Source organism: Rutidosis leptorrhynchoides, chromosome 5 (genome assembly GCF_046630445.1).
Source record: "Rutidosis leptorrhynchoides isolate AG116_Rl617_1_P2 chromosome 5, CSIRO_AGI_Rlap_v1, whole genome shotgun sequence".
In the NCBI taxonomy this organism is placed as follows: Eukaryota; Viridiplantae; Streptophyta; class Magnoliopsida; order Asterales; family Asteraceae; genus Rutidosis; species Rutidosis leptorrhynchoides.
In genome coordinates this window covers 115,581,819-115,653,907 of record NC_092337.1, presented here as the reverse complement: position 1 = coordinate 115,653,907, position 72,089 = coordinate 115,581,819, and the positions used below count along the sequence as shown (strand labels likewise).

At 32.7% G+C, this 72,089-nt stretch overlaps 2 protein-coding genes across 2 annotated transcripts; one reads left to right on the top strand and one right to left on the bottom strand.

The window, feature by feature from the left end:
- The first annotated feature begins 45,827 nt into the window (after positions 1-45,827).
- LOC139850556 (uncharacterized) lies at positions 45,828-46,549 on the top strand. Its single transcript, XM_071840122.1, has one exon. It carries the CDS (start codon positions 45,839-45,841, stop codon positions 46,313-46,315), a length of 477 nt encoding a protein of 158 aa, XP_071696223.1. The 5' UTR covers positions 45,828-45,838; the 3' UTR covers positions 46,316-46,549.
- Positions 46,550-47,680: 1,131 nt separating this feature from the next.
- Positions 47,681-48,307, bottom strand: LOC139848954 (uncharacterized). The gene has a single exon (XM_071838635.1). It carries the CDS (start codon positions 48,305-48,307, stop codon positions 47,681-47,683), a length of 627 nt encoding a protein of 208 aa, XP_071694736.1.
- Between the last annotated feature and the right edge of the window lie 23,782 nt (positions 48,308-72,089).

Genomic DNA, 72,089 nt, shown 5'->3' with positions numbered 1-72,089 from the left:
GGTCAAAAGAGTAATGTTGACCTAGTTTGGGCGAAATGAGTATGAATTACCCTAAGTTTGCATTAGTTAAAGGTAGTAGACTTAAATCACTAGCTTTTGTGATTTAATATATGTCTTGACCATTTATGGGCGGTTTTGGTGAAAATGAGCTATTTAATGCTAATGGGTCATTAAATGCTCAAGTGTAAGTAATGTGGTTAGCTCCACTAGTTGTGTATTGAAAGTGTACTTAATGTATTAGGTACATTGCTTTGAAGTTCAGAAGTGCATAATCATCATCCTTGTATTAAGGTGAGTGGAATAATTATGCGTGTACATATATAATATATTTATTTGTGTAGTATGAATGTGGCATTGTCGCGGTGTTCAAGACACCACATTCTAAGTAACGAGTAGTATTGTTGCGGTGTTCAAGACACTACTCATTGTTTGATTGACATGTGGTATTGTCGCGGTGTTTAAGATACCACATTGTCATGGGAGTGGATGCCGCGGTGTTCAAGGCACCACTCATGGTTTGATTGACATGTGGAATCGCCGCGGTGTTCAAGACGCCACATTGTCATGAGGGTGAGTTAGTCGCGGTGTTCAAGACATCACCCGGGGGATTAGTGATTACGCGGTGTTTAAGTAACACTAATGGATGTTATGAACTCCGACGGTCTTTTACGAGTACCGTTCCCTTGTACGATTGGTTAACCATGGTTGTGTGGAGTAGTATCTAGCATAATAAATTATGAACTATATGCTATTGTTGTTGCTAGCTTCTTGTGAATTGGGGATAGTAGTTCATGCATGATGTTTGCATGGTTATCAATTTGCTAGCTTGTATGCGGTATTGTGTAAGTGATTACAAGTAAGTAGATTATATATGAACATGTATAATTTTTGCATTCCCTAAGCATTAGCTTACTCCTCTCGTTGTTTATCTTTTTAGATGCAGGTGCGGACAAAGGGAAGGGGGTTATTGGATACTAGTTCCCCATGTTGGATTAATGTGAAGCTTTTGAAGTTGGCCTAGTGTTTTGGGTAGTTTAGCCCCAAACCATGCTCGAGGTGTTGTTTGGTTTAAAACTATCATTGTGAATGGGTCAAACTTGGATCACTTTTATTAATGGCCTTCGTGCAATTTGTAAAACATTAAACTTATAATATGTTCTAATGGAACGTGTGGTATGGTTACAGATTTAATTGGTGCGTGAATGTGTATTATTTTTTTAAAGAAAAATTTATCGTATGGAATACGGGTTGGGTTGTTTCAAGTGGTATCAGAGCATGGTCTAAGGGATTTAGGCGACTTGAGATAGGTGCCTAGACTTAGACTTTATTTTGTGTGCACTTTATGCGGGACTTGTAGGACTTCGGGTCGGATCGGGAATTGTTAGTGCATAGATTTATGTGAACTAACCTTGCGCTATTTGTTTTGTGATGTATTTGAAATCCATAAAGCAAGATAGACGTTGTACTAGCAACTTAATGCGAGATGCTCGCATAAGAATGACTAGCTACCATTGTTACGGGTACAAATCATGTCAAACAAGCGATGTACGACGATTGTTGAGCAAGATGGAGCAGCATGATGTATATGTGTACATGTTTGTGTCATGTCTTTTGTTTGTTGTTTAATCTCTTCCATTTTATAAAATGAAGATGAGAAACGGACACGACACCGATAATGGGGGCACGAGCGAGGACCCCGAGTTCACGTCCAAAGTTGAGGCCATTTTGAAAAGTCATCATGCGTCTTTCCTTGAAGATGTTAAGAAAATGTTTCTAGATACGATTGACGAGTAATTAGTCAACGTAGTAAAGGAGCAAATTAAAGTTGTCCTTCAAGGGGACAATGTCGGGAGACGAGACTTTTTCTATAAGAATTTTAAAGATGCTCAACCTCCTACTTTTGAGGGCGAAAGAGAGCCGTTAAAGGGTGCCCGGTGAATCTCCGATATGGAGGGGGCTTTTCGTACTTGTGAGTGCCTTCTTGATAAAAAGACAAGGTATGGTTGTAGCATGCTGAGAGGTGACGCTAAGTTGTGGTGGGATGTGAAAATCCAAGTCTATGGTGAAGAACAATGCATGGATTTTACTTGGGACGAGTTCAAGGCGGAGTTTTTCGATGAATACCGAACTTCGGCCGATCTTACAAGGCTTAAGGACGAGTTGCGTTCCTTGAGGCAAGGGTTGATGGATTTGAACACTCTTAAAGGAAGACTTCTATCGTATCTTGAACGATAGTTATCAAGAAAAGATAAGTGTAAATGTGGTGAAGAGTTTCGATGAGTTGTTTAATATGGCCAAAGGTTTTGAGGCGCTCGTGTTAAGAAAGAGTGGCTTTACTTTTGGCAAGAGGAAGTTCGAAGCTACAAGTCATTCGAACAAGAAGAGTAAGGGTGCGACCGAAAGTGTCGGTAGTGTGAAGAAAAGTGTTCCCGGAGAGTTCCGTTATTCTTGTCACAATTGTGGACGAAAGGGACATATGGCCCGTGATTGCACTAACCCTCCTTCTACAACCAAACTCACTTGTTATAATTGTGGTAAAGAAGGGCATAAAAGGCCGGAATGTCTCAATTTGAACAATGATCATGTTAAGGAATTGGAGAAAGCGGCGGGTACGGCTAGGGGACGCAACTGCTTGATGACGAATGAAGAAGCCAAACAATCAAATGAAGTCGTCTCAGGTACTTTCATGGTTAACTCTAGTCCGGCACGTATACTTTTTGATAGTGGTGCTAACTTGTCGTTTATGTCTCCAAGATTTGTGCCTAAGTTAAATAAACCGCTAGCTAAGTTAAGTCATCCGGTAGAAGTCGAAATATCGGATGGTAAGACGGTGCTAGGGGTTGATGTTTGTAATGATTGTAATGTTGTGTTTGGTACCGAAACGTTTAAGATCGACCTCATTCCGATGACTTTGGGTAATTTTGATATTGTTATTGGTATGGATTGGCTCGATCGTTATAGAGCCGATATTGCATGCCATGATAAATTCATTCCTGTGAAGACCCCTAGTGGGGGAGAGTTAATTATTCATGGCGATAAGCGAAGAAGACTTGTGCCGATATGCACTTTTGCACGGGCACGTCATTTCCTTGTTAGTGGTGGCATGGATTTTCTTGCCCATGTAGTTGATACTCGTGATGAGCCATCACCCATTCGTGAAATTCCGGTGGTTAACGAATTTGAAGATGTTTTTCCGGATGAGTTACCGGGTGTTCCGGCGGAAAGACAAGTTGAATTTCGCATCGAGTTGGTTCCGGGGGCTACCCCCATTGCTAAAACTCCTTATCGTTTAGTGCCGACGGAAATGCAAGAATTGTTAAATCAAAACCAAGAGTTGCTTGAAAAGGATTTTATTCAACCGAGTTCCTCGCCATGGGGTGCTCCGGTTTTATTTGTGAAGAAGAAAGACGATAGTATGCGGATGTGCATCGATTATCGGGAGTTGAACAAAGTGACGATCAAGAATCGTTATCCATTACCTTGGATTGATGATTTGTTTGACCAACTCCAAGGTGCAACGTATTTTTCTAAGATTGACTTGCGGTCCGGCTATCATCAAGTGCGGGTCCGTGAGGAAGATATAGAGATGACGGCCTTCCGAACTCGTTACGGGCATTTTGAGTTTGTAGTTATGCCTTTTGGTCACTACTAGAAAATCTGACATTAGCGACTGCAAAATCTGTCCCAAATCTGTCCCTAAACGTGTTTAACGACGGATTTCCGACATATTGAAGCCGACCCTAAAATCGCCCTCGGTAAAAATTAGGGACGGATTTAGCGACGTCATCGAAATTAGCGACGGATTAGAGACGGACCCCTTAGGGACGGATTAGTGACGGAACCTTTAGGGACGGATTAGCGACGGACCCGTTAGTGACAGATTAGCGACAGACCCCTTAGGGAGAGATTAGCGACGGATTAGTGTGGGTGTCATTTGCGACGGATTTTCGACGGCATGGTTACCGACATAAAATGTCGTCCCAAATCCATCCCTAAATTTGCTTTTTTTTTTTACGTATAATTTTATCAAATATTTCTTTTTCCTACCTTTTTCAAGTTTTTTCTTTTTTTGAGGGGGAGGGGGGAGCGGGAGGGGGGGGCAGGGGGGCTAGTTTTATCCACTCACAAACAATAACTACAATTTTTAATAGCACCAAATTGCATTAAACAAAATGTAACTTTCAATAAACAAATCATAGATATTCATTAAGAAACTAAGATTGATTACATCAAATTCAATTGAAATTTCAATAATAACATCCTAAACATTTCAACAACTCAAACTCAAAACCTAAATAACGAAACCATAAAGCTGACGACCTTGTTTCTTCAAAATCAAACTCAAAGCATAAACAACAATCGTACCTATAACCCACTTTCTTCGAGCTTGGGGAGTGTACGTAACATCATCTCTTCATCTCTAATAATATATATTAAAAAAATCTTAACCATGCCATAGATCTCTTTGTTTTGGTATTTGAAGGTTAAATGTGAGTTTGTGAGAGATGATTTGTTGGGTGAAGGAATAGAAGAGGTCTTTTATAGGTAGGGGATATTTTAAGTTGTAAGTATTGAATGACCGTTGATGAGTTTTAATCGGATGGTGGAGACATGTTTTTAGCATGATCCGTGTGATTGTGCTTTCTCATTTATAAAAGAGCAAAAAGAGGCTAATTTTGATACTCCTATTTCAATCTCAGTTTTCATTTTATGAGAGGACTAGATAATCTAATCTGTATCCGTATATTATTATATATTGAACTAAATAATACCGAGAAAATAATTACTACATATATAAAAATATAATACAAGTTACAGAGTACAATTTATAAGCTAGAATATGACATCACTGATATAAATATTTATGTTCGTAAACACTGCTAAACAAACATTTTAATTTTAATAATATTAAAAAGTGTAAATCGTAATTTAAACAAATATATAAACACTTGTTTTTATATTTATATAAACATTTTAATAATATCGTGTATTTGTGCATCTATATTAGTTAACGAACATTTTAAAAATACTAATTAGCGTATAAATGAAAACACACCTACGAGTATGCATATATTTAGTAACAGCGATTATGAAACTTATATATGAAAACAGTAGATCAAATGTATACATCCGACAAACGTGTAATATATTGATGTACATATGTTATATTTGATAGTAAAAGGTATTCTAAGTCATTTTGGTACTTATACATGTTCATTTGTACTCGTAAACTCGATAAAATTGCAACTATTAAAAACATCCGTCCCAAATCCATCCCAAATCCTTCCCTAATTACCGACGGATTTGGGTCGGGCATATATGTATATATTTTTTAAAATTACGATTTAGACAAAATTGCATAGACACTTATTTCTAAATGCATCTAAATAAGTTAACAAATGTTTTAAAAATACTAATTAGCGTATAAATGCAAACACACGTACGAATATGCATATATTCACTAACAACGATTATGGAACTTATATATAAAAACATTAGACCAAAGGTATACATCCGACAAACGTATAATATATTGATGTATATATGTTATATTTGATAGTAAAAGTGTATTCTAAGACATTTTGGTACTTATACGTGTTCATTTTTGCTCGTAAACTCAATAAAATCTCAATTATAAAAAAACATTTGTCCCAAATCCGTCCCTAATTACCGACGGATTAGGGACAACCATATATTTATATATATTTTTAAATAACGATTGAGACGAAAATACATAGACACTCATTCCTAAATGCATCTATATTAGTTAACAAACATTTTAAAAATACTAATTAGCGTATAAATGAAAACACACGTACGAGTATGCATATAATCAGTAACAACGATTATGAAAGTTATATATGAAAACAGTAGATCAAATGTATACATCCAAAAAACGTATAATATATTGATGTACATATGTTATATTTGATAGTAAAAGGTATTTTAAGTCATTTTGGTACTTATACGTGTTCATTCGTGCTCGTAAACTCGATAAAATCTCAATTATTAAAAAAATCCGTCCAAAATCCGTCCCTAATTACCGACGGATTAGAGAAGGTCATATATGTATATATTGTTTAAAATTACGATTTAGACGAAAATGCATAGACACTTATTTCTAAATGCATCTATATTAGTTAACAAATGTTTTAAAAATACTAATTAGCGTATAAATGCAAAAACATGTACGAATATGCATATATTCACTAACAACGATTGTGGAACTTATATATAAAAACACTAGACCAAAGGTATACATCCGACAAACGTATAATATATTGATGTATATATGTTATATTTGATAGTAAAAGTGTATTCTAATACATTTTGGTACCTATACGTGTTCATTCGTGCTCGTAAACTCGATAAAATCTCAATTATAAAAAACATCCGTCTGAAATCCGTCCCTAATTACCGGCGGATTAGGGACGGATTATGGATGAATTTATGGACGTAGCTAATCTGTCGGTAATCTGTCGCAAAACTTATATTTAGGGACAGATTACCGATGGACGAGTCGCCGTAGTTAATCCGTCGCTAAATCGTCGCAAATGTGTTTTTTATGAGTTCGTTGGAAAGTTGTTGGAAATTAGTCGGTAATTAGGGACGGAATTATTAGCCGTCGCAAATCCGAAGCTAATTCCAGATTTTCTAGTAGTGGGTCTTACGAATGCCCCGGTGGCATTCATGGATTTTATGAACCGAGTGTGCCAACCTATGTTGGACAAGTCGATAATTGTGTTCATTGACGACATACTTGTTTATTCTAAGAGTATGAAGGAACATGAGCACCATTTGCGCGAAGTATTGAAGACGTTGCGGAAGGAAAAGTTGTATGCAAAATTATCCAAATGTGAATTTTGGCTAAGGGAAGTTCAATTCCTTGGCCATATTGTGAATAAAGAAGGTATCCAAGTAGATTCGGGGAAGATTGAGACGGTGAAGAGTTGGGGGAAACCGACTACGCCTACGGAAATTCAGAGTTTTCTCTGATTGGCCGGTTATTATCGTCGATTTATCCAAGACTTTTCTAAGATTGCTTCTCCTTTGACGAAGTTGACAAGGAAGAACGTAAGGTTCAATTGGGAAAATGAGCAAGAAATTGCTTTTCAATTGTTAAAAGAGAAGTTGTGTCAAGCTCCGGTATTAGTGTTGCCGGAAGGGGTAGAAGACATGACGGTTTATTGTGATGCTTCTTTAAGTGGGCTCGGGTGTGTTCTAATGCAAAGAGGTAAAGTCATCGCTTACGCCTCTCGACAATTAAAGGAACACGAAAAGAGATACCCATCTCATGATCTTGAATTGGCGACCGTGGTTCATGCGTTGAAGATTTGGCGCCACTACTTGTATGGTGTCAAGTGTATGATTTATTCGGATCATAAGACTTTGAAACATCTCTTTGATCCACGAGATTTGAATTATCGTCAACGTAGGTGGATGGATGTGGTAAAGGATTATGATTGTGAAATTTTATATCATCCGGGCAAGGCGAATGTGGTCGCGGATGCGTAAAGTCGAAAGAGTCAACATCCGGCAATATGAGTAGGATCGTTACGCATGATTATTACTAACGATTTCCTTGTAAAGCTTGGTGAGATTCAAATTGAAGCTTTTGTTAACAACAAACATGAAGAACGAATTGTGGGGCAAACAGAGTCTATTACTTTAGGCTCGCACGGCTTGTTATCTTTTCAAGGAAGAGTGTGGGTGCCTAAGATAGGTGGTTACCGACAAGTGCTCCTTGATGAAGCACATAAGTTAAAGTATTCCATTCATCCGGGTGCGACGAAAATGTTCCTTGATTTAAAGAAGGAGTATTGGTGGTCGGGCATGAAACGTGATGTTGTTAAGTATGTTGAACAATGCGTCACATGTTTGCAAGTTAAAACTGAACACCAAAAGTCGTACAGTAAGTTACAACCATTGGAAGTCCCGAAATGGAAATGGGAGCACATTACCATGGACTTCATTACAAAGTTACCAAAGACAGCGAGAACCCAATATGATACGATTTGGGTGATAGTTGATTGATTGACGAAGAGTGCTTTGTTTCTTCCCATTCGGGAAACGATATCGTCGGAGACTTTGTCCAAGTTGTTTATCAAAGAGGTGATATCGAGACATGGGGTTCCTATATCTATTATTTCGGATCGAGATACTCGTTTCACGTCTCAGTTTTGGAATAAGTTTCATGAAGATATGGGTGCTCAATTGAAAATGAGCATGGCGTATCATCCTCAAACGGACGGTCAAACCGAGCGTACTAACCAAACATTGGAGGATATGTTAAGGGAGTGTGTTATTGACTTTAGTGGTAGTTGGGATGAGCACTTACCATTGGTGGAATTCTCATACAATAATAGTTACCACACTAGTATTGGAATGCCACCTTATGAGATGCTTTATGGGCGTAGGTGTCGAACTCCTATTTGTTGGGGTGAAATGGGACAACGAGAAATCTGGAGTACCGATTTGGTCCTAGAGACGAATAGTAAAATTGAGATGATTCAGGCTCGACTTAAGGCGGCGCAAGATAGACAAAAATCTTATGCTGATAAAGGTAGACAAACGATTGAATTTCAAGAAGGTGACATGGTGATGCTTAAGGTTTCCCCATGGAAGGTTGTTATCCGCTTTCGAAAGCGAGGAAAGTTAGCTCCTCGGTTTATTGTTCCTTTCAAGGTTTTGGAATGTGTTGGTGAGGTTGCTTATAGACTAGAGTTGCCCGAAGAGCTTGCGGGGATCCATAACACGTTTCATGTTTCCCATCTCCGTAGGTGTCTTGCGGATGACTCGACTTGGGTGCCGTTAAATGAAATTACGTTGAATAATAAGCTAGAATACATTCAAGAGCCGATAGCCATTCTTGATGAAAAGGTTAAATTGTTGCGTAACAAAGAAGTTAAAACTTACAAGGTGCAATGGCAACATCGAAGGGTTTCCGAGTTTACGTGTGAATCCGAAGAGTTTGTCTTGGTTTATCTTCCGGCTTGTCATGCGGCTTGGATCGCGAGGATGCGCTCCGATTCAAGTGGGGGAGAGTTGTAACATCCCGTTTTTCCCGTACATATTTAAAGGTACAAACTTAATCGTAGCACGCTTGTAACTCGTTCGTTTATGAGATTAAATAAATTGTTGTGTTAGTTGTTGTATAAACGTATATGTATAAATACTTGGGAATGTGTGCATGCATGAGTTTACATGAGTTTTAATGGTGATAAGTCATGTGAGACCTAAATATGAAGTTTAGACGTGCATAGGAAGCGCGAACAAGGTGTACAAGTTGAATAAATCGTTAAGTTGTGTAAGTTGTCGAATGGGCCAGTTGAAGGCCATTGTCGCACCGTGAAAGCCTTTATCGCGCCGCGACATTGAACTCAAACCAGAGTTAGGAGGCATGTTAAGAAGGGACGAGTTTTCCTTTAAATGTCGCGCCGCGGAGTAGAAGGCCGCGCCGCGACCAATAACTAGAATCTGAGTCAGGAATGATTTAAGACAGCTCGTAAAATACGTTAATTGCCACGCCGCGACAATTGGGGCCGCGCCGCGACCCACTGGGTGAAGTGGTTCCGGATTTTTGTTTTAAAATAAGTGGTACAAGGGAAAATTCGTCTTTTTACATGTAGATCTGATAGGAGCATTAAATCTCCACCACTTATCCATTTAATTCATTTCCTTTTCTCTTTTCTTTCTCCAATTTCTCTCAAAACATAAAAACCTATTTGATTTCAAGTGAGATTGGTGAGTGAAGGATTGAGAGTTGATCTTTGGAGTAAGAATTAAAGTTGTTCTCCTTGTTCTTAGCTACAAGTGGATAGTGTTGGTAAGTCTTAACTCCATATTTTGAGTTTTAATTAGTTTATGCTAGGGTTTGGTTCATTTGGAACTTGTAAGACCCATTTGGAGGTAATATGGGTGGATTTGGGTTATGTTGATGAAAGGAAACCCTAAATAGCTATAATCTAGGGTTTGGTCTTATGATTTGAGGTTGTAAGTGTTAAATGGTGTTTTTAGTCACTAATACACTTGTAATTGAAGGAAGAATTGTAAATGGGTTAAGTTAACCAAATTGTAAGTTTAAGTATTGAAATCGGTCAAAAGAGTAATGTTGACCTAGTTTGGGCGAAATGAGTATGAATTACCCTAAGTTTGCATTAGTTAAAGGTAGTAGACTTAAATCACTAGCTTTAGTGATTTAATATGTGTCTTGACCATTTATGGGCGGTTTTGGTGAAAATGAGCTATTTAATGCTAATGGGTCATTAAATGCTCAAGTGTAAGTAATGTGGTTAGCTCCACTAGTTGTGTATTGAAAGTGTACTTAATGTATTAGGTACATTGCTTTGAAGTTCGGAAGTGCATAATCATCATCCTTGTATTAAGGTGAGTGGAATAATTATGCGTGTACGTATATAATATATTTATTTGTGTAGTATGAATGTGGCATTGTCGCGGTGTTCAAGACACCACATTCTAAGTAACGAGTATTATTGTCACGATGTTCAAGACACTACTCATTGTTTGATTGACATGTGGTATTGTCGCGGTGTTTAAGACACCACATTGTCATGGGAGTGGATGTCGAGGTGTTCAAGGCACCACTCATGGTTTGATTGACATGTGGATTCGTCACGGTGTTCAAGACGCTACATTGTCATGAGGGTGAGTTAGTCGCGGTGTTCAAGACATCACCCGGGGGATTAGTGATTACGCGGTGTTTAAGTATCACTAATGGATGTTATGAACTCCGACGGTCTTTTACGAGTACCGTTCCCTTGTACGATTGGTTAACCATGGTTGTGTGAAGTTGTATCTAGCATAATAAATTGTGAACTATATGCTATTATTGTTGCTAGCTTATTGTGAATTAGGGATAGTAGTTTATTCATGATGTTTGCATGGTTATCGAATTGCTAGCTTGTATGCGGTATTGTGTAAGTGATTGCAAGTAAGTAGATTATATATGAACATGTATAATTATTGCATTCACTAAGCGTTAGCTTACTCCTCTCGTTGTTTATCTTTTTAGATGCAGGTGCGGACAAAGGGAAGGGGGTTATTGGATACTAGTTCCCCATGTTGGATTAATGTGAAGCTTTTGAAGTTGGCCTAGTGTTTTGGGTAGTTTAGCCCCAAACCATGCTCGAGGTGTTGTTTGGTTTAAAACTATCATTGTGAATGGGTCAAACTTGTATCACTTTTGTTAATGGCCTTTGTGCCATTTGTAAAACATTAAACTTATAGTATGTTCTAATGGAACGTGTGGTATGGTTACATATTTAATTGGCGCGTGAATGTGTATTATTTTTATAAAAAAAAAATTTATCGTATGGAATACGGGTTGGGTTGTTTCATCAAGAATGAAAACATCTCTCTCGAACACTTGAACGTCCTCACCTCTCGATTCGAAGTTTAGGAGACCGGACTCCGATATTTCGCCGGAAGAATTTGGTTGCCTAGTTATGGGGACTTGCTAAGCCTTATTCTAGACGAAGCCCATATGTCAAGATATTCGATTCACCCTGGTGCCAATAAGATGTACCACGACCTCAAAGAACAATATTGGTGGCCGAACATTAAAAGGGACATTGCTACTTATGTTGGAAGGTGCCTAACTTGCTCCAAAGTCAAATCCGAACATCAAAGACCGTCCGGACTACTTCAACAACCCGAAATCCCGCAATGGAAGTGGGAAAGGATAACGATGGATTTTATCACCAAACTACCAAAGACGATGGGCAGTTATGATACTATTTGGGTTATTGTTGACCGTCTTACCAAATCCGCACATTTCATCGCCATGAGGGAAACTGACAACATGGAAAAACTTGCACAACTTTACATTAAAGAGATCGTTGCCCGTCACGGTGTGCCTTTTTCGATTATTTTCGACCGAGATAGCCGTTTTGCATCTAGATTTTGGCGTACTTTACAAGAAGCGTTGGGAACACTTTTAGACATGAGCACCGCATATCATCCACAAACTGATGGACAAAGCGAACGCACAATTCAAACCTTGGAAGACATGCTACGAGCTTTTGTTATCGATTTCGGAAAAGCTTGGGACAAGCACTTGCCTCTCGCCGAATTCTCTTACAACAATAGTTACCACGCGAGTATCAACGCCGCACCTTTCAAAGCGTTATATGGCCGAAAATGTCGTTCACCTCTTTGTTGGGCCGAAGTAGGCGACACAAAAATCACCGGACCCGAACTCATTCATGAAACAGCCGAAAAGATCGTTCAAATCCGAGATAGGCTTAGGACGGCCCGTAGTCGTCAAAAGAGCTATACTGACACTAGGCGCAACGGCCTCGAATTCCAAGTCGGTGATCGCATAATGTTAAAAGTCGCCCCTTGGAAAGGTGTAATCCATTTTGGGAAACGCGGGAAACTAAATCTACGGTATATTGATCCTTTCGAAATCTTGGAGCGTGTTGGAACCGTTACTTATCGTTTAGATCTTCTGCCTCAATTGAGCTCCGTGGATCCTACTTTCCATGTCACTAATTTGAAGAAGTGTCTTGCCTAACCCGAACTCGTCATCCCTCATGAGGAGCTTACTATTGATGACAAACTTTATTTCGTGGAGGAACCGGTTGAAATTGTGGACCACTCCGTCAAAACGCTAAAACAAAGCCGAATTCCAATTGTCAAGGTCCGTTGGAACGCCAAAAGGGGACCCGAGTTTACTTGGGAGAGACTAGATCAAATGCAAAGGAAATACCCTCATCTATTCGTGAATTCGGAAACGCAAGACCCCGAGGAAGAGACAACGACTACTACGCTTACTTAAATTTCGGGACGAAATTTCTTTTATGGAGTAGGTAATGTAACATCCCGTCTTTTTCCGTTTACTTTCCGTTACTATTTTAAAGTTCGTTATATAATTATAACACTTCCGTTAATACGCGTTTTAAAATATTTCGTTTAGGTAATTCACGCACCCGAATCAAACTTGAGGGACTAAACTTGCCAAGAGGGCAAAGAGATGACTAGGTCAACTAGCCAACTCCATCCTCCTCCATTCATTCATCTTTCACTTTCCCTCTTACTTTCAACTTCTCTCTCAAACAACCAACTCAAAGATTCATCATCTATTTTCGATCTAGCAAGCATCAACTAAAACAAATTACATATTCAGAATCCTTGCATCTTCATCTTCGAATCCATACCGACTTTATTGCATTTGGGTAACTTTCTAAAAACACTAGATTTTGTCTTCTTGATGTTTTTAACTTATAGAAGTGTTAATTAGTGTCTATGGCTCAAGTCTAACATGATTAGATGATTTATATGCTCGATCTCGTTATTTTAGTGTAACTAGCATGAACTTGAAAAGTGTGTGTTTAATCTTGAGTTTTGGATGATTAAATGTTGTTGATATGCTAAAGTGCAGGTATTAATTGTGTTACTAGCATCACTAGCTTCATTTTAATGTGTAGGTTGATTAAGAAAACTTCAATAACATGATTTATGAGTTTATGATTTTTTGTTAGGGTTTGGTGGTCTTCAATGTGAATTTTGATGCCTTAAATGCTTGACAATGTTGCTTATAAGTGTTTAGTTACAATGTATGTTTAAATACCTTCGAAACGGCATATCGTATGTGTAAATTGGATTCCCGGATCATAAAATACGTTTTACGAACTTGAAACCTTGATAATGAACATTTAATGATCACTTGATGAGGATTCGGTTTTTGTAAATGATATTTTTGTGTGATGAAAAGTGTTTAGTTGTATTCCTCGTTAAATTACCTTTCCAACGATGTATGGTATGCGTTTTAGGTGTTTACGGTTCATAAGTTATGATAAATTGAAGTTTGGTCCGAGACTTGTAAAATTTATAAGCAATTTCAATGAATCAGGTAGGGATGCAGTGCATCTGCCTTGGATGTGGTGCATCTGCTACTGATGCGGTGCATCACTTGCAGATGCAGCACATCTGATGGCTGCTGTCCAAATTTTTTTATTTTTTTCGTTTAATTCCCGCTATGCTATACATGTCCGATTAACATGAAACTTGGCCAACATACTTATATATGCTTATCTTTCATAGAAAAATTGTCGAATACCCGACCCGACCCCGTTGACTTTGACTTTGACTTTAACCAAGTTTGATTTTTAATCAAACTTAACTGAATACTTATGCGATCGTTTCTAACATGCTTTTATACTTGAATCTTGCATGAAACTTGACAATTTGATTCACATGCTACATTAATCGAGTCGTAATGAGCCATAGGACTAATTGAGCATCTTCGACCAACCGTGTTTACTGTTATTGATACAACTTACTTGTTTAGGTTAAGACTAGCATTCTTGCTTGCACACGTTACTTTGTGAAGTACCTTATTTACTCGTGCACTCAAGGTGAGATCATAGTCCCACCTTTTCAACAAATTTTACTCTTTAAACTTTGGGATGAGAAACATATACGTATAATACTTTTATGCTTTGAACACAAGTACGGAAACAAACATTCCACGTGGAGTTAGAACAAAAAGGCCTTAATTCAATTATCATTAGTTACACTTGCAGGGTGTAAACGTGAACTTATGTTGTGTGATCACATGGGCTTGACAAGCCCTCATTCGGATGGTTCGCTACCATTAGCGGATGAAATATATTTTCGAGTATATAGTGTAGGTTCTAACACTATGATAACGGGGTTCGTGAACAGTTAAGTCTTGATAATTGGGTGCTCCACAAACATATAACAACTTTGGAATGAAAACGATTTTGATAATCAACGTTATGGCAATACAAAATCTTGTGGTTCAAAAACAACGTTTACTACCACACCTATGATTTCACCAACGTTTTTCGTTGACAGTTTTCTATGTGTTTTCTCAGGTCCTTGAACGCTAAATGATACATGCTTCCGCACTCTACTTTTTGATATTTGCTTGGATGTCGAGTATAAATGCATACGGAGCTCTTTTGACTTTACTTAAATTTGTGTCGCATAGGTTTCATTCGTACTTAAAACGTTGTAACGTAACAAGACTTTGAACTACTTTGTAACACTTGAAATATCTTTACTTATGAAATGAATGCGACATACTTTTGGTCAAACGTTGTTTAAAGACTTATGACCACGTAACGGGACCTAAGTAGACGGCGCCATCAATGACGATTTTGTCGGGTCGCTACAGTCCTATTAACCGTGTAATTGTTCTATTGTCCACTGGTACATATGATGCCTGTACTTGTGGGGACAACTGCATCAGAGAGCGTGCACTCCTCTTTCCTCTTTGGTAGCTATTTGCAGGAACACCACAATTTGATATGGCACCACTATTTGATTAAACAAATAGAATGTCGTGTTCACTAGGCGTTGACAAAGGATAACACATGTCTGCACATGTGTTAAACTTCTGCATTCCCACGTGGTCTTGTAAGGTCACTTGTCAGCCGCCGACACGTGTCCTTTTCTGTTCAACTTTGTCTTTGGCTTCTGTTGAATAGTACAATTGATGTAGACCACTCAGGAAACCACTATGCTTGTAATGGAGCATAGCTGTCTTGTGTAGTAAGCTCGATTCCAGCTATGATGGTTCTTCATTGCTGAGTTACTTGATATTCTTGAATTGCTGGGTACACATCCTGTGCAAATTGAAGAATACTGTCTACCTTGTGCTGGTAGACTAGGCATCATACTAAACACTTGACACATCGATATCTGCTGTCCATACATAAACAAACTTGTACTGGCTGCACATTACATTTTAGTGCAAATAAATTCTATTTTGTCATAATTAAATCCTTAATTATTTTGGGGACTCAACAATCTCCCCCTATTTGATAATGACAAAACCTATGACATAAGAGAAAACACTAAAGCCAGCACTAAGGGACCTAAAGAAAAACAGGCAGTAAATTTATCACTTTTTGGTTTATTTTGAGATCTTTTGCTGAGTTATCTATATCTTATAAACTGATATGATTTTGAAGATAACTCATTTCATCTTCATTACAACAGAGTATATACAATAATTACAAAGCATTATAATGAAAAATGAAATAATCAAAAGATACAATCTTAAACACAAGAAGGCTATCTGTCCTTATCCTTATCTTTATCTTGTTCATCTTTAGATAGCTCTTCTTCCTTCACTTTGATGGTTGCCCAAGCTTCAGGGAACAAGATAGGTAGCTCAGCAGGATCATACACTGAAATTTGAGGGGGTAGAATGATGGGACTTCTTCTGTGTGGGCCAGCACCAATGGATTTCTTTCTTTTAGACTTCTGTAAAAAAACTTCTTCTACATCCACTTCTGGTGCATTCCCATACTTGACTGCTTTGTTGAAAAGTTCTTGAAGATCACGTTTCAGTGTGTCTTTTATAGCACTTTTACCTTTATTAATGAAGTACTACAGTATCTCCATCCATTCACTGAACCCAAAAGACCTTAGTTCAGTGTAGTTAAGTAGAAAAGAGAGGGTTGAACCTCGCAGGTCTAGGGCCTTGAATATGACCATTCGAACAAACCTCGCAAGGCAGATTCTTGCGGCTCAACAAGAAGCCTTTAATGAGGAGAATTTTACGAACGAGAAGGTCAGAGGCATGGGTAAGAAGTTTGAGGTACGAACCGATGGTACTCGGTACCTTGCGGGACGTCTTTGGGTTTCGAAGTTTGGTGATTTACGACAACTTGTTTTAGATGAAGCTCATAAGTCTAGATACTCTATTCATCCTGGTACAGGAAAGATGTATCATGACCTTAAGGGGCTATATTGGTGGCCTAATTTGAAAGCTGATGTGGCTACGTATGTGGCTAAGTGTTTGACCTGTGCTAAGGTTAAAGCTAAACATCAGAAACCGTCCGGAATTTTGGTGCAACCTGAGATTCCCGAGTGGAAGTGGGAAGGTATTACGATGGATTTTATTACGAAATTACCGAGAGTTGTAGCTGGTTACGATACCATTTGGGTGATTGTTGACCGACTCACAAAGTCAGCTTATTTCTTGCCAATTAAGGGAACAAATTCGATGGAGAAGCTTACTCGTTTGTATTTGAAGGAAATTGTTTCAATACATGGTGTTCCTGTATCTACTCTTTCAGACTGAGACAGTCGATTTACATCGAGGTTTTGACAATCCTTACAGGAAGCTTTGGGAACAAAATTAGATATGAGCACTACTTATTATCCACAGTCAGATGGTAAGAGTGAAAGGACCATTCAAACGTTAGAAGACATGTTGCGAGCATGCGTTATTGAAATTTAGTAATTGTTGGGATAGATATTTTGCCGTTGGCTGAATTTGCTTATAATAACAGCTATCGTGCAAGTATTAAAGTCACACCGTTTGAGGCACTTTATGGTAGAAAGTGTAGGTCTCCTATCTGTTGGAATGAGGATGGGGATGCTCAACTCACAGGCTCAGAGATTATTCATGAGACTACCGAGAAGATCGTACAGATTAAAGAAAGGTCAAGAACTGCCAGGAGTTGGCAAAAGAGTTATGCCGATGTTAGAAGGAAAGATTTAGAATTTTAAGTTGTTGATCGTGTCATGTTGAAGGTATCACCATGGAAAGGTGTGGCACGTTTTGGTGAGAGGGGAAAGTTGAATCCTCGATTTGTTGGACCATTTGAGATTATCGAAGAATTGGACACGTGGCTTATCGTTTGAAATTTCCACAAGAGCTTAGCGCTGTTCATGACATTTTTCATGTATCGAATTTGAAAAAGTGTTTGGCCGAGGGCGATGAAACCATTCCTCTTGATGAACTTCATGTTGATAACAACTCCATTTTATTGAGGAATCTGTCGAGATTATGGATCGAGAGGTTAAGACACTCAAGCAAAGTGGAATTCCTATCGTACGAGTTAGATGGAATGCTAGACGAGGACCCAAGTTCACTTGGAAACGTGAAGATCAGATGAGGCAGAAGTACACGATTTTATTCCCAGATGTCGAGTCAACCCCTGCACCTGCTTAAATTTTGGGACGAAATTTCCGTAACGGTAAGGTACTGTCACGACCCTACTTTTTCCGTTATCTTTTACCGTTTATTATTTAATGTCTGTTAATTGTTATTCATGCCACGTCATTTCTATGACCTATATTATTATTTTTGTGATAATATATTAATTATTATGTCTTATATGAATATTTGTATTCGTATTTAAAATTGTACGTTTCTACGTGTCGTGAATTTCTATCCGGCGAATCTTTTCGGTTTTCAAACCAACGGTCAGACGTTTGAGATTTTCTAATCCCAATTATTTTAAATATGATATATTTATGTCATATGAATATATATATAGTGTTTATATATTTTATTTTTCGCGCTTACGTTATCTCTCCGAATATATAATCGCGTAACGGTATTTTCGCTTTTTGGGCTTTAATTGGGCGTTCGGGCCAAAATTAACTTATCAATATTCAATTTTGGGCTAAGGGGGCCCACCCTATACCCCCATTGGGCTGAAACCCCATTAGGTGGGGTGGTTTGTGATTTTTTTTTCCATTATTCTCATTTTCATTTTTTCATTACTAGCCTTTTTCTCTCAAACATAATATTCCCATTTCACTTTCTCCTCACCGTTTTTCCTCCTTGGAGAAGTCACCAACCACCACAAAAATCATCATCATCTTCATCAATTGGTTGATCATTTCAAAGGGCTTTTAGTGTAATCGGATTCACCGCATCATTCTCTACGCGTCTACATTAATCATTTCTTGATTAGGGTATAAAACCTAACCCTAAATTTTTCATTTTCATTCAATTTTACTGATTTTTATGTTATTATGATTGAATAGTACTTGTGTATTGTTGTATTGATGATTGTATGCGTAGAAATGCTCGTTAATGTATGTTTTCGGTTTAATTAAATTGGACAGCGGACTTTTTGATGAAATAAGTACACTTAGCTGTTGTTTATGATAAAATAAATTGTTTATATGAGTTCCTCTCATCAAGACAATAATTTTGGACTTTGGATTCATGTTATTTCGAGTTTCGGATCAAAAGTTATGCTTGATTTAGTGTTTTCATGAGATTAAAATATAAAAACGAATGTAACCAGTTGGGGTCTGACTTTTGACCATTTTTGGAGGCTCTAGGGTGTACTAGTGGGTTAGGATTGATGATTGGATGAACATTCATGTTCGGGTCATCGAAATCCGAGCCACGGATCACCCGGAATGGCCAAAACAAGGTTTTGAGTGGATTAATGTTCCAAGTTGATTCATGACTGTAGGTCACGACTTGGGGACTGACTTTAGGGTGTTCTTGAGTACACTAATGTGTCAGGTTGTTTGGTTAGACGAGGATATATATAAGACTCGTCGAAAACTGACACACGGGGCTCAAGTTATGACCCGACGAACTTAATTAAACTTATGGTTATAAAATTTGAACTTATGATGTAAATAATGATTTTCATTATTATTAAATTACTTATGACATAAAAGTAATTATTTTAATTTAAGACTTATGATATATATATTTATTATATCATTTATTAATTACATTTTGATTTAATTAAATTTTTAATTAAACTTATGATTAATAATACTTTAATTATTAATGAAAAATACTTATGATAAATATTAAACTTATATTATGAGGTTATTATAATAAGACTTATAATAAAGATTAATTATTTAATTATTATAAGGCTTAGTTACTATATAATTATAATTTAATTATTAAATACTTAAGGTTTAATAATTAAAATATAATACTTATGATATGATTAATAATTCATTATTAATTAATAATACTTATGATATAATTAAAATTATTATTTATTTAATAATACTTATGTTATGATTAATATTTAATTAATTAATTAAATACATATGTTATATTAATTATATCATTTAAACTTATGTTAACTTTGATAATTCAATTTAATTTAATTAAACTTATGATATGACATAATTATACATATATGACTTTAAATAACATTATAACTTATATTATTAACATAATTTACACTTAAATTTCAATGTTGACTAAGTTTGACCAATGTTGACTTTTGAGTTGACTTCGGTTGACTTTGATTTTCAGTTGACTTTTGTTGACTTTCTAATTAAGGAAACTTTCCTAAGTTAAAAACTTTTCAAAAATATTAACTTTTTAAATATGGAAACTTTCCAAAAATAGAAACTTTCCAAAAATAGAAACATTTCAAAAATAGAAACTTTCTAAAAATAGAAAGTACGTGTTATACGCTGTCCTGATCATACCGAAATATACCGAGTGTTGTTCTATGCTTATTTGCAACAAGTACTATAGTTATCATACTAAGACTTGACCTAACTTAGTTATTTATATCGACCTGCTTTATTTATAGATCCACGTTGTGATCATTCTTGATCACTTTATCATTTGCGGTTCACGTTTTTGTATGGTTACTTCGTTTACGTTAAGGTGAATTATAGTCCCAGTTTTCTATTTTAAATCTTTTGGGATGAGAATACATGCAATTTATTTTACATATTGGACACAAGTGGAATTTGGTTTAAATTATTCATTGTGAGTCGAACGAAAATATTCCCTAATCTGGTAATTTTAATCACTGGATTCTACTGGTGAACGCGAATCCTATGGATAGATCTTTCGGGCCTGACAGCCCCATTTCGTGCTAGTCGCGCTAGCAGTTTATAAGCGGAATGTATTAGTACTTCGTATTTTAGAAGATACACCTGTTCATTGTATATTGTTATATTGGTTTTGTTAAGGGTAAGGAGTTGTTAAGTGAATTACCAGGTGGCTCACGGGTTAATGGAATAATGTTTTTATATGTTTTCAAGCATATAATTTTGTGGTCCAAGATGAGTCTTTATGTTTTCAAACATAAATTTTTATGGTTTAAATTAATTATTATTTGCAATATTAAACCTATAATTCACTCAACATTTTTGTTGACAATTTACTCGCATGTTTTATTCTCAGGTTCATTAATGATTGCTTCCGCTGTGCTTAGAGAGTCTGCATATGTATGATGACAGTTTTTGTTAAAAATTATCTTGCATTCTATTTTGATACATTAAATTGTGGGCGTTTGTTGACATTGTTTTGGTCAACTTTTGGTTAAGTATTTGTGTATGGTTTTTTCTAAAGTTACATATTTTGGTAGGTTTCCTTTATTGGAAATCATTTTAAATAAAGAATGCAAGGTTATGTATTAAATTCATTTAGAGTTATGATCAAGTTGTGGGACCAAGATAACGATGGTCGTCAAGTGTATTTTGACGAGTCATTAAAAATCGGGTTTAAAATTATTGTAGGTGGGTTTTGGTTTGGTGAACGTTTTAGCTTTGTTTAAGGCTTGTAAATAGTGTATAATCACTAGTGTTAGTGATTATAGAAGTGTTAGGAACCATTTTGGGTGTATTTGGTTGACTAATTTTAAAATGGGTCAAAATTAGGGTTTAGGTGTCATTTTGGGCAAGATAGGTGTTTAACACCTATGATTGGGTTTAATTGGTGTATTAGGACCATTCTCACTTGTGTTAGTGATTATTGGTTAGTTTGGGCGCGGTTTGGGCTTGGAAGTGCATTTGGGTCGAAATTGCACTAAGGGTCGATTTGGGTTGACTTGTAATCCACCTTAATTGTGTTGTTTATATGTGATAAATGGAATAGGTACATTTCCATTGGTGATTGCCGATTTTGGTTTGGCATCCATCAAGACTTCAAGGTGAGTGTCAATATACTATGTGCATATGTATGTATAGGATGGGTGCGGGTCGGAGTGGTCCTCGGCTATAGAGCTCACTTCACATGTAGGTGGACTTGTGTATAGGTCCAATTGGCAGGGTTGTGGATTTTGGTTGACCACCTTTGGCGAGGTACATACTTTGTGTGTACGATATCACATGGTCTTGTGATATGGATAATCCCGATGGCGTGGGATAGGTATTTGAGATGCAGTTGAATAACCCGATGATGTGGATTCTTATAATCCCGGGACCGTTGGTTTTTATTTGGGAGGTGAATCACGTGTGGTACGGATTCACGATGACGCGTGTAGATTAGGTCATCTTATTGAGGTAGTGGTCACGTGTGGTGCGGATTCACTAAGGCTAGTGTAGTTTCGGCCAACCTCGATGTTGTGGTGGTAGTAAAGATAGTAGTCTCGTGTGGTGCGGATTTACTAAGGCTCGTGTAGTTTCGGCCAATCTTCATTTGGAATTTGGTATTTGGTATTTGACTTTTGGTATTGGGTTAAAGGGTTAACCTTGGGTGGTTTTCGCGTTGTTATATATATATATATATATATATATATATATATATATATATATATATATATATATATATATATATATATATATATATATATATATATATATATATATTGATGTGTGATGTAGCTAACTGTGACGACCCGAAAATTTTCAACCAAATTTAAACTTGATCTTTATAAGTTTCCGACACGATGAGCAAAGTCAGTAATGTTGAGTAACAAAGTTTGTAAACTATATTCATATTATCATATGACCTTTGACTACTCCCAACGATTAACGAACAATTATAATTTAACTTGATGTGCATATATAATTATATGTATGTAAATATTAATTGAAAACTCTTTAAATAATAAATATACATTATATATATATATATATATATATATATATATATATATATATATATATATATATATATATATATATATATACACACATTATATAATTAATAAATATTACGTAATAAATAATATGTGATATTAATATATTAAAATTAATTACAAATTAAGACTTAGTTATTGTTATAATATTATTATTACTTTCATTAGTAATATTAATATTATTATTATTATTTGAAAAATTATGATTATCAAAATAAAGATTTTTATATATAAATATTATTATAAGAATAATTAAAAGTATAATTTAGTTATAATTTAAATGTCATTAGTTATTATTATTACTAAAAATTTCATTGTTTATATTGTTATTAATAATTGTCATTATCTTTGTTATTAATATTTCCTATTTATCATAAGTAACATTATAAAAACTATCATTTATATTGTTATTACTAATATTAACATTATTATAATTATGATTCTAGTTACTAATATGATCATTATCATTTTTATAATTATTATTATAATTATCATTATTTATATTAGTATTATTGATTTTATTACCAATATTATAAAATCTTATTATTATTTATGTAACTATTATCAATATTGATACTATTATTAATATAGGTATATATACAAAATATAATCAGATACATATACTCGTACAATACACTGAGGTATATATAAATACATACGACTATATACATATATACATATAATACGATTATATATCAATACATATACAGTTTTTAAAAATAAAAATAAAAAATAGAATACAGTTATACACATATACATAAACAGATAATATGTATTCTGTTATGAGTCCCAATCACCTTTAAATTATTTATATGAGGGTAAAGATTTGGAATCGTACGAACCTGTGTCAATTAGTCTTATTAACAAACAAAATCAGTTTAATCGATTGTTTTATTCTAAAAATTTCTTCTGACAGGATTAAAGTTGTCGAGTGAATTAAACTAACAAACAAGCATTAGATGAACTACATTAGCTGTAATTTTATCTTCTAGTATCTATACAATACTCTACAGATGCAATCTAAGCTAAGACAGCAACATCAAAATTTATCTGTGAAGAACACAGCTCGTGTCCCTATTCTTGATTAAGCTCTCAAATACCTCAAATTCAAAACCCATTTCAGTCTTTCTACTTCTGATTCTGTTGTAGACATCACCACCTGACCACCATCATCACTTGAACACATCACCACCACTAGACCACCATCGGTCATTTCCACAACCACCATGAACAACCCGGCAAAACCACGAACCACCAATCTCCTCTCTCTAACCATCTTTTCTTTCTCTATATATCACTTCCCTCTCTCCTTCTTCTTTTCTATTTTTCATCTTCGTAAACCTCCATCATCAACTAGACATGAAAACCAACCAAAACACCACCAATACTTTCGATTTACAACTGCTACAATATCTATTTTTCAGCAACTATTCTTTCTGTGTCCGACCGAAAGTCCATCGCCACCATCAGGAACAACCCAATTCGAACACCACACAACGTGAATAGTTTGCTACGCTGTATATATATATTCTGTTAGCTTTTCTGATTCTAACAGAAACATGAATGATGTTGATGAAGATAGGATGATTATGGTCTCATGGTGATAACCTAATGATGATGTATGATGAAACACGATTACAAATGATCAAAAGTGTCGGTAAGTGGTCCTTTATAATTATGAATTGATAGTGGAAGTTGAGCTGTAAAGTGGCGAATGCAAATTCTTGTTCTTTTGTATCTATTTCTGTTCGGGGATTAACCTACCATAGACCGTAATCTTATTAGATTATCGGGCCATAACATTTTCTGTTGGGCTTGTGAATTAATTGGACCAACAACCTAAACTCAAAAACCGCCAAACCCATTTAGCTGCAAAACCAGGCCACGGTATTTTTCTCTTCTTCTTCTTCTTCTTCTTCGTGTTGCTGCTATAGCTGTTGTAGCTACTTTCTGTCGAACCTTAAAAGAACCAAACACTTTTCTTAAAGAATGATGATGATGAGGTGTGTGGTGATATTGATGGCGAGCTATAAGGATGGGATGATAAATCATGATTATGATCATGGAAGATGATTATGATCATGTAAATGATGGTAATGATGATGAGATAATTGTGTTAATTAGGTTATGTTATGATAATAGATAACGATGACTATGATTAGGATCGATGAGAAGGATGTATGATGATGATGGTTACGACATTGATAAATGAGAACATGATTGTGATAACGATTAGGAATGGTGATAATGATGGTGATTACGATAATGATGATCAGAAGAATGATGATAATGATTATGATTATGAAGAAGATTAGATGAATATGGTGACATTAGTTTAAGATGATGATGATTAGGGTTTAATGTTAAAGAAGATGATAACTATAAATCGGTTTAAATAGAATTAGAGTAATAATAATCTAAGAAAAACTGTATTGGTGGAGTGGTTTGGTGTTATAACGGGTGAGCGAGGGGTCACGGGTTCGAGCCCGGCCAGTGGCGTTTCTTTTAAAGCTTGTTCCTTTTAAGGTAGTTTTATATTATTATTATTATTATTATTATTATTATTATTATTATTATTATTATTATTATTATTATTATTATTATTATTAGTATTATTATTATTAGTATGGGTATTATTAATATTATCAATATAAGTATCATTATTAAAATTATTATTATTTTTATTATTATTATTTTTAATATTATCATAATAAAAATTATTACTATTAAAAGAACCATTATTTTTGAAATTATCATTTTTATTAAAATTACACTTCTATTTTCATTAAAATTATTAGTATATTCAAAAGTATCATTATTATTAAAATTTTCAATATTTAAAACTACCTTTTTATTTAAAATTTCATTATCATTATTATTATTATATTATTATAAAAAATAAATATTTTGTAAATAAAAATATACTTATATTATAATTATATTAATATTACCTATAATTATATATTAAAAATATTAACATTTCTATTATATATATATATATATACAAAATAAATACACATATAACATAAGATATATAAATATAAATAAAGTATATATTATAATTTAGTACAAATTATATATATAAACTACAACACTAAATATATAAATACTATATAATTAATAGATGGAATTATTTGAATTACGATTATATGTGTTAATATATATAACTGATATAGGTTCGTGAATCCAAGGTCAACCCTACACTTGTTAAATGACGTCATATGTATTTTTACTACAAAATACAGTATGGTGAGTTTCATTTGCCTTTTTACCCTTTATATTTTTGGGCTGAGAATACATGCGCAATTTTTATAAATGTTTTACGAAACAGACACAAATAATCGACACTACATTATATGGTTGAATGATCGAAGCCGAATATGCCCCTTTTTACTTGTTAACCTAAGAATTAGGGAACATCACTAATTTTGAGAATTAGTGTACGCCTAATTGACGCGAATCCTAAAGATAAATCTATTGGGCCTAACGAACCCCATCCAAAGTACCGGATGCTTTAGTAATTCGATGTTGTTTTTATCATGTCCGAAGGATTTCCCAGAATGATAGGGGATATTCTTATATGCATCTTGTTAATGTCGGTTACCAGGTGTTCAATCAATATGAATGATTATTTTTGTCTCTATGCATGGGACGTATATTTATGAGAAATGAAAATCTTGTGGTCTATTAAAGTGATGGAAATGATTATTTATGATAAACTAATGAACTCACCAACTTTTTGGTTGACACTTTAAAGCATGTTTATTCTCAGGTATGAAAGAAATCTCCCGCTGTGAATTTGCTCATTCTAGAGATATTACTTGGAGTCATTTATGACATATTTCAAAAGACGTTGCATTCGAGTCATTGAGTTCATCAAGATTATTACTAAGTCATTTATAGTTGGATATATTATGAAATGGTATGCATGCCGTCAACTTTTGATGTAATGAAAGTTTGTCTTTTAAAAACGAATGCAATGTTTGTAAAATGTATCATATAGAGGTCAAGTACCATGCGATGTAACCAAATGTAATGTATTCGTCCAGATGGATTAGGACGGGGCATTAGAGTTGGTATCAGAGCGGTGGTCTTAGCGAACCAGGTCTTGCATTAGTGTGTCTAACTGATAGTTGTTTAGATGCATTAGTGGGTCTGGACTTCGACCTTGTCTGCATGTCAAAAGTTTTGCTTATCATTTAGTGTCGAAAATTATTTATTTATCATCCCTAAAGTCTAGACACGTCTTACAGCCTCTATTTTATAGATAGTGTATAGATAAATTCATATCTTAGCGTATTTGTTATTGTTACCTTTGCATGACAGCTTCCGTAGATTCCTCCGTAACTTATGGGATTTTAGTATTATATATGCATATGTAAATTATATATTGCAGGGTACTAATCTACATCCTATAATCTATTTCTAATCAAAAATCCTTCATCTGATCGTACGAAATGAATCCCTCAACCAGTTCGAATTCCTCGAATTCCGACAGCTATTCCGATATGGAGTTTCACCTAAGCTCCGATATGGAGTGTCACCAGAATGAATCAACCAATCATCCATCCCCAATTCATCTGATGGGTTCGTAGTCGACTTAATCAATGAAGATGCGCAGAAGGCGATCCTTTCCAATAACAGAATTCACCTCTTGATGAAGAACCTGAAGCACTTACCGGTGAACCTGTTCGTAACACCATTTTCTCTCTCATTTCCAGAGTATCTCAACACGATTATATTCTATCCACAATTCTAAACCTTATTCATTCGCTCGTTCCGACCGACAAATCATTCCGGAATAATAGAAGAAGTCAACGAACTTCAAGCTCGAGTAATCAATTTGGAGAATATGGTGCAAAATTTACCAGCTTCAGCAACATCATCGGCACCAACAGTACCATCAATAACAGCACCAGTACCATCAATAACACACGCCTCAACATCTCATTCTTTAACTCGATTATAATCATCATACTACGTATCGTTCTACATCAATTATCTTCGTTCGACATGGCAATTATGTAATCTCTAATGTTTTAGAGATTATATATTCTTGTTCTAACGGTAAATCAAATGAGTTTAATATCATATTGACTCATTAAATCCATGATTACATCTGAAGAAAATATATATGTATATATATTTTTTCATAAAGACTGTAATTAAAAATTCTTTCGTACAAACTGTTAATGGTGAAAATATTTTAACGGGTAGGTAATACCCGAGGAATATTTAGATTTCACATTAATAAATTACACTGTACATTATTCGAAGCTGATTCAATAGTCATTCACTATCCTACTTACAACCACCGATATACGTATCCGTTCACCGCAGAATAACCCTTTTCATTCAATTTCATATTTGAATTTTGACCCATCAGAATCCAACAAGTGGCATAATGAAGAAAACTTTTGACAAAATAAAATTTGTTAGAAACAAACAAATTAACTATGAAAAATTTTGTTAAGAATCCACGCTAACTGTTCCTAGCTAATTGTTCCTAGCTAACTGATTACATTTTATTTATCGCAGTTTATTTATCGCAATTTTATTTATCGTCATTTAATTTCTATTATTTATTTTACGCACTTTAAATATCGAGACACGTATACAAGGTTTTGACATATCATATCGACGCATATATATATATTATTTGGAATAACCATTGACACTCTATATGCAGTAATGCTGGAGTTAGCTATACAGGGTTGAGGTTGATTCTACAATAATATATATAGTTTGAGTTGTGATCGAGTCTGAGACATGTACACGGGTCACGATACGTATTAATTAATTCGAATATTATATATTAAACTATATATGATTTATTGGACTGTTAACTGCGGACTATCGACTGTGGACTAATAACATTGGACAATTGAAATGAATTAAAATATTGATTATAACATATGAAACTAAACATCTCTTCAAGTTTGCCACTTGATTTCATCTTAAACCTCATTTGTATCCTGACGATTACAATCTGCGTTCAAACTTTTCATGATTGTTGAAAACACCAAAATCGAGAGGATGAACCAACCGTAACTCATCTACGGAAGAAAAGATTGATGCAAATGGTTATGCACCTGAAAACACTCGGAACCTGAGTGAACGTTTAGCACGTATCTGTACTAGCTCCCTTGTCATTGTTATTACCAAAAATAACTTTACAATCTCCCTCCAAATTAGCCAATTTTGTCACAGCTCCAGCAAGTCAACTTCGACTTTTCGTTCGAAACAACCATATTATAACCTTGATATATATACGTGCTCTTTTATTGTTACCGGGGAACCTTTTTTATTCACCATATTACAATCAGCGTTTAATCATCTAAAAACACAGTTCTCTTGAAACCACTTCGGATTGATAACCGATGATTCAGATATGGTAGCATTAAATGCAGAGGAAACAGCAAAATTGTAGATGGCCTAAATGGCCAAGAGTTTGATGATAAAGAATGAAGTGTTGGGAACGCTCGATAGAAAATTTAGTACTGAAAAATGGATTGAGCTAACCATGAAGGAGACCAAGGACAAATACAAGGACCAAACTCTAAATTCAAAGAATCCAGGTAATTCTGGATCCGATGAAATCTTTAGAGAATATCTTACTCCTAAGTCATGTTAAAATCTTGCGGAAAATTTTTCTTCATCAACTTTCGAACTTAGAAATTCCAAAATATCATGATAAATATCTTCGATATTTCTGAGGATATTTTCATAAATATTCTTATCCGAAATTATATACCTCCTCGTGCTTTCTGTATTCCATTATATTGAAAACTTCTGTAAAACTTAAGTATAAATTAGGAATGAATTCTGGAGAAGTGTAGGGAATTGAAGCATGAGTTAGTATAATATAATGACACTTGGCCAACGTGATTATATTACAGTAAGTCATGCTGAGTTTCTAATGAAACGTGATGATAGTTCACAGTAGATCATACCACTATCATATGTCATGTTACATAACTTTTTCATTCTAATTAACTACTAAACATATCAAAAAAATATATTCTTGATGGTTCTATTCTCAGTGATTCTCTTAATTTGACAAATCAAATCGTGCTAATACATTCCTTCCTGCTTAGAACATTATAATCATTCGAAACTCTATATCTACAAATTCTGGACCATTATTCGCTTGACTTGAAGTCGGGAAGAGAAAACAAAAGCATAGAGCTTCGAAATATAAGGGAGAATATAAAGCCCGATGACAACACATAAATTACAAACCGCGTACATCAATGTTTATCGCAACATAAAGACACGGGAGAATTAAAAACACTATAACCCCAAGGGCGAAGTAGAAGAAAGCAGATTCTTCTGGTGGAAGTTAGAAAAGGAGAATGATTGTTGCGATAGTAAGGATGAGGACAAGGATCAGAACTGGATTAAGCATTTTCACAATCGTTTGGAAGTATGAACTAAGAAAGAAAGTATAGGAATGATGAGAATAATGGAACGGAAGAGTTTAATTTATAAAGGAAAAATCAGATGCAACAAGCGAGACAGATGACCGCATTTAATTAAAGAGGATTTCCTTAAATCCCGAAGAATCAGATTTTATTCAGATTTCAAAGATTTTCTTTAAATTCCTTAAATTCCAGAATTCAACCCTGATTACGTCAAAAGTCAAGAAGAATCTTATTTTCCTCAGTTCAATATTTTGTGATAGTTTCACTTGTACTCTTCGAGTAATCGAATTGTCTTATTCTTATTACTCAATGGTAATACAACTTTATTTATCAGCTTATATGAATCATGAAAACATACTTACTATTATTCATGACCATCCCACTCAAATTTCGGGACGAAATTTCTTTAACGGGTAGGTATTGTGACGACCCGGAAATTTTCAACCAAATTTAAACTTGATCTTTATAAGTTTTCGACACGATGAGCAAAGTCAGTAATGTTGAGTAACAAAGTTTGTAAACTATATTCATAATATCATATGACCTTTGACTACTCCCAACGATTCACGAACAATTATATTTAACTTGATGTGCATATATAATTATATGTATGTAAATATTAATTGAAAACTCTTTAAATAATAAATATACGTTATTATATATATATATATACATTATATAATTAATAAATATTACGTAATAAATAATATGTGATATTAATATATTAAAATTAATTACAAATTAAGACGTAGTTATTGTTGTAATATTATTATTACTTTAATTAGTAATATTATTATTATTATTATTATTTGAAAAATTATGATTATCAAAATAAAGATTTTTATATATAAATATTATTATAAGAATAATTAAAAGTATAATTTAGTTATAATTTAAATGTCATTAGTTATTATTATTACTAAAAATTTCATTGTTTATATTGTTATTAATAATTGTCATTATCTTTGTTATTAATATTACCTATTTATCATAAGTAACATTATAAAAACTATCATTTATATTGTTATTACTAATATTAACATTATTATAATTATGATTCTAGTTACTAATATGATCATTATCATTTTTATAATTATTATTATAATTATCATTATTTATATTAGTATTATTGATTTTATTACCAATATTATAAAATCTTATTATTATTTATGTAACTATTATCAATATTGATACTATTATTAATATAGGTATATATACAAAATATAATCAGATACATATACTCGTACAATACACTGAGGTATATATAAATACATACGACTATATACATATATACATATAATACGATTATATATCAATACATATACAGTTTTTTTTATTAAAAAAAATAGAATAGAGTTATACACATATACATAAACAGATAATATGTATTCTGTTATGAGTCCCAATCACCTTTAAATTATTTATATGAGGGTAAAGATTTGGAATCGTACGAACCTGTGTCAATTAGTCTTATTAACAAACAAAATCAGTTTAATCGATTGTTTTATTCTAAAAATTTCTTCTGACAGGATTAAAGTTGTCGAGTGAATTAAACTAACAAACAAGCATTAGATGAACTACATTAGCTGTAATTTTATCTTCTAGTAACTATACAATACCCTACAGATGCAATCTAAGCTCAGACAGCAACATCAAAATTTATCTTTGAAGAACACAGCTCGTGTCCCTATTCTTGATTAAGCTCTCAAATACCTCAAATTCGAAACCCATTTCAGTCTTTCTACTTCTGATTCTGTTGTAGACATCACCACCTGACCACCATCATCATTTGAACACATCACCACCACTAGACCACCATCGGTCATTTCCACAACCACCATGAACAACCCGGCACAACCACGAACCACCAATCTCCTCTCTCTAACCATCTTTTCTTTCTCTATATATCACTTCCCTCTCTCCTTCTTCTTTTCTGTTTTTCATCTTCGTAAACCTCCATTAGCAACTAGACATGAAAACCAACCAAAACACCACCAATACTTTCGATTTACAACTGCTACAATATCTATTTTTCAGCAACTATTCTTTCTGTGTCCGACCGAAAGTCCATCGCCACCATCAGGAAAAACCCAATTCGAACACCACACAACGTGAATAGTTTGCTACACTGTATATATATATTCTGTTAGCTTTTCTGATTCTAACAGAAACATGAATGATGTTGATAAAGATAGGATGATTATGGTCTCATGGTGATAACCTAATGATGATGTATGATGAAACACGATTACAAATGATCAAAAGTGTTGGCAAGTGGTCCTTTATAATTATGAATTGATAGTGGAAATTGAGCTGTAAAGTGGCGAATGCAAATTCTTGTTCTTTTGTATCTGTTTCTGTTCGGAGATTAACCTACCATAGACCGTAATCTTATTAGATTATCGAGCCATAACATTTTTTGTTGGGCTTGTGAATTAATTGGACCAACAACCTAAACTCAAAAACCGCCAAACCCATTTAACTGCAAAACCAGGCCACGGTATTTTTTTCTTCTTCTTCTTCTTCTTCGTGTTGCTGCTATAGCTGTTGTAGCTACTTTCTGTCGAACCTTAAAAGAACCAAACACTTTTCTTAAAGAATGATGATGATGAGGTATGTGGTGATATTGATGGCGTGCTATAAGGATGGGATGATAAATCACGATAATGATCATGGAAGATGATTATGATCATGTAAATGATGGTAATGATGATGAGATAATTGTGTTAATTAGGTTATGTTATGATAATAGATAACGATGACTATGATTATGATCGATAAGAAGGATGTATGATGATGATGGTTACGGCATTGATAAATGAGAACATGATTGTGATAACGATTAGGAATGGTGATAATGATGGTGATTACGATAATGATGATCAGAAGAATGATGATAATGATTATGATTATGAAGAGGATTAGATGAATATGGTGACATTAGTTTAAGATGATGATGATTAGGGTTTAATGTTAAAGAAGATGATAACAGAAAATCGGTTTAAATAGAATTAGAGTAATAATAATCTAAGAAAAACTGCATTGGTGGAGTGGTTTGGTGTTATGACGGGTGAGCGAGGGGTCACGGGTTCGAGCCCGGCCAGCGGCGTTTCTTTTAAATCTTGTTCCTTTTAAGGTAGTTTTATATTATTATTAATATTATTATTATTATTATTATTATTATTATTATTATTATTATTATTATTATTATTATTATTATTATTATTATTATTATTATTATTATTATTATTATTATTATTATTAGTATTATTATTATTAGTATGGGTATTATTAATATTATCAATATAAGTATCATTATTAAAATTATTATTGTTATTATTATTTTTAATATTATCATAATAACAATTATTACTATTAAAAGAACCATTATTTTTGAAATGATCATTTTTATTAAAATTACACTTCTATTTTCATTAAAATTATTAGTATATTCAAAAGTATCATTATTATTAAAATTTTCATTATTTAAAACTACCTTTTTATTTAAAATTTCATTATCATTATTATTATTATATTATTATAACAAATAAATATTTTGTAAATAAAAATGTACTTATATTATAATTATATTAATATTACCTATAATTATATATTAAAAATATTAACATTTCTATTATATATATATATATATATATATATATATATATATATATATATATATATATATATATATATATATATATATATATATATATATATATATATATATATATATATATATATATATATATATATATACAAAATAAATACACATATAACATAAGATATATAAATATAAATAAAGTATATATTATAATTTAGTACAAATTATATATATAAACTACAACACTAAATATATAAATACTATATAATTAATAGATGGAATTATTTGAATTACGATTATATGTGTTAATATATATAACTGATATAGGTTCGTGAATCCAAGGTCAACCCTACACTTGTTAAATGACGTCATATGTATTTTTACTACAAAATACAGTATGGTGAGTTTCATTTGCCTTTTTACCCTTTATATTTTTGGGCTGCGAATACATGTGCAATTTTTATAAATGTTTTACGAAATAGATACAAGTAATCGAAACTACATTATATGGTTAAATGATCGAAGCCGAATATGCCCCTTTTTTACTTGGTAACCTAGGAATTAGGGAACATCACTAATTTTGAGAATTAGTGCACGCCTAATTGACGCGAATCCTAAAGATAGATCTATTGGGCCTAACGAACCCCATCCAAAGTAGCGGATGCTTTAGTACTTCGATGTTGTTTTTATCATGTCCGAAGGATTTTCCGGAATGATAGGGGATATTCTTATATGCATCTTGTTAATGTCGGTTACCAGGTGTTCAATCCATATGAATGATTATTTTTGTCTCTATGCATGGGACGTATATTTATGAGAAATGAAAATCTTGTGGTCTATTAAAGTGATGGAAATGATTATTTATGATAAACTAATGAACTCACCAACCTTTTGGTTGACACTTTAAAGTATGTTTATTCTCAGGTATGAGAGAAATCTTCCGCTGTGAATTTTCTCATTCTAGAGATATTACTTGGAGTCATTCATGACATATTTCAAAAGACGTTGCATTCGAGTCATTGAGTTAATCAAGATTATTATTAAGTCATTTATAGTTGGATATATTATGAAATGGTATGCATGCCGTCAACTTTCGATTTAATGAAAGTTTGTCTTTTAAAAATGAATGCAATGTTTGTAAAATGTATCATATAGAGGTCAAGTACCACGCGATGTAACCAAATGTAATGTATTCGTCCAGATGGATTAGGACGGGGCATTAGACTAACCCTCCGGGTGTAGCTTATTGGCGTTGTACATATCATCGTTGGTGTACTTACATTGTTGATATTATTAGCTTGTTGTATAGCGATTGTACGGTATGCTTAGATTAGCTTGCCTTTATGCTTGGATGCCCCGGTATGTGCTATTTGTTTATTATTGTGTGGCGTGTCCATTTTATGCATATATATGTATGTAGTATATTCTCACTCACTAAGCGTTAGCTTACCCTCTCGTTGACTTATAGATTCGCATGGAGGTGGTGGCTCGGGTAAGCGTGGGGACTAGTGGACTTGCATAGGTTGCTTTAGAAGGCGTGTTTTTGGATTGATTAGGATTGGGTAGCATATCCCCAATCACCATGCTCGGTCTTTTGTAGAGTTTAAATACTTTGGGTCGAAAGTGTCGTTTGGGTTTTGTTAAATGGGTCCAGGTGGTCCCGGGATTTTGGAACTTATATCGTTGATTTAAAGTGACTTAAATTATGTATTATGTCATTAAACATGTTTTAGAGTCAATCGGTGTTTTGTGGTTGCTTAAATTGAAACTTGTGTAATTAAATGTAAGTCAACATCAGACCAAGTGTTAAGCCGCGTCGCGGCCCTTGGGGGCACGCCGCGGGTCAAAAGAGAACATGGGGGTCGAGGGTTTTGATGGTTCCTGATCATCAGGGCTTTTTTTAGGCCGCACCGCAGCCAGTGTCCCCGCGTCACGGGTTAAGCCTGGCAGGTGTGGTCTGCCTTTATGTTTTTAAAAAAAATGTGTACGCTAATGGTTGGTTATCGGGTTGGGTTGTTTCAAAAATGTAGCTCCACATCTCATTTTTAAACATGATCCCTTATGAATAAATATCGAACATCAATGTGCTTAGTCCTTGAATGCATCACAGGATTGTTGGTAATAGCAATTGCACTGGTGTTGTCACAGTAGATTGAAGTTTTAGTAACATGAACACCATAGTCCTTCAGCTGGCTTTGCATCCATAGTACTTGAGCAGTACAGCTACCAGCGGAAACATATTCTGCCTCAGCAGTAAATGTGGACACAATATTTTGCTTTTTGCTCGTCCAGCTGACTATCCTACCACCCAGTAACTGGAAACCACCAGAAGTACTTTTCCTGTCTATTTTACACCCTGTAAAGTCAGCATCTGAATACCCAGTTAGCTCAAAATCCTGGTCTTTGGGATACCAAAGACCACGTTTAGCAGTACCTTTCAGATACCTAAATATCCTTTTTACTGCTAGCATATGTGACTCTTTAGGATCAGCTTGATATCTGGCACAGAGACATGTGGCAAACATAATATCTGGTCTGCTGGCTGTGAGATAAAGTAGGGACCCAATCATACCTCTATATTCAGTGATATTGACGGGTTCACCATTGGGATCAACATCTATTTTGATAGATGCTGCCATTGGAGTCCCTATATCTTTTAAACAGGTCAGACCAAATTTTTTTAACATATCTTTGATATATTTATCTTGACTTATAAAAATTCCATCATCAAGTTGTTTAATTTGAAATCCTAAAAAGTATTGCAAATCTCTTTGTAAGCTCATTTCATATGTCTTTGACATATGTTTTGAAAAATCTTGACAATGTTGTTCATTTTTTGATCCATAAATAATATCATTTACGTATATCTGTACCAGCAAGAGATCACCATCTATCTCCTTTGAGAATAAAGTGGTATCAATTGTTCCAACTTTGAAACCTAAACCAGTGAGATACACATGAAGTGTTGCATACCATGCTCTTGGTGCCTGTTTTAGGCCATATAGAGCTTTGTCTAACTTGTAGACATGGTCTGGATATTTACTGCTTACAAAACCAGGAGGCTGTTTGACATAGACTTCTTCTTGCAGCTTCCCATTTAGAAATGTAGACTTAACATCCATCTGTAATACCCTAAAGTTCATCTTAGCATCATATGCCAAGAAGAATCTAATAGCTTCCATCCTAGCCACTGGTGCATATGTCTCTCCATAATCCAATCCTTCTTCCCGTTTGAAACCCTGAGCTACCAATCTAGCTTTGTTTTTGATCATAATCCCATCTTCATCCATCATATTCTTGAAAACCCACTTGGTACCAATGAACTTCTTCGTTTCATCATCTGGTTTAGGTACCAATGTTCAAACCTTATTCCTATCAAACTGGGAGATCTCTTCTTGCAGAGCTCCTGCCCAGCTTAGATCTTTGATTGCTTCTTCAGGACATGTAGGTTTAATGGTAGATACAAAGGTCACATGCATACAAAAGTTGCTGGTTGCATGTCTTCTTGTTTTAACACCACTAGCCAGATTATCAATAACTTATTCAATTGGATGCTCCTTTGTCCATCTAGTGTTATGAATAGGTGAGCTTGTTGTGGAACACACAGCATCTTGATCGTTAGCTGGTTCAGAGGTATGAGCAGCAGTGGGAGACAGCTATTCATTATGAGTGTAACCAGTACCAGCTTGTGATCCTTCAGAACTAGTAGACCTATGCTCAAGTTGTAAAACTTCAGTAGAGCCAGTAGGTCCACTTGGTTTAGACACAGATGGAACAGCGTGTTCCATATCATCATCAGAGAACCCAGCAACATGGATTGGTGAGGGATTTTTTCTTGGTTCTTCTTCATCATCTAGAGCTTGCTGAGCAGACTCTTCAAACAGTAACTCCTCATCTTCTTGACTAGAAGATGAAGTAGGGGCAGTTTCATCAAATGTAACATTAATGAATTCTTCAAAACAACCCCTTCTTTTATTGAAAACCATATATGCCTTTGACATGTTGGAATATTCGAGAAATATACCTTCATCAGCCTTAGCATCAAACTTTCCTAGCTGATCCCTATTGTTTAGAATGAAACAGGGAGTGCCAAATACATGAAGAAATGAGATTGAGGGTTTTCTGCCTTTGAGAACTTCATAAGCAGTTTTCTGATGTCTTTTTACTATTAAAGATCTATTCTGGGTAAAACAAGCATTGTTCACAGCTTCTGCCCAGTATGAGTTTTTTAACCCAAACTCAGCTAACATAGATCTTGCTGCTTCAATGAGAGTTCTATTTCTTCTTTCTGCAACACCATTCTGTTGAGGTGTTCTCACAGCAGAAAAGTTCTATGAAATACCTTTGTCAGCACAAAATTCTACTAGTGTAGCATTTCTGAATTTTGTACCATGATCACTTCTAAGTTACTTCACCAGTTGCCTATTCAGTAGTTCCATTCTTTTGATAAAGTTGATAATTTCATCAGCAACTTTACTCTTTTGCTTCAAAAAGAATACCCAAGTGTATCTGGAGTATTCATCAACAATCACCAGTGTATACTTCTTCCCACTACAGCTGGCTATGTTAACAGGACCAAAAAGATCCATATGAAGTAGGTGAAATGGTTTCTCAACAGATGAAATCTGCTTTGATTTGAATGAGGCATGGTGATGCTTCCCTTTTTCACATCCAGGACACAGTCTGTCCTTCACATAAGACATTGTTGGTATCCCAGACACCAAACTTTTACAAGATAATTTGTGAATATCTTTAAACTTGAGATGTGAGAGTCTCTTGTGCCATAACCACTTGAGGTTGTCTGCTGCCTTTGAATAGAAATAAGTATCAGTTGTTGTGACTGCTGTGTTCATGTCAATTTGATACATGTTCTCATGCCTTTTAGCTGTCAGTAGTGGCTTCCTATCTTATCAAAAATAGTGTCAATCTTCTTTCTGAATTGGACTATCTTACTTTTACTTATCAGTTGGCTTATGCTGAGTAAGTTGTATTTAAGCCCAACGATATGCTACATAAAAAAAAGTAATATTCCCATTTGTTAAAGTACCAAAACCCTTTGTGTAACCCAACGAATTATCTCAATATGAAACAACTGGACCATCCTTTTCTTGATAGTCCATTAGTAGGGACTTACATCCGGTCATATGTCTCGAACATCCCCTATCAAGATACCAGATTTGCTTGTTTTGAATGCCCTGCACAGTAGCTGAGAGATTAGTTCTTTTTGGGAACCCATCTAAGGATGGGTTCTGAAAGAGTCATATTTGATGCTTTCTTCTTTGCTGCTTGGTTGGTTTGTGGGGTAGCAGCCTTGGGGTTCATAACATTGGTACATTGATGGGACAAGTGAGCTTTGCTGCCACATTTGTAGCATTTTTTCACTTTTGGTCTCGGTAGCTGGTTTGCAGTAGAAGTACTGGGTGACTGGATCTGCTGCTGGCTTTGGGTGACTGCCAGTAGCAGCTGGTCGAGCTTCACAGTCAGTAACTCAACAATAGATGTTTTAGTACCTGACACTACTGTTTTAGCTTTTCCCTTATGGGCAGCTTTTGGCTTGGAACCAGTACCATTAACACGATTTACTGCTTTGCCTTTGGATTTTGACTTACCAGTGTGGGAAGTTACTGGTTTGTCTTTAGCTGCTGGTTGACCAGCGGGAGTCACTTTAGACTTCCCAGCATCAAGATTTGCTGGTTTGTCTGCAGTTACTGTTTGGCAAGTATGACTTTCAGCAATAGGCTCAGCAGTCAGACAGCTAGAAGATTTAACTGACTTTAGATTTCTCTTGTTATTCTCAGTTATTTCCTTCTTGATTTGTCTTTCTTTGTGAGTCATATAGTAAATGTTTGAGGGATCAGTAGTTTCATCAATTGAAGTATTGGTTTCCTTAGCTTTTACTTCACTCTCCAAGATTTCTTTCATAGATGATGGTGGGGTCTCTGTAGGTCTGACAAACTTATTTGTTAAGACCTTTTTACCCTTAACTATCTTAGCAAAAATATTTGGCAAGATAGCTTCAGGATCAGTTTCAAGAATGGGGTCCATAAAAGTAACTTCTTCAAGAGCAGCAGCATTATAGTCACCAGCGAAGAAGGCTTCAACTTGGGCAGGCACCTGCTCATTTACACAATTAGCTGTGCATTAAGCAGATGTACACCATGAGGCAACAATCTTTTTGAGGTCGTTTAGCTGGTTCTTAACATCTGCTGCCTCAACGTGAAGAGACTTTAAAGCAAAATTTTGTTTTTCAAGTTTTGAAATTTCATCCTTCAAGATTTTAATTTCATCGATTTTGCCTTTAATTTTTTCATTCAAAGATTTGTTATCATTTTTCAAAAATTCTTCACGTTTACTACCTCTACATAGATCAACTCTTAGGTAGTCAAACATTTCAGCTTTTTCATCATCAGTATAAGTTCGAAAATTATCAACCTTATACAGCATTTCAGATTTCCATTGAGGTGAATCCTTTTTCGGGTCAGCTTCCCTCATATTAATCACAATTGTACTACCATTATCATCCTCATCAGACTCCTCAACCTCCTTGGTCATCAAACACAAATTTTTACCAGAAGCATAACCAGCATCATCATCAGTATCACTGTCAGAAGATGAAGAAGAGCTAGTTTCATCCCAGTCATGATGCTCAGCAACTAGAACCTTTTCTGGCTTCTTTCCCTTCTTATCAGTCTTTGCACTTTCCTTCATCTGAGCCTTCATAGTTTTTTACTTGTTTTTGTACTTATCAGCTTTTGAGAAGGAGTTAGCATGTGAATTTTAAGGTTTCTTGGACATGCATTCAGCAGCAAAATGTCCAACCTTCTCACAATTGTAACACTCAGATTTAGGAGCTTTGACTGATTTACTACTATACCTCGCACTTAGCTTCTTACTCCCTTTGTATGACTTGCTGGTTCTATTACGATTGAACCTTTTGAACTGCCTAGCCAGCAAAGCCATACCTTCAACAAACCCTTCCACATCATATTCATCATCACTGCTTTCTTCAGACCCAGTACCACTCTCCACATCGTCTTCAGCTGACTCTTCTTCTACTATCAACTTTTGAACCAGTAAAGCTTTTTGAGCTTTCTTTTTAGCAGCATCAATAAGAGCAGTATTATCTGTTTTAGAAGATTTTGAAGTGGTGGGGGCAGGCTTAAAGTTTTCTTTCAAGTTTAGTTCAAGTTTAGCTTCTGCCTTCTCATGGTTCCAAAGTGTACCATAGAGAGAAGACATGTTAAAGTTCTTTAAAGTCTCGGTGGTTCTTAGAAGGTCAGTAACAGGTTTCCATTTAGCAGGCAGTGAGTCAATGAATTTGTTTACTTGTTCAAAATCAGTATATATGATTTTCAAAGTAAGCAGGTCAACAACTAAAGAGTTAAACATAATGACGGTTTGCTTAAGGGTCTCATTCTTATAGATAAAGAACATTTCATACTCTCTTTTCAAAGCAATAATCTTGTTCTATCTAACCTCATCCATGCCCTCATAAGTAACATCTAGATAGTCAAACATGCATAAGCTTAGCATTCAACTTTCCCTTAATCAGTTTGAACAAATGGTTAGGTAATGTTATAGCTAACAGTGTTCTGATCTTAGGATTAAGTCCAACACGACGTTTGTCCTCAGCATTCTATTTTTCTGGAGTGAGAACAACTTCTCGGCCAGGAATTACCGGAGTGTCAGCAGTAGCTGGAACACTATCAATAGTCTCAGTTGGGATAAATGGACCATCTGTGGCAATACCAGGCATGAGTGGGTCAATAGACTCAAGGTGAAGCATGAACCTGGCCTTCCAAGTTTCATACTCATCTTCATCAAATTTGGGTGGTCTATTGGATGAGCCATTTTCAAGGTAAGCTGTATTTGAATATGCAGCCATGTGAGAATTCAGATCCAAGATATTAAATTATCAAGACTGAAGCTCTTATACCAGTTGTTGGTCCCTTGATAAACAACTGGAGTATTGTAGATGGGGAGTGAGTACAATTCTTCTTTATTAACTTAAACGGTTTAGACAATTTAGTATTCAAGCAAGTAAATTAAATAAAGTCAAAGGTAATTTTCAACGGTTTATTCTTTATTGATTAAATCACAAAGAATTACAACTATCCTTGGCGGAATAATAGTTGGTTGATACAGATTTACCTAAGTATAGCTATAGAGAATATTTTAAGCTATTACGCATTTGGACTCTAAGTAAAATAAACTCACACCACTAGTTGTTACAATAGTGGATACACAAATTTATAATAATCCTATTAACCGTGTAATTGTTCTATTGTCCACTGGTACATAGGATGTCTGTACTTGTGAGGACAACTGCATCAGAGAGCGTGCACTCCTCTTTCCTCTTTGGTAGCTATTTGCAGGAACACCACAATTCGGTTTGGCATCACTATTTGATTAAATAAATAGAATGTCGTGTTCACTAGGCGTTGACAAAGGATAACACATGTCTGCACATGCGTTAAACTTCTGCATTTCCCACATGGTCTTGTAAGGTCACTTGTCAGCCGCCGACACGTGTCCTTTTCTGTTCAACTTTGTCTTTGACTTCTGTTGAATAGTACAATTGATGTAGACCACTCAGAAAACCACTATGCTTGTAATGGAGCATAGCTGTCTTGTGTAGTAAGCTGCATTCCAGCTATGCTGGTTCTTCATTGCTGAGTCACTTGAGATTCTTGAATTGCTGGGTACACATCCTGTGCTAATTGAAGAATACTATCTACCTTGTGCTGGTAGACTATGCACCATACTAAACACTTGACACAGCGATATCTGCTGTCTATACATAAACAAACTTGTGCTGGCTGCACATTACATTTTAGTGCAAATAAATTATTTTTATCATAATTAAATCCTTAATTATTTTGGGGACTCAACAGTATTATTATTATATTATTATTAATACTCCTTCCGTCCCATCTCAAGTGTCTACTGTTGACTTTTTAAAGTCTTTCTTTGTTAACTTTGAACATAAATATTTTTATTTGTGTTATATAATATTTTATAAAATTATATAAATGAAATCACATTTAACACTCAATTCATTCATATAATTTCCATCAAATATTATATAACACAATTAAAAATATTTACGGACAAAGTTAACAGAAAAAGACTTTGATAAATTAACAGTGGACACTTAAGATGAAACGGATGAAGTATTATTTTTACTATTACTATTACTATTATTATAATATAATTACTATCATTATCTTTGTTATTATTAACATTATTATTATTGGTATAATAAATATAATAAATAGAACGCTAAACGTAGCTTTTAAAACTATCATCACATATGCTATATATTTAACTTAATTATTTATTCATAACTTATAGTTATCATTAATAAATAGTAATACTAAATTTGAATAAAGAAATTTAGTATTATTTTTTTATATTTCACAATTAATTAAAAAATGTTTGTAAATTTAAATATAGTAAAATGAGGATACATCTATATTTATATATTCATATAAACCTCTAATATAATGATGTCATCATTTTACTAATTACCTTTTAATTTTTATAACGATGATGTCATTATTATTTTATATATTAGTTCTACTTAATTAAAATTTAAAACAAAATACAAAATAAAAACACATAATAATACCGACAATATATACATGCCTATTTTGATGACAATAATATTTTATGATTTTAAATTATATATACAAGACAAAAACAAATACAAACCGATAATATCATTTTATTGATTTACATTATAAAATTAATTCTAATTAAAAAAAAGATACAAAATCAAAACAAATAAATACCCAGAACATGTACCCCCATGATCTTATGTACAAACTTTTTAACAAATTGTACAATGTTTTACAGAACAACTCATGGACACATGTACAAACTTTGAAGCATATTGTATAACTTTATTTAATAATTGTATTTTAAGTTTTAAAAAAATTTTAAGAGACATTTGTTATTACTAATAATTATTATTAAAGATATAAATACTCAATTTTTAAGCAAACTTTATTATTATTATTATTATTATTATTATTATTGTTATTATTATTATTATTATTCAAATATGGGTACTCTTTACGGGATTAATTACGTTACATATGTATCCGAACTATATGTCTTAATAAAAGGTTTTAATGCAGGTTTTTATGACAAGAAAAACAGTAACTGCGTTGAAAATTAGAAGATGGTGATGAAAGAATGAATGTAGTCATTTATTCTGAATAAGTTAAGTACATCAATATGTTTGTAAAAACAACGACAAGTTTCTTAGTCGGAATTTGTGATTTCACGGGTCATTAAATTAAATGACTTTAATATTGACATTCACTTAATACTTAACACATATCATTAAATTGATTTTGTTTAAACAAACTCGTGGTTTCCGGATCATTTCAATAGTTATGTTAATTATAATTGTAATTACTAGTTGTAACAAATAAGGACCCTAAATAAATGTGATTACAAAGAATTATTCCCTACACATATATCAACTATACGCCGCGGAGTAGTATGAAAACGGCAAGTTTAATTTGTGGTGTAATTTAAATGAATTAATTAGGTTGTGACCCAAATTGGCAAAGCGACAAATTAAAGACGACATGCTATTTGGATTTATAAATTTTAGATATCAAATCAGGGGTCATTTTAGATCGTCCCGCAAAATAACGACCTCTCTACACACACCCTGTCATCTCCTACATCCAGCTTGGTGCTTAAAATACACGAATTAAATATATCATATATATGTTTCTTTTCTATTTAATGACACTTTGAAATTTGAAATTACTTATAGCTCTTGTATTGGTAAGTTATGTTCAAAATTATTAAGTGTCGAATGAATTAAATTTGATATTTAAAAGATTTTGAATAAATTTAATTCTAAGTGACACTAATAATTCTGAATATTGATGAAAAATTAATGATTCAACAAAAATTGTTAAAGGATTTAGCATGCAATCTTGGAGCATTTAAATTTGGGTTCTTGAATAATTTGAGAACATTTTTAAAATTGTTAAAGGATTTAGCATGCAATCTTGGAGCATTTAAATTTGGGTTCTTGAATAATTTGAGAAGATTTTTAAAATTGTTAAAGGATTTAGCATGCATTCTTGGACCATTTAAATTCGGGCTCTTGAATAATTTGAGAACATTTTTTAATTGTAAAATATACTCCGTATAAGACTTGAAAGTAGTGACTGTGTCATTTTATTAGAGAAAATGATGGTCAAAAGGCAAATATATCCATTTAATGTTTAGCTACTCCGGAGTAAAGAAGGCATAGAAGTATGAAAGAGAACTTTTTTTACTCGAGTATTTTAGGGTACATCAATTCAATTGCTACATTATTGAGAGATTATAATTGTGTAAATATTGTGTAATACTTAGTTTCTCATTTTATTACTCCCTATATCTCTTCATTTTTTAAAGAAGCTACAAAGTAGTACTCCGTAATAGTTATCGAATTCTATTTTTCTTTGCTAGCTTTGATGACGAGAGAGGCGTCTAAATAAAATATGCGTAATTTTATAAGCGATATTATTATATGATACTTATACTTATTTTAGGCTATGTTCTCGAATTTTGTGATAAAAGAACAAAAAAAAAAAAAAAAAGGTGATCGAAAACAAAATGAAGTAAGTCTAGTTTGCAAGTAAAATGCAACTAAACTTATTTATTCATTTTCTTTCATTTTACTTAAAAACATAATAACATTCATTATTCTTCAAAAACATAACATTATTTGTTAGAGTTAATCGGTTTCTGTGTTACAAATAAAAAGTAAAAAGAAACAAATGTTTCCCTATAAGTTTAGGGCAACAGCCGTATATCATTAAATGATTTTAGAGTATTAACAAACTCTTTATCGTAAAAACGATCCTTTATTATTTCCTAGTAAAATTATTTCTACTTTCTTCCTTTCTATCTATTAAATAGAACTCTAGTATTTGCTTAATTTTTTTGTGAAAAAAACGAACTATATGTAAAAATTGATGCTACATTTAAAACGGAGTCATACAAAACACTCGTTATGTTCATGACATGTAATTTAATATTTTATATTTTAAAAGTTACTATTAGCTATTTAGGGTTAGCCACGTGGTGAGGTGGTTCACATTACGATGCTGTCTCTCTCCATTTCTTCTATATATATAACTCACCCACCACACTACTCTTTAATCAAAACCCAAATAAGTCTCCATGCAAAAATGGGAATTTGCACATCAACCCACTCAACATCGTCCATAGCCACCGCAAAACTGATCCTACCCGACGGAACCCTACAAGAATTCTCTCAACCAATCAAAGTCTCCCACGTCATCAACAAGTACCCATCTACTTTTATCTGCAACTCGGACGAAATGGACTTTGACGACGTCGTTTCACCCATCAAAGACAACGAAGAACTTCAACTCGGTCAGCTCTACTTTGCTCTTCCGTTGACTAATCTTAAACACCCTCTTCAACCAGAAGAAATGGCTGCATTGGCGGTTAAAGCTAGTGCCGCGTTGGCTAAGTGTGGGGCCCGTCGTAGAAGGCGAAAGAATGTTTGTTTTACGACGACATCGTATTCGTCGAGTAAGGTGGCAGATGTTTCGAATGTTGGGTTGACCAATAAGACTAGTTACGGCGGTGGTGGAAAACGACAAAATTTTAAGGTTATGTTGGATGTTATACCGGAGTGATCACCGGGTGACTGATGGGCGATCGTACGGACAGCTGATTAAAAGAAAATGTGGTTGTTTTTGTAGATACGGATATATGGTATGATGAAATTTGAGGGTGATTATTTCGCGACGACGTCGTTTTTTAGCCCTTTAAACATTTTCCATATTGGAAGTATTGTTACATTTTTACTCGTATTATATATGAGTTTATATTTCTAAAAACTACAGTTTGTAATGTCTGTTTTGTTTTTATTTCTGGAATTGCCTTTTTTGGCAGTTTCTTTTTTTAATGTTTGTTTTTTGAATATGAACTGCTAAAATAAAGAACGTACTCGTAATAAGAAATAGTTGCAATGAATAATATATACTCCATAACTCCTAATAAGCTAAATACATTTGAGGTTTCTTCTAATAAAAAAAAGGATAATGTAAGCATAAATTATTCTCAGTATAAATTATATTATAGAGTATTCCGTAGTACCACGTAAATCCTTAATTTAATTCGAAATAACAATGCTGAGTAAAGTGTGATTTCTTTTCTGATTATATTAATTAATACGGAGTAATTAATTAGTATATCAAACTAATACAGTACCACGTAACTGATTCGACATGATAATATGATATGATCATATGAAGACATGTGATATGAAACCTAACATCTTAATTAATTATTAATAATTTAGAATATTGAGCAAACAACGGCCATTTTAAAACAAGGATACAAATGCATGCAATCCAATTGTTTAATTAATGGGAATATTTCATGCTTTCAATAGATTTCATGTTTATCATCTAGTTAGATCGATAAACGACTAGCTAAATCATTTATAATTACACTACAAGATATATGATCTTTTGTTAGCATTTAGGGTAATTGAGGAATTTAATCTACATTTTTAAATGGGTTATGAGGTTGGATTGTACACCTATTAAGTGATAGATTTTTTTTTTTTTTGGAAAAGCAGAACCATTAAGTGATAGATTATTCGAACCTAAAAGTGATTTTCCTTTATTTACTAGCTTGACTTGATCTACTTGATTTTGAGTTTTAGCTTGTTATCTAAGTTAGTTTTAGCTTGCTATCCAAATTTTAGTAAATATGAAAAAAATAATTCTTATTTATGGCAAAGATTATTATCATATGGAAAAGGATTATTTTTTTCTAATTATTTTATTATTATTATTTATTTATTTATTTTTATGTTTATCTTTTGAGTAAAGTGTTTTCACCCGGTAAATATCGTTAAAGATAAACTAAAAATTACTATCACGGAAGATAGGCTAACACCTTCCATCCGAATGTCCAGGCAATACTCGCCAATCATAACGCCTACAAGCCATACAAAAACAACCTACGCAACACGAAGCAAATAAAGACGATTAAATATTCCATCTCTGCTTTAACTCTCGAACTTGTTGCGAGTCCTTAAACTTCATGGACATTAACTTGAGCCTGACATTCGAGAAGATAATATTGAACACCTGATCCGGATTTATTCTTTCAGACTTAAACATCCTAGCATTTATTTCAAGCCATATGAAATACACAAAAGCGGACAATAAGAGTTTAGTGACAACCACTCGAGCCATTCGTCTGTTTGCCACGCCATTTAACAATGACAATATCTCACGCCATTTATAACTAGCAATCTGCACTGTAATGAACTGATCCACAAGACTCCAAACCCGTATAGAGAATGGACATTCACAAAATAAATGATCATGAGAATCTTGTTGAACATTACACAAGGCGCATGAGGCATTTAGAGTCTGCGATGTCCCAATATCCCATGCTTTAAGTTTGTCTCGCGTCTTCAACTTCTCCTTAACAAGTAACCACATACTGAACGAGTAACATGGAATACCTTGAGGAAACCAAATAATTGAATACCACATAGAGCGCAAGGTCTCCCATGCCAGTCGAGTAGAAAACTCAACCAATTCCCCGTTAAAGTCTTTCCAAAACACAGCATCTTCTTTATTCAAATCTGGAGGACGAATATTCATCAATAGAGGAAACCGATTGACCTAAGAGTAAGGCCACTTCCATCCATTCGCTGACCAGAGATCTGCAATAGTGGAGTTGTTTACAAAACCCGATTGATGAATCTCTCTATGTGACAGCAACCCACTAAGGTGTCCATAATTACACAAAGTATCATGCCAAGACGACGTGTATTGATTATATACGGCCGAATCACCTTACGCATGCTCAAGATATTCTTCCACTCGTAACTCGCCGTAGCAGGAACATCAACTTCCCAAAAACTTTTATTTGTAAGCCTATACGAATGAATCCAACGCACCCACATGGATTGCTTATGAGTAATGATATACCACATGTAACATCTTCAACTGGGCCTAGCTGTAAGATTACTAGTTTGCCCTTAAGTTTGTGTTGCGTTATTATATGCTTTTATTTTATTTAATATTTATTATTAATTGATGATGTGGTTAGGACTAGTTTGTGACAAGGGTTACAGAACAGGTTTGTTTATTTAATTTGAACTTCGTTTGGGTAGCCAGATGACGTACGAAAGATATCAGATAACTGACAAATACCCGTGTGTTGCACAGTGTAGGAATTAAACCCAATAAAGTGAATAATGTACTGCTTGTGATCTCATTCATCTTCATCCCTCTAGAAATTTCCAAACACACCCGTACCTTTACTTTCACCTACAATCAAACCCTAGATCTTAAATCCTTGTTCTTGAGCTCGAATCTTTCTTACTATCTTGTTCCTTGTGATTTACCGATTCTATCAAGGTGAGAATCAGAACATTTCATGCTCTAATATTTGAGAAAATGATGATTTTATGTAAGTTTTAAAAAAGACTTTTTTGCTCAGTTAGTCCCTCTATTATACACCAAATCGCTACTTTGGTCCCTCGGTTTTTAATTTGGCAATCAGCGTCCCTTAATTATTTTAATTTTGCAATTCGAGTCCCTTCCTCAACTTGCCATCCAAATCGAACGTTAAGTCCCATCATGTGAGTTGCATGTGAGGGTAAAATAGTCTCTTTACTCTGTTGTTCACTAATAACGTAGGACCACCGACGCAAAAAAAATCAAAAAATCCTATAATTTATATATTTTTTACTTATATGTTTATATGATATAATTTTGTTATTTTAAATAATAAATATCTTATAATTTGTTGTTTTTATAAATTTATAACATAAAAATACAAAGATAGATATATTATACGTAGTATATATTTATTAATATATATAATATAATTAACACCATTTTTTTATAAATAAAGTCTTACTATTTATATATTATATTATATATTATTAATTTATGAAAAATAAAAAATTCTTATAATTACGCGATCAAGATAATAACTTTGTTGTAATCAAACTATACTAAGCTATATACCATATCTACGATTTATTATAAAACCAAATCACAACTAAAAAACAAAACTATAAAAAAGAAAAATCAAAGGTTATGCTCGGTTGAATTGTTGGGTAATTGGTCATTTGATGAATCATAACACGAATTGAATACAGGAACATGATCTATATGCTATTCCTAAGCTTCGTGTTCTTTCAGATTTGAGAAACAACAGATTCAAGTAGATTGATCTCGAGTTAATAACTTGCTGAAGTGAACTCGAATTCAAAAAGTCAAACATGTATTCATCTCGGTCAACATTTCAATTCGTGGAATATGTGTTGTTACAGGTATGATTGATACTTTTAGAGTGTTACTAGGGTGATTACAAACACTTTTTATGAAGGAATCAAGAGCTAAAAATGTTCGATTTTTGAAATCATATTTTAAGTTCATTTGAAGGTTATTTCACTGTTCTTCATCAAAATATGTTAATCGTTGCATTAAAAACCTGTTTCAATAGCAGATGAACACATAAACCCTAATTTTCATGATGATGATGATGAGGATGAAGAACTGGTGTATGTATTGTTTCAATTTGTGAATATATTGTTTAGTCTTAAATTTTAAAGATCATGAATCTTGAAAAGGTACATGAGAATATTCATAGTTTAATCGATTGTTGGTAATTTTTGGTGTAATCAATTGTTTTCCGTATTGGTAATTTGAATTAGGTTTGTAATTTGGGGAAGAACAAATTGAGCAGGTGGGTTTCAGATTAATATGAAGATGAATGGTAAAAAGATGATTTTATATTTCAATAATATTATATATTATAATTATATAATTAAAAATTAAAAATATATAATTATAAAATAAATTTGCGCCAGTGGTCCCTCGTTTATATTGAAGAAGAAGAGTAAAAAGACTATTTTACCCTCACATGCATTGCACATGACAAGGGTTAACGGACCTTTTTAACAGAAATTTGACAGAGGGACTCGCATTGAAAAATTAAAATAATTAAGGGACGCTGATTGAAAAATTAAAAACCGAGGGACCAAAGTAGCGATTTGAGGTATAATAGAGGGACCAACTGAGCAAAAAAGTCTTTAAAATGTGTAATTTGGGTCAAAATGGTTAGATTTGATGTTGTTTGAGTCAAAATCTTGTGGGTTTATGTTTCAACATGTTTAGTGTCTTCGATTTGGTTAGTTTTGAGATTATAATCGAGCTCTAGAGCAAGAATTGATTGATTTGTAGGTGAATCCCGTAACCTTGTTCATCACCACCTACAGATATAGACAGTCGCCCGAGTGTCTCTAGACACTCTGTAACGACCCGGAAATTTCCGACCAAATTTAAACCCTAATCTCTATATGTTTCCGACACGATAAGCAAAATCTGTGATGTTGAGTCCATAAAGTTTGAAATCTATACTTAGGTAATTAATTACCCATTGACCATGCCTGACGATTCACGAACAATTATGTGTATTAGATGTATTGTTTATAAAAGGCACTAAATATTATTATTATTTAATATTAAAAATTTAAAATACATATAATTAAATTACTGTTACAATAAATATATATATATATATATATATATGTAACGACCCGGAAATTTCCGACCAAATTTAAACTCTAATCTCTATATGGTTCCGACACGATAAGCAAAAACCCTAAAGTTGACCCGCATTTTTTTTCGATCGTTCTATACTTATAAGATTAATATTTACATAAATTAAAACTTACCAACATGATAAGTAATCCAAATTGTCGAGATTTATATTTCCGAAAAGAGTTTTACACAACGTTTGACCGTCTAGTTTGACCGACGATATCACGAACTATACAATATATGATAATTATACGTTTGCATATATATATGTATATATACATATTTAACATGATTAATGAATGTTTTAATATCTTATTTTGTATCAAAAACTATAAGTTATAAGTATATTTTGAAACTACTAACTTAAGTTTTCAAAACGATAACTATACGTAACGTTATTTGACATAAATACTTAAGACTTATAATGTTTATACATATATCGTATAAGTAATGTATTTACTCACTTTTAAGACTTAAATACATAAAATCATATAAGTGTATTCACAAAAGATAGCTATATTTGAATCCTCATTCCATTTTTCACAAAATTTCTATACGTATATCTAGAGTATTTGTACTCGTATCATACCTAGCTTCTATACGTATTTACTATTGGTATATACACATCAAATCACCACCTAACCAGCCCTTGTTACTACCCTAGGTATAAGGTAATTGCTTTTGTATTATTGTTTGACAAATACATAAGATTACAAACTAAAATTTTGTCATGTTATCCTTAAAGATCACATTTTTAGGAGTATATATGTATCATCATTTTGATTCATTTACTACTTCAATCTCCTAGCTAAAACACACACACACTTATAACCCTTAAACACCTTCAACAATTCAGTAAAGTTCTAAGAAGATCTAGCTTCAAAAACCTTACATAAACACCATAAGAAAACCATACAAAAACACTTCAAGAAAACCTTCCAAGAACACCAACTTACTTCCAATCTTTCATCCACTTCTATCACCCTTTTGATTCTAGCTTCTTACTCCTCTTTTACAGCAAACTTATCCAAGGAACTTGAGGTAGAATCTATGTTCATAACCTTGTTCGATTCATATATATATAGCTATCTTATTTTGTGGTACAAAAGTTTAACAACAAGAACATAGTTTGAATGTTTTCAAACTTGTTTGCAAACTAAATAGATCCTTCTAACTTAACTTTTAAAATACTTCAAGACCTGTAATATAACTTAAATATATGCTAATTTAATAAGGTAAAACTTGGTTTTTCAAAGTATAAGTATTTTTAGAAAAATGGTCATTAAATGATTTTTTTTGTAACAAAATGTTTAACTTCATATGTTTCACTAATGTTTCACTTATGCCGTATGATTTTGAATACAAACCAAGGTATTTACAGTTCATAGTCTTAAAGAAGAACTCGATCCAAGAAGATGGCAATTTGAATCAACGAAAACGGACTTGTAACGAAGAAACTATGACCGAAACAAAATTGGTTATCCTAGATCATTTCAACTACGGGATCAATTGGAAAAAAAAGATATAAATCACATATTTCTAAGATAACATGATATTTTATATATATGTACTCATAATTCAATTTCATATGGTTCAGGATCACCCGTAAACAACACGAGAAGATTAATCATAAGATCCCATGATTGTACGCAACACGTCATTTGACAACACCGGTACTTTATGTACGCAACACGTCATTTGACAACACCGGTACCATGGGTCAAGATTAATCTCGACCAACACATATACGATGGGGTTTTATGGGAGTTTTATTTATTTCGTTGGGGGTTTATTTATTGCGGGTATATTAAACATCTAAAAATGAACCATTAAAATTGAATTACTAACATCGAAACGCTAACTACGGACTAAGGAATTATTCAAAGTATTAAAAGTATTATAAATATATATACGAGATGTTTGTTTAAAATGAAAATATATTGATATATTATATATGGATAGGTTCGTGATATCAACCGGAAGACCAAGTCAAAAATATATATATCTTCGAGACAACAGTGAGTATATAGTCCCACTTTTAAACTCTAAATATTTCGGGATGAGAATACATGTATTTTATGTTTTACGTTATGGACACAAGTAACTGAAAAATATATTCTACGTTGAGTTGTACCACTGGCATACTTCCCTGTAGCTTGGTAACTGTTATTTACAGCGGTATTGTAAACGCGAATCCTGTTGATAGATCTATCGGGCCTGACAACCCCAACCGGACTGGACGACCAGTATTCAACGGTTGCACAGTACTTCGTTTTGCGACTACACCTTGGTACGGTGTAGTAAGATTTCATATTAAAGGGAATATGCGACGTGATTAAATGTTAAGTATGGTTACCAAGTGCTCAACCACTTAGAATATTTTTATTGAAATGATTATATACGAAATCTTGTGGTCCATTGTTATAACGCTGCTAGCATCAAACCTATATGTCTCACCAACTTTATGTTGACGTTTTAAAGCATGTTATTCTCAGGTACGAATTAAGTCTTCCGCTGTGCATTAGCTCATGTTAAGGATACTACTTGGGACCATTTAAGCTATGATACAAGGACGTTGCATTCGAGTCATTGAAGTTCATTAAAGACTATTGTTATGAAAATGGCAGATTAGATCATTTGGTTGTTATAAAATGTTAGGCTAATATGTCAACTCTCGATGTAATAATAGATTGCCTTTAAGAAATAAATGCAACGTTTGTAAAATGTATCATATAGAGGTCAAGTACCTCGCGATGTTATCAACTATTGTAATTCGTTTTTAATCTATATGGACGATGTCCGGATGATTAGTTTCGGATCCTTTCAATATATATATATATATATATATATAAATATGATTGCTGACTGTATGTACATTGTATGAATATTAAATATTAAATATAATTTATTATATATATATTATAATTAATATATATTATATAATTAATAAATTGTAAATTAATATATTAAATGTAATTAAGAGTTGAAAATATAGTTGTTATGGAATATTGTTATTACTTTTATTATTACTATTAATATCAAATATCAATATTAATATTATTAATATTAATATTATTATTATTGTATTTGTTATATTTATAATTAAAATATTATAATCATCAAAATAAAGATGTTAAATATAAATATAATTATAAGAATGCTTAAAACTATCATTATAATTATTATTATGATTGTTTATTTACTTTTACTAAAATTATCTTTTTCAATTAAAATTATTATTATCATTATCGTTAAAAATAATAATAATAATAATAAAATTATTACATTACTGTTATTTTATTTATCAGAATTTATAATATTAAAAGTATTAATATTATTAATTAACATAATTATTAATTGTTAAGATTGATATATAAAATACAGATAAATAAAATGCAAATACTGTTATATATAGATAGGAAAATGCAGATACATGTTATATAAAAGTAGATATTTTGGTGTAAACTTCCTATCACTATCAGATTTCTTTTTATTTTTGTTCATATTCAGAAAACTCTGTTAAACTTGTGATACAGCTGTCAACTAACCATCTATATTTAACAATCGAATTGATCTGTATTTTTAAATGACACATCTGTTTCTTCCATCTTCACTATCAATTATAACAGTTACAGCCATAAATAGATTGATATTTATCCCAGAAAATTCCCTGAACCCGTCGGTCCCTGTTCTTCATTCATTTTTTTTAAAACAGCGAAAATGAGTTTAATGTCAAAATCCCTTAATGCAGTTCTGTTATAAATGTTTCCTTTAAACTACCTCCAAGATTTCATCGCCTAATTCAACCTATCGCGTTTCAATTTTTGAATCAAAGCTTTTGGAAATAAAAGACAACTTTCTGTTCTTCATTTAAATTCGCAATACTTGTTTTGATTCAAGGCAAATTACTGATATCATAAGTTTCTATAAATCATTTATAACATAATTCAATTTGGAGTTATAAACTGAAACGACCTAAAAATCAAAATCAGTGTAAGGGTTTTGTTGTGTTCATCGTTTGAGTATAATGACTGTTACAGTCAAAAAAAATTTTCTGTTTTGATTTGTTTTAATTACCCATACTCGTATCTGTAACAGATATTGACCCTAAAACTAAAACAATAATTAATAGTTAGCTATAACCTGGTTTCTGATCGACTGGTTTGGAAGGGAGAAGATGAAGAACGAAGGATACGGTTTATATATAAAGAACTGGGTATTAAAAATAGAAATAAGGGACTGGAGGAATGGTTAAGGGAGTGTTCGGGTATCTGGGAGGTCGCGGGTTCAATTCCCGCTATTGACATTTTTTTTAAGAACTTCTTAAGGTAGTTTCTAAACTCTATTATTATTAATATTATTATTAATTATTAATTATTATTATGAATTATTATTGTTAATATTATTATTAACATTATAACTATCATTATTATTATCATTATTATTATTATTATTATTATTATTATTATTATTATTATTATTATTATTATTATTATTGATGCTAAGATTATTATTGTTAAAAGTAATTGAATCATAAGTATTATTATTATTGTTATTATTATTAATATAAGAATCATTTATAGATTGTTATTATTATTGATAATACTAATGTTATTATCTTAAATAAAATCGTATCATTTTATTACTAAGTATAAATATTATTATCATTAATTTGACAAACAAAAGATGATTATATAAAAATATGTTTAAAACAAAACTTAACTAAATTAATATTGTTACTATTTAAAATATATATTATTAACAGAAAAATAATATAACTAGTATATTATTAATAATAACAACCTAGAAATTGTTCGATTACAATTATGCATATTAATAAGTACACAAATGATATAGGTTTGTGAATCCGAGGCCAACCTTATACTTGATTAATGGTGTTATATGTATTTTTACTACAAAATACATTAGGTGAGTTTCATTTGCTCCCTTTTTAATTGCTTTTGCAATATATATTTTTGGGCTGAGAATACATGCGCTGCTTTTATAAATGTTTACGAGATGGACACAAGTACTTAAAATATATTCTACGTTGAGTTGTACCACCCTGCATATCTTACCTAATAGCTTGGTAACTACTATTTACATGTGATATTGTAAACGCGAATCCTGTTGATAGATCTATCGGGCCTGACAACCCCAACCGGACTGGACGACCAGTATTCAACGGTTGCACAGTACTTCGTTTTGTAGGCTACACTTGGTACAGTGTAGTGAGATTTCATAATAAAGGGAATATGCGACGTTGATTAATAGTTAAGTATGGTTACCAAGTGCTCAACCACTTAGAATGCTTTACATACACTTGCGAGTGTATTATGTTTATGATTATGAAATCTTGTGGTCTATTAATATATTGAAATGATTGTTATGATAAACCTATGAACTCACCAACCTTTTGGTTGACACTTTTAAGCATGTTTATTCTCAGGTATGAAAGAAGTCTTCCGCTGTGCATTTGCTCAATTTAAGGATATTACTTGGAGTCGATCATCGCAATGGGACCAAATGTTGATGACTTCGTCCAGGTGGATAAGGACGGGTCGTTACAGGTGGTATCAGAGCGGTGGTCTTAGCGAACCAGGTCTTGCATTAGCGTGTCTAACTGATAGTTGTTTAGATGCATTAGTGAGTCTGGACTTCGACCGTGTATGCATGTCAAAAGTTTTGCTTATCATTTCTAGTCGAAAATCATCTGCTTATCATCCTTAGAAAATTACCTGCTTATTATTCTTAGTCTAGACATGTCTTACTGCCTCTATTGCGTAGACAATGTATAGATAAATTCATATCTTAGCGTATCTGTTATTGTTACCTTTGTCTGACAGCTTCCGTAGGTTTCTCCGTAACTTATGGGATTTTAGTATTATATATGCATATGTAAATTATGTATTGCAGGGTACTAATCTACATTCTATAATATATTTCATATCGAAAAGTCTTTCATCTGATCGTACGAGATGAATCCCTCAACTAGTTCGAATTCCTCGGATTCCAACAGCTATCTCGATATGGAGTTTCACCTATCAGCGTCACCAGAATGAATCAACCGATCAGTCATCCCCAATTCATCTGATGGGTTCGTAGTTGACTTAATCAATGGAAACGAGAAGAAGGCGATCCTTTCCATCCACCACATTCCCCTCTTGGCGAAGAATCTGAAGCACTCACCGGCGAACCTGTTCGTAATACTATTTTCTCTCTCATTTTCTGAATATCTCGCCAAGATTATATTCTATCTAAAATTTTTAATCTCATTCAGCCGCTCGTTTCGACCGACAATCATCCCGGAGTAATGGAAGAAGTTAACGAACTTCGCGCTCGAGAAATCAATTTGGAGAATATGGTACAAAATTTACCAGCTTCAGCAATATCACCGGCACCAACTGTACCACCAGCATCAACATCTGTACCACCAACGACAACATCCGCATCACACGCCTCAACATCACAATCTATACCCCGAACATAATCTTCGTTCTACGTATCATTCTACATCGTTTATTTTCGTTCTACATGGCGATTATGTAATCCCTAAAGTCTTAGAGATTATGTGTTCTAGTTCTAATCATAAATCAAATGAGTTAGTATTATATTAACTCATTAAATCCATGATTACATCTGAAGAAAATATATATGTATAGATGTTTTCATAAAGATTGTAATTAAAAATTCTTTTGTACAAACTATTAATGATGAGAATATTTTAATGGGTAGGTAATACCCTAGAAATATTTAGATCTCACATTAACATGTTATACCGTACATTCTTCAATTCCGATTCAACAACCGTTATCTATCCTATTCAACTCCGCAAATATACGAATCCGTTAATCACAGAATAACCATTTTCATTCAATTTCATATTTGGATTTTGACTTATCAGAATCCAACAAGTGGCTTAATGAAGAAAACATTGGACAAAATAAAATTTGTTAGAAACAAACGAATTAACTAATTGAAATATTGTTAAGAATCCACGCTAACTGTTCCTAGCTAACTGTTCCTAGATAACTGGTTACATTTTATTTATCGCAATTTACATTCTCGCAATTTTACTTATCGTCATTTAATTTCTGTTATTTACTTTACGCACTTTATTTATCGTCATTTAATTTCTGTTATTTATTTTTACGCATTTCTAATATCGGGACACGTATACAAGGTTTTGACATATCATATCGACGCATCTATATATATTATTTGGAATAACCATAGACACTCTATATGCAGTAATGCGGGAGTTAGCTATACAGGGTTGAGGTTGATTCTACAATAATATATATAGTTTGAGTTGTGATCGAGTCTGAGACGTATACGGGTCACGAAACGTATTAATTAATTCGAATATTATATATTAAACTATATATGAATTATTGGATTGTTAACTGTGGACTATCGACTGTGGACTAATAATATTGGACAATTAAAATGAATTAAAATATTGATTGTAACATATGAAACTAAACATTTCTTCAAGTTTGCCACTTGATTTCATCTTAAACCTCATTTGAATCTTGGCGATTCCAATCCATGTTCAAATCTCTCATGATTCTTAAAAACACCTCGATCGAGAGGATGAACCAGCCACACTTCATCTACGGAAGAAAAGATTTATGTATATAGTTATGCACCTGAAAAACCCTCGGGAACTGAGTAAACGTTTAACACGTAGCTGTGTTAATTCCTTTAGTGTTATTATTACCCAAAATAATTTGGTAATCCCTTTCAAAGTAGCAAATTTTGTCACAGCTCCAGCCAGTCAACTTCAACTTTCATTCGGGTTTGCTTTATTATAACTTTGATATATATGCGTGCTATTTTATCGTTACCGGGGAACCTTTCATATTCCACCATATTACCATCAGCGTTTAATCATCTAAAAACACAATTCTCTTGAAATCACCTCGGATTGATAACCGATGATTCAGATACGACTGCATTAAATGTAGAGGAAACAGTAAAATTATAGATGGCCTAAATGGTCAAGAGTTTGATGATAAAGAATGGAGTGTTGGGACCGCTCGATAGAAAAATTGGTACTGAAAAACGGATTTAGCTAACCATGAAGGAAACAAAGAACAAATACAAGGACCAAACTCTATAAAATCCAGGAAAATCTGGATCCGATGAAATCTTTAGAGAATATTTTGCTCCGTGCCACGTTAAAATCTTGCGGAAAATTTTTCTTCATCAAGCTTCGAACTTAGAAACTCTAAAATATCATCAAAAATATCTTCGATATTTCAGAGGATATTTTCATAAATATTCTTGTCCGAAATTATCTACCTCTTGTATTTCTGTATTCCATTATATTGGAAACTTCTGTAAAATCTAAGTATAAATTATGAATGAATTGTGGAGAAGTGTTGGGAATTGAAGCATGAGTTAGTATAATATAATGACACTTGGCCAACGTGATTATATTACAGTAAGTCATGCTAAATTTCTAATGGAATGTGATGATGGTTCACACACCTTGCCCTCATCATGTGTCATGTTACATAACTCTTTTATTCTACATAACCTCTGAACATATCAAGAAGAATATATTCTTGATAGTTCTATCTTCAGTAATTTTGATAAATTTGAAAATCAAATCGTGCTATCACGTTCCTTCCTGCTTAGAACATTATAATCATTTGAAATTCTATATCTACGAATTCTGGACCATTATTCGCTTGACTTGAAGTCAGGAAGAGAAAACAAAAGCATAAAGCTTCGAAATATAAGGGAGAATATAAATCCCGATAACAACGCATAAATTACAAACCATGTATGTTAATGTTTATCGCAACATAAAGACACGGGAGAATTAAAAACACTATAACCCCGAAGGCGAAGTAGAAGAAAGTAGATTCCTCTGGTGAAAGTTGGAAAAGGAGAATGAATGTTGCGATAGTAAGGATGAGGACAAGGATCAGAACTGGATTAAGCATTTTCACAATCGTTTGAAAGTATGGATCGAGAAAGAAAGAATTGGAGTGGTGAAAATAATGGAACGAAAGAAGCTCATTTATAGAGAAGATACCAGACAAAGCAATCGAGACAGATAATGGCATTAAATTAAAGAGGATTCTAATTTTCCATAAATCCCGAAGAAATCAAATCCTATAGATTTCCAAGATTTTCTTTTAAATCCCTTGAATTCCGGAAATCCACAATGACTACGTCAAAAGTTAAGACGAAACTTTTCACTCTTTTGTGATAGCTTCACTCGTACGCTTCACATGATCGAATCATTTTATCTATATTAATCAATAATGATAAAACTTTAATTATCAGCTCATATTCGTCATGAAAACATTTTTAGTGTTAGCCATGACGACCTCGATCAAATTTCGGGACGAAATTTATTTAACGGGTAGGTACTGTAACGACCCGGAAATTTCCGACCAAATTTAAACCCTAATCTCTATATGTTTCCGACACGATAAGCAAAATCTGTGATGTTGAGTCCAGAAAGTTTGAAATCTATACTTAGGTAATTAATTACCCATTGACCATGCCTGACGATTCACGAACAATTATGTGTATTAGATGTATTGTTTATAAAAGGCACTAAATATTATTATTATTTAATATTAAAAATTTAAAATACCTATAATTAAATTACTGTTACAATAAATATATATATATATATTTATATATATATATATATATATATATATATATATATATATATATATATATATAAATATGATTGCTGACTGTATGTACATTGTATGAATATTAAATATTAAATATAATTTATTATATATATATTATAATTAATATATATTATATAATTAATAAATTGTAAATTAATATATTAAATGTAATTAAGAGTTGAAAATATAGTTGTAATGGAATATTGTTATTACTTTTATTATTACTATTAATATCAAATATCAATATTAATATTATTAATATTAATATTATTATTATTGTATTTGTTATATTTATAATTAAAATATTATAATCATCAAAATAAAGATGTTAAATATAAATATAATTATAAGAATGCTTAAAACTATCATTATAATTATTATTATGATTGTTTATTTACTTTTACTAAAATTATCTTTTTCAATTAAAATTATTATTATCATTATCGTTAAAAAAAAAAAAATAATAATAATAATAAAATTATTACATTACTGTTATTTTATTTATCAGAATTTATAATATTAAAAGTATTAATATTATTAATTAACATAATTATTAATTGTTAAGATTGATATATAAAATACAGATAAATAAAATGCAAATACTGTTATATATAGATAGGAAAATGCAGATACATGTTATATAAAAGTAGATATTTTGGTGTAAACTTCCTATCACTATCAGATTTCTTTTTATTTTTGTTCATATTCAGAAAACTCTGTTAAACTTGTGATACAGCTGTCGACTAACCATCTATATTTAACAATCGAATTGATCTGTATTTTTAAATGACACATCTGTTTCTTCCATCTTCACTATCAATTATAACAGTTACAGCCATAAATAGATTGATATTTATCCCAGAAAATTCCCTGAACCCGTCGGTCCCTGTTCTTCATTCATTTTTTTTAAAACAGCGAAAATGAGTTTAATGTCAAAATCCCTTAATGCAGTTCTATTATAAATGTTTCCTTTAAAATACCTCCAAGATTTCATCGCCTAATTCAGCCTATCGCGTTTCAATTTTTGAATCAAAGCTTTTGGAAATAAAAGACAACTTTCTGTTCTTCATTTAAATTCGCAATACTTGTTTTGATTCAAGGCAAATTACTGATATCATAAGTTTCTATAAATCATTTATAACATAATTCATGTTGGAGTTATAAACTGAAACGACCTAAAAATCAAAATCAGTGTAAGGGTTTTGTTGTGTTCATCGTTTGAGTATAATGACTGTTACAGTCAATTTTTTTTTTCTGTTTTGATTTGTTTTAATTACCCATACTCGTATCTGTAACAGATATTGACCCTAAAACTAAAACAATAATTAATAGTTAGCTATAACCTGGTTTCTGATCGACTGGTTTGGAAGGGAGAAGATGAAGAACGAAGGATACGGTTTATATATAAAGAACTGGGTATTAAAAACAGAAATAAGGGACTGGAGGAATGGTTAAGGGAGTTTTCGGGTATCTGGGAGGTCGCGGGTTCAATTCCCGCTATTGACATTTTTTTTAAGAACTTCTTAAGGTAGTTTCTAAACTCTATTATTATTAATATTATTATTAATTATTAATTATTATTATGAATTATTATTGTTAATATTATTATTAACATTATAACTATCATTATTATTATCATTATTATTATTATTATTATTATTATTATTATTATTATTATTATTGTTGATGCTAAGATTATTATTGTTAAAAGTAATTGAATATAAGTATTATTATTATTGTTATTATTATTAATATAAGAATCATTTATAGATTGTTATTATTATTGATAATACTAATGTTATTATCTTAAATAAAATCGTATCATTTTATTACTAAGTATAAATATTATTATCATTAATTTGACAAACAAAAGATGATTATATAAAAATATGTTTAAAACAAAACTTAACTAAATTAATATTGTTACTATTTAAAATATATATTATTAACAGAAAAATAATATAACTAGTATATTATTAATAATAACAACCTAGAAATTGTTCGATTACAATTATGCATATTAATAAGTACACAAATGATATAGGTTCGTGAATCCGAGGCCAACCTTATACTTGATTAATGGTGTTATATGTATTTTTACTACAAAATACATTAGGTGAGTTTCATTTGCTCCCTTTTTAATTGCTTTTGCAATATATATTTTTGGGCTGAGAATACATGCGCTGCTTTTATAAATGTTTACGAGATGGACACAAGTACTTAAAATATATTCTACGTTGAGTTGTACCACCCTGCATATCTTACCTAATAGCTTGGTAACTACTATTTACATGTGACATTGTAAACGCGAATCCTGTTGATAGATCTATCGGGCCTGACAACCCCAACCGGACTGGACGACCAGTATTCAACGGTTGCACAGTACTTCGTTTTGTAGGCTACACTTGGTACAGTGTAGTGAGATTTCATAATAAAGGGAATATGCGACGTTGATTAATAGTTAAGTATGGTTACCAAGTGCTCAACCACTTAGAATGCTTTACATACACTTGCGAGTGTATTATGTTTATGATTATGAAATCTTGTGGTCTATTAATATATTGAAATGATTGTTATGATAAACCTATGAACTCACCAACCTTTTGGTTGACACTTTTAAGCATGTTTATTCTCAGGTATGAAAGAAGTCTTCCGCTGTGCATTTGCTCAATTTAAGGATATTACTTGGAGTCGATCATCGCAATGGGACCAAATGTTGATGACTTCGTCCAGGTGGATAAGGACGGGTCGTTACAGGTGGTATCAGAGCGGTGGTCTTAGCGAACCAGGTCTTGCATTAGTGTGTCTAACTGATAGTTGTTTAGATGCATTAGTGAGTCTGGACTTCGACCGTGTATGCATGTCAAAAGTTTTGCTTATCATTTCTAGTCAAAAATCATCTGCTTATCATCCTTAGAAAATTACCTGCTTATTATTCTTAGTCTAGACATGTCTTACTGCCTCTATTGCGTAGACAATGTATAGATAAATTCATATCTTAGCGTATCTGTTATTGTTACCTTTGTCTGACAGCTTCCGTAGGTTTCTCCGTAACTTATGGGATTTTAGTATTATATATGCATATGTAAATTATGTATTGCAGGGTACTAATCTACATTCTATAATATATTTCATATCGAAAAGTCTTTCATCTGATCGTACGAGATGAATCCCTCAACTAGTTCGAATTCCTCGGATTCCAACAGCTATCTCGATATGGAGTTTCACCTATCAGCGTCACCAGAATGAATCAACCGATCAGTCATCCCCAATTCATCTGATGGGTTCGTAGTTGACTTAATCAATGGAAACGAGAAGAAGGCGATCCTTTCCATCCACCACATTCCCCTCTTGGCGAAGAATCTGAAGCACTCACCGGCGAACCTGTTCGTAATACTATTTTCTCTCTCATTTTCTGAATATCTCGCCAAGATTATATTCTATCTAAAATTTTTAATCTCATTCAGCCGCTCGTTTCGACCGACAATCATCCCGGAGTAATGGAAGAAGTTAACGAACTTCGCGCTCGAGAAATCAATTTGGAGAATATGGTACAAAATTTACCAGCTTCAGCAATATCACCGGCACCAACTGTACCACCAGCATCAACATCTGTACCACCAACGACAACATCCGCATCACACGCCTCAACATCACAATCTATACCCCGAACATAATCTTCGTTCTACGTATCATTCTACATCGTTTATTTTCGTTCTACATGGCGATTATGTAATCCCTAAAGTCTTAGAGATTATGTGTTCTAGTTCTAATCATAAATCAAATGAGTTAGTATTATATTAACTCATTAAATCCATGATTACATCTGAAGAAAATATATATGTATAGATGTTTTCATAAAGATTGTAATTAAAAATTCTTTTGTACAAACTATTAATGATGAGAATATTTTAACGGGTAGGTAATACCCTAGAAATATTTAGATCTCACATTAACATGTTATACTGTACATTCTTCAATTCCGATTCAACAACCGTTATCTATCCTATTCAACTCCGCAAATATACGAATCCGTTAATCACAGAATAACCATTTTCATTCAATTTCATATTTGGATTTTGACTTATCAGAATCCAACAAGTGGCTTAATGAAGAAAACATTGGACAAAATAAAATTTGTTAGAAACAAACGAATTAACTAATTGAAATATTGTTAAGAATCCACGCTAACTGTTCCTAGCTAACTGTTCCTAGATAACTGGTTACATTTTATTTATCGCAATTTACATTCTCGCAATTTTACTTATCGTCATTTAATTTCTGTTATTTACTTTACGCACTTTATTTATCGTCATTTAATTTCTGTTATTTATTTTTACGCATTTCTAATATCGGGACACGTATACAAGGTTTTGACATATCATATCGACGCATCTATATATATTATTTGGAATAACCATAGACACTCTATATGCAGTAATGCGGGAGTTAGCTATACAGGGTTGAGGTTGATTCTACAATAATATATATAGTTTGAGTTGTGATCGAGTCTGAGATGTATACGGGTCACGAAACGTATTAATTAATTCGAATATTATATATTAAACTATATATGAATTATTGGATTGTTAACTGTGGACTATCGACTGTGGACTAATAATATTGGACAATTAAAATGAATTAAAATATTGATTGTAACATATGAAACTAAACATTTCTTCAAGTTTGCCACTTGATTTCATCTTAAACCTCATTTGAATCTTGGCGATTCCAATCCATGTTCAAATCTCTCATGATTCTTGAAAACACCTCGATCGAGAGGATGAACCAGCCACACTTCATCTACGGAAGAAAAGATTTATGTATATAGTTATGCACCTGAAAAACCCTCGGGAACTGAGTAAACGTTTAACACGTAGCTGTGTTAATTCCTTTAGTGTTATTATTACCCAAAATAATTTGGTAATCCCTTTCAAAGTAGCAAATTTTGTCACAGCTCCAGCCAGTCAACTTCAACTTTCATTCGGGTTTGCTTTATTATAACTTTGATATATATGCGTGCTATTTTATCGTTACCGGGGAACCTTTCATATTCCACCATATTACCATCAGCGTTTAATCATCTAAAAACACAATTCTCTTGAAATCACCTCGGATTGATAACCGATGATTCAGATACGACTGCATTAAATGTAGAGGAAACAGTAAAATTATAGATGGCCTAAATGGTCAAGAGTTTGATGATAAAGAATGGAGTGTTGGGAACGCTCGATAGAAAAATTGGTACTGAAAAACGGATTTAGCTAACCATGAAGGAAACAAAGAACAAATACAAGGACCAAACTCTATAAAATCCAGGAAAATCTGGATCCGATGAAATCTTTAGAGAATATTTTGCTCGGTGCCACGTTAAAATCTTGCGGAAAATTTTTCTTCATCAAGCTTCGAACTTAGAAACTCTAAAATATCATCAAAAATATCTTCGATATTTCAGAGGATATTTTCATAAATATTCTTGTCCGAAATTATCTACCTCTTGTATTTCTGTATTCCATTATATTGGAAACTTCTGTAAAATCTAAGTATAAATTATGAATGAATTGTGGAGAAGTGTTGGGAATTGAAGCATGAGTTAGTATAATATAATGACACTTGGCCAACGTGATTATATTACAGTAAGTCATGCTAAATTTCTAATGGAATGTGATGATGGTTCACACACCTTGCCCTCATCATGTGTCATGTTACATAACTCTTTTATTCTACATAACCTCTGAACATATCAAGAAGAATATATTCTTGATAGTTCTATCTTCAGTAATTTTGATAAATTTGAAAATCAAATCGTGCTATCACGTTCCTTCCTGCTTAGAACATTATAATCATTTGAAATTCTATATCTACGAATTCTGGACCATTATTCGCTTGACTTGAAGTCGGGAAGAGAAAACAAAAGCATAAAGCTTCAAAATATAAGGGAGAATATAAATCCCGATAACAACGCATAAATTACAAACCATGTATGTTAATGTTTATCGCAACATAAAGACACGGGAGAATTAAAAACACTATAACCCCGAAGGCGAAGTAGAAGAAAGTAGATTTCTTTGGTGAAAGTTGGAAAAGGAGAATGAATGTTGCGATAGTAAGGATGAGGACAAGGATCAGAACTGGATTAAGCATTTTCACAATCGTTTGAAAGTATGGATCGAGAAAGAAAGAATTGGAGTGGTGAAAATAATGGAACGAAAGAAGCTCATTTATAGAGAAGATACCAGACAAAGCAATCGAGACAGATAATGGCATTAAATTAAAGAGGATTCTAATTTTCCATAAATCCCGAAGAAATCAAATCCTATAGATTTCCAAGATTTTCTTTTAAATCCCTTGAATTTCGGAAATCCACAATGACTACGTCAAAAGTTAAGACGAAACTTTTCACTCTTTTGTGATAGCTTCACTCGTACGCTTCACATGATCGAATCATTTTATCTATATTAATCAATAATGATAAAACTTTAATTATCAGCTCATATTCGTCATGAAAACATTTTTAGTGTTAGCCATGACGACCTCGATCAAATTTCGGGACGAAATTTATTTAACGGGTAGGTACTGTAACGACCCGGAAATTTCCGACCAAATTTAAACCCTAATCTCTATATGTTTCCGACACGATAAGCAAAATCTATGATGTTGAGTCCAGGAAGTTTGAAATCTATACTTAGGTAATTAATTACCCATTGACCATGCCTGACGATTCACGAACAATTATGTGTATTAGATGTATTGTTTATAAAAGGCACTAAATATTATTATTATTTAATATTAAAAATTTAAAATACATATAATTAAATTACTGTTACAATAAATATATATATATATATATATATATATATATATATATATATATAAATATGATTGCTGACTGTATGTACATTGTATGAATATTAAATATTAAATATAATTTATTATATATATATTATAATTAATATATATTATATAATTAATAAATTGTAAATTAATATATTAAATGTAATTAAGAGTTGAAAATATAGTTGTTAAGGAATATTGTTATTACTTTTATTATTACTATTAATATCAAATATCAATATTAATATTATTAATATTAATATTATTATTATTGTATTTGTTATATTTATAATTAAAATATTATAATCATCAAAATAAAGATGTTAAATATAAATATAATTATAAGAATGCTTAAAACTATCATTATAATTATTATTATGATTGTTTATTTACTTTTACTAAAATTATCTTTTTCAATTAAAATTATTATTATCATTATCGTTAAAAAAAAAAAAAAAATAATAATAATAATAAAATTATTACATTACTGTTATTTTATTTATCAGAATTTATAATATTAAAAGTATTAATATTATTAATTAACATAATTATTAATTGTTAAGATTGATATATAAAATACAGATAAATAAAATGCAAATACTGTTATATATAGATAGGAAAATGCAGATACATGTTATATAAAAGTAGATATTTTGGTGTAAACTTCCTATCACTATCAGATTTCTTTTTATTTTTGTTCATATTCAGAAAACTCTGTTAAACTTGTGATACAGCTGTCGACTAACCATCTATATTTAACAATCGAATTGATCTGTATTTTTAAATGACACATCTGTTTCTTCCATCTTCACTATCAATTATAACAGTTACAGCCATAAATAGATTGATATTTATCCCAGAAAATTCCCTGAACCCGTCGGTCCCTGTTCTTCATTCATTTTTTTTAAAACAGCGAAAATGAGTTTAATGTCAAAATCCCTTAATGAAGTTCTGTTATAAATGTTTCCTTTAAACTACCTCCAAGATTTCATCGCCTAATTCAGCCTATCGCGTTTCAATTTTTGAATCAAAGCTTTTGGAAATAAAAGACAACTTTCTGTTCTTCATTTAAATTCGCAATACTTGTTTTGATTCAAGGCAAATTACTGATATCATAAGTTTCTATAAATCATTTATAACATAATTCATGTTGGAGTTATAAACTGAAACGACCTAAAAATCAAAATCAGTGTAAGGGTTTTGTTATGTTCATCGTTTGAGTATAATGACTGTTACAGTCAATTTTTTTTTCTGTTTTGATTTGTTTTAATTACCCATACTCGTATCTGTAACAGATATTGACCCTAAAACTAAAACAATAATTAATAGTTAGCTATAACCTGGTTTCTGATCGACTGGTTTGGAAGGGAGAAGATGAAGAACGAAGGATACGGTTTATATATAAAGAACTGGGTATTAAAAACAGAAATAAGGGACTGGAGGAATGGTTAAGGGAGTGTTCGGGTATCTGGGAGGTCGCGGGTTCAATTCCCGCTATTGACATTTTTTTTAAGAACTTCTTAAGGTAGTTTCTAAACTCTATTATTATTAATATTATTATTAATTATTAATTATTATTATGAATTATTATTGTTAATATTATTATTAACATTATAACTATCATTATTATTATCATTATTATTATTATTATTATTATTATTATTATTATTATTATTATTATTATTATTATTATTATTATTATTATTATTATTATTATTATTATTGTTGATGCTAAGATTATTATTGTTAAAAGTAATTGAATCATAAGTATTATTATTATTGTTATTATTATTAATATAAGAATCATTTATAGATTGTTATTATTATTGATAATACTAATGTTATTATCTTAAATAAAATCGTATCATTTTATTACTAAGTATAAATATTATTATCATTAATTTGACAAACAAAAGATGATTATATAAAAATATGTTTAAAACAAAACTTAACTAAATTAATATTGTTACTATTTAAAATATATATTATTAACAGAAAAATAATATAACTAGTATATTATTAATAATAACAACCTAGAAATTGTTCGATTACAATTATGCATATTAATAAGTACACAAATGATATAGGTTCGTGAATCCGAGGCCAACCTTATACTTGATTAATGGTGTTATATGTATTTTTACTACAAAATACATTAGGTGAGTTTCATTTGCTCCCTTTTTAATTGCTTTTGCAATATATATTTTTGGGCTGAGAATACATGTGCTGCTTTTATAAATGTTTACGAGATGGACACAAGTACTTAAAATATATTCTACGTTGAGTTATACCACCCTGCATATCTTACCTAATAGCTTGGTAACTACTATTTACATGTGACATTGTAAACGCGAATCCTGTTGATAGATCTATCGGGCCTGACAACCCCAACCGGACTGGACGACCAGTATTCAACGGTTGCACAGTACTTCGTTTTGTAGGCTACACTTGGTACAGTGTAGTGAGATTTCATAATAAAGGGAATATGCGACGTTGATTAATAGTTAAGTATGGTTACCAAGTGCTCAACCACTTAGAATGCTTTACATACACTTGCGAGTGTATTATGTTTATGATTATGAAATCTTGTGGTCTATTAATATATTGAAATGATTGTTATGATAAACCTATGAACTCACCAACCTTTTGGTTGACACTTTTAAGCATGTTTATTCTCAGGTATGAAAGAAGTCTTCCGCTGTGCATTTGCTCAATTTAAGGATATTACTTGGAGTCAATCATCGCAATGGGACCAAATGTTGATGACTTCGTCCAGGTGGATAAGGACGGGTCGTTACACACTCGAACGACCGACTCGACCATCGACCGAGTGTGTGAGACACACGGCCGAGTGTGTCTACACGAGACCATCGACCGAGTGACTAGACACTCAGCCGAGTGAGTGTGTACAGTCGGCCGACTGTCTCTGACAGTCGACCGAGTGTCTTTAGCAGTAGAAAATTTTACTAAGTGTTGATTTTTGACCGTTATGCTGCCCATTTGTATAATGATAAGTATATGATGTTATGAGTTGGTTTAAAGTTAAGATGGAGTATATGTATATGTATATATGTGTATATATGTGTGTGTATGTATATATATATATATATATACACACACACACACACATTGTGATTGTGATATTGTTAATATTTGGAAGATGAGTTACTAACTTGCGAGTATTGTTTTCAGGTGATACAGATGAGGAGAAGACTCGGTGACATTTGACTACCGAGTGATGCCGATATCGGTGAGTGGGGCTAACTGGAGTATATAGTATAGAGTAGCATGTTATATTATGATTTCCATGCTTGTTTGATATACTTGATGCTATGGTTAGTTAGTATACTGTGATGACTACATGTTAGTTGATGCTTATCTTCGTGAGCCCAGTGTGTCCCTATTGTGTGGTAGCCTCGGTAGGAGAGATCAACCTACGGGTTGGGTTCCTCATGTGGTAGCCTAAACAATCGTGGTGTACATATGTGTGAATGACTCGTCTGTCGCGTATGGATTATATATATACAAAACGGTGGTGGAGGAACTTCTGGTAAGCCCAGTCCTATCAACTGGTGGTTAATGGTTTGGCCGAGCCGCCAGAGTCTCTGTAGATGGCACTTGGGTGATGTTTATGTGTTAGACTATGTGACGTGATTAGTATGACGGTTCATGTATACTATTACCTGTAGTTAGTTTCACTCACTTAGCTTCTTGCTAATCCCCCACATCTTCCCTGCAGGTTATGGATTGTTGTATGATAGTTCTCACGGTGAAGATGAGATGCTGGAAGATATGTTTGACAAAGCCAAAAACTCTGATGTAGTGTCCTTTATATTAAAAGCTGTTTTAATGTTTAATATAACACCCGGAATTTTAAATATTAACGCGGATACTATATTCAAGTGGATTTTATATTATATATATGATAAACAGATCTTCCGCTGTATTTAAAAAAAAAATTATCTGGGGTGTTATAAGTTGGTATTAGAGCGTAGGTTTGGCAGCATGTTCACGTAAGTGACATGTTCCCAAACCGTAAACATATCTTGGGGATGAGTTAAGTGAGTGAAGTAGGTATTGACGAGTTAGTTGGCAGAAACTAAGAGATTATCTACTAAGCGTTTGTGTGTGAGATGTTGTGATAAGACAGGTTTAAAGATCGATTCCACCATGTTGGTGCCCCGTTGACCCTCAGTGTTGACAGAACTTCGGTGGACATGTTTGATGTTGATTTGGATGAAAGACTTGACGAGTATTAGTTGTCGTAGCTCCAAGGATAAGGATTCAGTTGCGTAATTGATGAGGGTCAAAGGTCAAGGGTG

Coding starts and splice junctions, on each gene's coding strand:
- LOC139850556 (XM_071840122.1), top strand. CDS start 45,839: ATGGGAATTTGCACATCAACCCACTCAACATCGTCCATAGCCACCGCA.
- LOC139848954 (XM_071838635.1), bottom strand. CDS start 48,307: ATGAATATTCGTCCTCCAGATTTGAATAAAGAAGATGCTGTGTTTTGG.